Consider the following 60,948-nt stretch of genomic DNA (forward strand, 5'->3'; position numbering starts at 1 on the left):
CTTTTTTTGAAAAACTTACCCAACACTGGTTGCTGTGTACTGATTTATGAAAATAAACACCACAGTCTTTAATCATATTTTAAATTTTTCTACATTTGCACAATTATGGCGATATCCAGATAAATGTCATAGATATTGTTGAGTCATTTCGTCAGTAAAGAGAAAACGTTCTCTGGGTTGTTTTTGTATTAAATGGATATTTCCGCTATTGTCCACTAGATGGCAATCTTACCCAACTTAAACACTGACGCATTTACTCAACACAACAGCGTTGTGATGGATTTAGCGTGACGTGTGAGTTTTGATGAGATCTCTTAAAAAAGTTCTTCACAAAAATGGAATTATCTCCGCTTTTGAAAATTTGAGAGGTGATAACTGATAAGAGAACAAATGAAGGTAGGATGAAACGTTTTGTTGTTGTTGTTGTTGTAAAGCGGATGGTCTGTTCTTTCATTTGATATTTATGTTTATTTATAAATATGTGCCTAACAACGCCCCTTAGCTGTTATAAAATGCACTGGTAACGCACTGCTTCTTGGGGTTTATTGCTTTATTTTATAACAATGTTTTAACGTGTGTGTTTCTGTAAGCACATATAAACTGTTTATAAACATATTGCATATGGTATAGTGTCCATTTGCACGAGAACTTGCGTCTCCTCACGTGTAAACAACCATGTATCCTTCAACTTTCAGTGTGCCGTGCCCTACATGCAGTAGATAGGAGTTTTCCTTACTCAAACATGTTCTGAGGGCAGAAAGAATATGATTGGTTCACAAAAACGACCAATCAAAATGCGTGTTACTGGTTTAAGCCCTCGGCGGAGCCTCCAAGGCAGCTTCTGCAGTGAAGCAGTTTGAGCTCACCGTTGGTCAGATGAATAGCGCAGATATGATAAGATAGGAACGAGACTGTTTTCGTTTTGGCACGAAAAAGAAAGTCGTACCACGGACACGTAAAAACGCGTCACTTAAATGCTCGAAACTTTTTGAGCTGAATTAAAAAAAAGTCTCATTCCTATCTTACCATATCTGCGCAACTAATCTAACCAACGGTCAGATGCTGCTTCTGCAGTTAAGCAGTTCGAGCTCACCGTTGGTCAGGTGAGTAGCGCAGATGGTTAGATAGGAATGTGACTGGTTTTGAATTCAGCTCGAAATGTTTCGAGCGTTTAAGTTACGTGTTTTCACGTGTCCGTGGCACGACTTTCATTTTCGTGCCAGATTCACGTGTTGGTTACTCAATTGTTTTTCCTATTTTCTTACCATTGTCGCTTGGGATTGGAGTTAGAACAACTTTCTGTTACATAAAATGACATCCTAACCCAAACCCAACCCTAACCCCAACATCAAGTGAAAACAGTTTAAATTTCTGACAAATAAACGTATAAACCATTTGCCATTCTAACTCAGACCCAACTTCATCCTCACGCGAAAACAGTTTAAAAATAAAAAACCCACAAATCTAACCCCAATCCCAATCGACAATGGTTTGAAAAAAGGAAAAAAATTGAGTAACCAACACGTGAATCTGGCACGAAAATGAAAGTCGTGCCACAAACACGTGAAAACGTGTAAACATGTTACTTAAACGCTTGAAACATTTTGAGTGGAATTCCAAACCAGTCACATTCCTATCTAACCATCTGCGCTACTCACCTGACCAACGGTGAGCTCGAACTGCTTCACTGCAGAAGCTGCCTTGAAGGCTCCGGTTGAGGACTTTCATTGGTCATTTTTGTGAACCAATCAAATTTCTTTCTGCCCCTGAGATCATGTTTAAGTAAAACTCCTATCTGAACTGGTTTGGGGGAAAAAATCAAGCGAGGAGACACAAGTACTCGTGCAAATGGACACGATGCCATATTTGACGTGTTTTTAAACAGTTTATAAGCGCTTACAGAAACACACGCATTAAAACATTTTTAAAAACAAAAGCTAGACAACAGTCGATAGGCATCTGAAAACAGCTTTTTATATAACTAATCACTGCAGACGTTCACCTGAGATGCTCTGAATTTAGTTTATGTACATGATAGTTTATCTGAATTTAGTGTTATCAGTGATATTTACACATCAGTTATGTATGTAAGCTTATGTGGTAGTTCTGTGAATAATATATGCTAACTGTAAGTATCCCATCTCCACTAACAGCTGTTTATGACTTTCTTACAGGTACAAAACCATGAAGTGGAAAAACATATTCACACTTTTTAGACCTAAAGTTATATGGTAACATGAGCCACATTAAGTTTATGTAACAGCTCATAGCAAAAATCTGTTGTCATCACTCAAAGTTTCAGTTTCTCAGCATTTTTTGTGTGCATTTTACATCATGTGATGTTCACTTGTATCTTCAGGAACTGTTTTCCAAACTGACACAAAGTTGTCTGCTAAAATGTATGTGTACATAATTTACATTTGACACTTCCCTTATGAAAATTAACCATGGGTTTACTACAGTTTAAAAAAACATGGTTACTGTAGTAAAACCGTGGTAACCACAAAATAACCATTGTTTTGACAACCATGGTTTCAAAAACCATCTCTTTATCTTTATATCTTTGCATAAAATTGGAGGAATATAATTACATTTTAAATGTAATAAATATATTTACAATTTTAAATAAATATTATTATTTTAAATATTGAGTAGATTGTGGTCCCTTACTGTGTAGCAATGTGTGTTTATATTTACAACTAAAACAAACGTTTGTCTTTATGAAAGTTCTGTAACATTTCATAAAGTTTATTGAGTTGGATCACGTGATGTTCGGTTGGCGAGCTTCAGAAAAGGTCACGTGATTTCCGGTTAGGGAACATAGGGACCATCGATGCTCACTGTTTTTTGCGTTGCATTGTGGGAATTTTTAGGGAACGAACGTTCCAGTGCACTGAACGGATTTTGCGATTGAGACAGCCCTTAAAATGGCCAACTCCCTGATCAGTGCCCTGACTACTGAACAAGGGAGCTGATTGAGACACACGGAAGGACTTTAAATAGGGATAAATTAATGAGACACACCTGAAAAGAATCACGAGTGAGGGATCGGGTAAAAAGGGACGAGACCCAGGAAATGCCTGGTCAGAATAAACCAATAAAAAAGCCATGCATCTCCCACATGAAACATTGTACTGTCAGAACTAGATCTTAATACAAAACAAGGATCTGTCAGGATCCTGACACTGGGGACCCAATTACATCACTTAAACATGGAAAAAGTCAAATATATTGCACTCTGCCAACAAACTGGTATTTTTGAAGGGCCTCAGGCCTGGATTAAGCATATTTGAAGTGAAAGTATTTGATAAGCGTATACTCTGTGTTGAGAGTATCCAGTCAATATCATCATGTCATAGCATTTAGCGGTTTCTGGAACTGAACTTTAAAGTCTGACCTTTGTTTCTGTCTTTTAAATCTCACAGGCATTTCTTAAATATAGCTTGTTGCAGTTTGTATTACTGTTTGTTTTGCCCTTGAGACACCAGCTGTTGTTTAATTTCGACATATGAACAAACAATGACAAAACATACCCATTGTATTAAAAAAGACATATTTGATGCAAGCACAAATATATTTTTATTTATTTCAGTTGACATAAATCTGTAATAATAAATCAAGAAATGTTTCTTTTTATTTTCCTATTATATTTTTATTACTGCAAGCAGACAACATGTGTCATAAGTCAGCTAAAATAAAAATCAGATACATCAAAACTAAACAGCTGCCAATAAACATCTTAAGGAAAGAAACTCTCTCAAATACAAATAAATCTAAAAGAAACAAACGACACACCAGAGACAGCAGCAAACATGTGACCAATTTGTTTGTGCATTTGCTTTAATTTTCTTTTTCTTTTTGAAAGAACTTCCTGGTGGTCTGATTCACACTGTGAAATTGTATTATGAAAAACTATGAATCTATTTATGTAACTCACAAATCAAAGATAACCTTGTAAATAATGGCACAGAATGGAATAATCAGCAGTGACTGTCCCTCTGGAACATCTGTCCTGAACATTTAGACCACAGAAGATATCTTTGGACAGAGACATGGAAGAGATTACACACCGAATTAATAAGGAAAACAAATATGTGTTTTGCAGGTGTCACACAGAAACCAACATCACACACTGACATCAAAAGAAGATTGTATTCTAAATAAACTGGAGACACTAGAGAGATTTATTTATGTCATAAACACAGATAAGAATGAATAAGGTTGAAAAACAGATAAAAAGATTTTCTTCTATCAGGCACTTGATTACTACATACTGTAATCAAATTCTGAGCCTGTATTTATCAAGCCTCACAAGAACACTGTTAAGAATTGACTTAAGAGGAAAAATATCTTGGCTCAAAGCTGCACTTAAAAGTTCGTTATCAAGCATCTCAGTCATAATTTAAGTGAAGTGTAGGACTAAATCTGTGTGTCAGTCTTAGACAGGGCTCAACATAAAGGACTGCCTGATGGCCCGGGGCCAGTGTGAGAGACGCTCGGGCCAGTAAACAGTATTGTCACTTGCCCGATTGGGCCAGTGCTTCACCCTCCGTCACTAACATATATTTTCTGCCTGTGTCCATGTCACAGGTGACGTTTTAAATGAACGACGGGCGGAACCCGGCTTCCACATCTTATTTGGATGACGGGCGGAATCCGGCTTCCACACTTCATATCCGGGGTTTCCCCAAAGGCAAAATTAAGCCTGATCTAGCTCAGGTGGGGCAAATTAACACAGCGGTTGCTAATAGGCTGACGAGGAGAAGAGTCAGGGTATAAAGACACCTTGCAGACATCAAACGGGGTGCTTGTGGTATACGTTGTGTACGTTGTGTTGCTGCTTTGCAGACGGACCACGCTGGTCGGATCGCTCTCCTGGGGAAGAGAGTAAGAGACAGTCAGCGGACGAAGGAATATTGTGGAGTCTACGTGAGAAAGAGTGGACACAGAGCCATCGAGAGCACAGTGAACAGAGGTTATTGGCAACCAAGCGTGAGTAACCGCTGTGATACTTCTCTGTACATGACTTGTATGAAGAGTTATCCTGGTGTGTGTTCTTGTGTTTCGTGAGGTCCCTGGCCCCACTGGGGAGGAGAGCGTGGGTGAGCCGCGGGTCGACCGGAAGCACGGACGAAGCACCGCCCGCCAGTAAGCCAGTGGCCCTGTGGGAAAGAGGAAGTGCAGGTGAGCCAGGGAAGTGATAACCGACACGCCGGGCCTGTGTATACCATACATCTCTCCCTCATTTGTGATCCAGTTGTTGCCCAACCAATCTCTCGAGGTCGTCGTGGTCAGGTGGCAAGGACGATCTAAAATTCACGTGACGTGGTATAAGAGTGCTGTGGGTGAGTTTCACTGATTGATGGTGTTTACGCTTGACTTGCTGTGCGCATGCTGTGCTTGTAGCGTTCGAACTGCCCAGCCTCCGATGAGACACGAGATGGTGACATCTGTTGCGGCCTGAGTCCTATAGGGAGAGAGAGAAAATCAAGCCTTGTGCCCGGGGTGTGACAACGAGAGCTTCGTCTACTACCTACCTGAACCAGTGGAGCTCTGTGTGGGAACGAGGATCCCCCGGCACTGTGAGTAACGCAGCCTGTGAAATAACCTGTTCTGTGCTTATAGCAACTACCTACCTGAACCAGTGGAGCTCTGTGTGGGAACGCGGATCCCCCGGCACCGTGAGTAACGCAACCTGTGGAATAATCTGTTCTGTGCTTGTAGCAACTACCTACCTGAACCAGTGAAGCTCCGTGTGGGAACGAGGATCCCCCGGCACTGTGAGTAACACAACCTGTGGAATAATCTGTTCTGTGCTTGTAGCAACTACCTACCTGAATCAGTGGAGCTCTGTGTGGGAACGAGGATCCCCCGGCACTGTGAGTAACGCAGCCTGTGAAATAACCTGTTCTGTGCTTATAGCAACTACCTACCTGAACCAGTGGAGCTCCGTGTGGGAACGAGGATCCCCCGGCACTGTGAGTAACGCAACCTGTGGAATAACCTGTTCTGTGCTTGTAGCAACTACCTACCTGAATCAGTGGAGCTCTGTGTGGGAACGAGGATCCCCCGGCACTGTGAGTAACGCAGCCTGTGAAATAACCTGTTCTGTGCTTATAGCAACTACCTGCCTGAACCAGTGGAGCTCTGTGTGGGAACGAGGATCCCCCGGCACTGTGAGTAACGCAACATGTGGAATAATCTGTTCTGTGCTTGTAGCAACTACCTACCTGAACTAGTGAAGCTCCGTGTGGGAATGAGGATCACCCGGCACTGTCAGAAACGCAACCTGTGAAATAAACCTGTGCTGTGCTCATAGCAACTACCTACCTGAACCAGTGAGGCCCTGTGTGGGAACGAGGATCCCCCAGTGCTGAGAGCATCAGTGGAGTGTTTGCCCTGGTCTGACTGTGTTCGATTCTGCCTCCAGGAGAAGCGGAGCGCGCCACGGGTTGCTGGGCCAGAGCCCCGGCCCCCAGTCTTTTCCCCAAGTGGCCCTGGAGGCAAAGAAGAGCCACATTAGTTTTAAAGTTCCCTTTTTCCCTTCCCCCTTTTCCCTTTTTAAATATTTAATAAAGCTTGTTTTAATTATAGTATACTCGTCTGTCTGGTCATTGGGGTGGTCTTGGGAAACTCCTCGAGGTGGAAGAGTTAAGAGGGGTGTGGCCCAGTAGCATATTCGGGTCCGCCCCCGGGGTGTGACAGATTTGGCGTAGTCGGCAGGATTCCACCTCGAGTTGAGCGACCAAGGTCCTCCAATGGCCGACGACGAGTTGCCCGAAGCCCCGCCCCGTGTTGTGCCTGAAAGGCCAGAAACCCCACCCCGTGTTGTGCCGGAAAGGCCGGAAACACCACCCCGTGTCATGCCCGTATTCCTGGGAAACCCCTGGGTGCAGAAGTATACTGGGGTCGAGTCCGAGGTTCATTTGACGGAGTGGAGAGCCCAAATCGAGTATTTGGCCGGCCTTCAAGGGCTGAGTGCCAGTCAACAACAGCAGTTTGTATTAAACTCACTAGGAGGAGAAGCCCGGCGAGAAGTACAGGCCGCCCCCGAAGCCGTTCGAGCCACCGCCCAGACCATCTTCCACTTCCTCACCGAGCAGTATGGTGATACCACCCCTGTGGCCGTCCTGAGGGCGCAGTTCTTTAATTGTAAGCAGGGCCCCCACCAGTCCATTCGAGCCTTCGCCCTGAAGCTGCGCGAGCAGTATACACGCCTACAGCGACGACGAGATCATGGGATTGGAGATGAGGAGACCCTGTTAAGGGACCAGTTCCTGTTAGGGCTACGGGAGGGCCCCCTACGACAAAATCTCCGAGTGCAGTTTAGACGAGACCCTGAGCTCACGTTCGATGACCTGAAAAAGGAGGCCATGGCCTTGGAAGGCGACCAAGCGGAAGCTAAGGAGGCCCCCGTATGTGCAGCAGTGAGTGGCCCGGCGGCAGCCTCGGAGGTATCAGACTGGAAACAAACATTGAAGATAGAGCTCTTAAAAGACGTGCGAGATCAGATGGCCGAGCTAACCAAGGTCCTGGTAGGGAAACTGCGCCTAGGGCCGGGAAGGAAAGAAGAAGGGCCCGCCCCCCGAGAACGGACGTACTCTGAGCGAGGCCGGGATGGGATGAGGCGGCCCTGGCAGGCGAGTCGGCCTAGGTTCGAGTGGGACGAGCAAGGGAGGCCCATTTGTAATCGGTGTGGGACCGCCGGGCATGTGAGTAGGCAGTGCGGACCACGAAGAGCCTCCGAGGGGGGTTTTTAAGACGACCGGCCACAGTGGGTCATGTGGTCGGCGCCCCCCAAAGTGACCCCCATAGAAGAATGGAACCCGAGGACGGGATGATTGGGCTTAGCCCAATAGTAGAGGCCCAGGTATGTGGCACCACGGTGCGCTGTCTCGTCGACACTGGTTCTCAAGTGACTTTATTTTCAGAAAGCTTGTCCCATGAATTATTTGGAGTCCACCCCGCACACAAGGTTGAAGCGCCCTGGCTTACCCTGAAGGGGGCGAACGGCTTAGAGATCCCCTACATCGGCTATCGACTTACCGACTTTGAATTGTATGGAGTACGAGTTCCGCAGAAGGGGGTCATCATTGTACAGGACCATTGCCTCGGCCGTCATCGAGCCCTCCTGGGTATGAATGTCCTCTCGGAGTGTTGGGAGGAGCTATTTCGGGCTAGGCCCGTTCAGACAATACCGAGGGCCGAGCGGCCAGGCTGGGAACGAGTAGTGGCCGACTGCAGGCGAGTGCAGCTGGCTAAGAACCAAGATGGCCGAGAAGAGGTTGGTCGAGTAGCATGTCGATTCGCATTGTCGGTGCCAGCAGAGAGTGAAGCCATAGTGTGGGCCAGGGTGCCACAACAGCGTCGAGGCTCTGAGAGCTGGGTGTTGGTGGAACCTCACGAAGACTGCACACAGGTGAGGGTGGCCCGAGGACTGACGGTAGTACGACGAGGCCGAGTGCCAGTGAAGGTCTGTAATGAAAACCCCTACCCAATACACTTACACAAGCACCAGCGGCTGGTGACGGTGACGTCGGTCGAGGGACATCAGGTGCGGGACAAGGAAGATGTGAGTTTCCGGCGAGTGCACCCTGCAGTAGTTGAGGTAGCACTAACGCAAACCGTAGGAGCGTCTAGGACGAGGGAGAACAAGGTACCGGCCCACTTGACAGGGGACTCCTTACGAGGAGAGGGCCTGGAGCAGGAACAAGTGGAAGAGCTACAGAAGCTACTGAAGAAATGGCAACATGTGTTTTCCACCCATGATGAAGACTATGGTTGCACGACGGTAATACGACATAGTATCCCTACGGGAGAAGCTGCACCAAGTCGGGAGCGGTACCGACCAATACCCCCCACCCTATATACCGAAGTGAGGACCCTTTTGCAAGGTATGCTGGAGCAGGGGATCGTGAGAGAGAGTAGTAGCCCATGGGCGGCACCGATAGTGCTTGTCCAGAAGAAGACCGGGGCCTGGAGGTTCTGTGTGGACTATAGGAAGTTGAACAGCTTGACCAAGAAAGACGCGTTTCCCTTACCTCGTATTGAGGACTCCCTGACAAGTTTGACCAAGTCTGCCTGGTATTCCACCTTGGATTTGGCCAGCGGGTACTGGCAGGTACCGGTTGAGGAACGGGACCGAGAGAAGACCGCCTTTACCACGCCATTTGGTCTTTTTGAGTGGGACCGGATGCCCTTCGGTCTTTGCAACGCTCCCGCCACCTTCCAGAGACTGATGCAACGATGTTTGGGAGGTCAGTTAATAGAATCTGTGCTGGTATACCTTGATGACGTGATTGTGTATTCCCCAGACTTCGAGACTCACTTGCAGCACCTGGAAAAGGTGTTCCGAGAGATGGAGAGGTATGGGTTGAAGCTGCAACCGGAGAAGTGCCACCTGCTGCGCCGTAAGGTGCAGTTCCTGGGACACGTGGTGAGCGCAGCTGGTGTGGCCGTTGATCCCAGGAAGGTATCGGCAGTTCGGGACTGGGAGGCCCCCAGGACTGTAAGGCAAGTGAGATCATTCTTAGGCTTTGTTGGCTACTACCGACGATTTATTAAAGGGTTCTCTAAGATCGCCAGACCCTTGAACCAGCTGCTGGTCGGGACGGGACGACCACGGGGACGAGGATCCCCCACGGTGGGATGGACCCCAGAATGTGAGACGGCCTTTAGGGTCCTGAAGCAAGAACTTTTACAAGCCCCGATTTTGGCGTACGCTGACTTCTCTCAACCCTTCCTACTCTATACAGATGCCAGTAATCTGGGCCTGGGAGCGGTGCTTGCGCAGAAACAAGATGGAGTGGAACGGGTGATCGCCTATGCCAGCCGGAGCCTCCATCCCGCTGAACGAAACGATGCAAATTACAGTTCTTTCAAGCTCGAACTGCTGGCGCTGAAGTGGGCCTTGAGCGAGAAATTCAAGGATTACCTCTGGGGAGCCAAGGTAACCGTGGTCACCGATAACAACCCTCTGGTACATTTGCAGACAGCCCGGTTGGGAGCAGTAGAGCAGCGATGGGTGGCCCAGCTAGCCAATTACAACTACCAGCTGCAGTACCGCCCGGGGCGGGAGCACACCAACGCAGATGCCCTCTCCCGGTTGCCAGCTAGGGCCGATTCGAGGGGCCCGGCCCCATTCGAGGGAGAACAAGGAGAGGAAGGACTGATGGTCGGCGTAGTGGAGGCGCCTGGGAGCCAACGGGAGGCAGCACCTGTAAGTTGGGGATGGGACCCCCAGCGTTGGAAGGCTAGACAGCAGGAGGATCGAGAGCTGCGGAATCTGGGCGAGTGGCTTAGGCAGGCCCGGCGACCGACCCCCGCCGAGAGACAAGCCCAGACAGAGGTGGGTCGAAAAATACTGGGACAATGGGAGAAATTGAAGTTGCGTGAAGGTGTATTGTGTAGGACCATACGGGACCCAGGGACCGATGAGGAGGTTAGCCAGATTGTGGTACCGGCCAGCCAAGTTCGGGCACTGTTAGAGGCCTACCATGACCAGATGGGACACCAGGGGCAGGAACGCACCATGTCGTTGCTACGCCGACACTTCTATTGGCCAGGAATGGAGATTTCCGTGAGTACGTTCATTCAAGCATGTCCCCGATGTACTCTGTTTAAATCCCGGCAGGAACCCCGAGCACCGATGGTCCCGATCCTCGCAAAGGCCCCCCTCCACATTGTGGCGATGGACTATCTGACCCTGAGTCGTCCCAAGGACCGGTACCAGAACATCCTAGTGGTGACAGATTTGTTCACCAAATACGCCTGGGCTATCCCCACCCTCGACCAGACAGCAAGTACCACAGCCACAGCATTATGGAGGGCAGTGTTCCAGCCATTTGGGTGCCCTGAGTTCCTGCACTCGGATCAGGGCCCGAACTTCGAGTCCCGCGTCATCCGAGAGCTATGCCAACTGTACGGGTGTGTAAAGACCCATACGACCTCGTACCATCCCCAAGGAAACGGAGGATGTGAGCGCTTCAATCAGACCCTGTTGAATCTGCTGGGAACTCTGGACCAGAGACGCCAGGATGATTGGGTGAGTGCTTTGCCGAATCTATTACAAGCCTATAATAACAGCGTGCACAGTACAACGGGGTATGCCCCCACATACTTAATGTTTGGAAGACACATCTGCTTGCCCACAGATCTCCTATTGGGAACATCGGGAGGTGAGAGAGAGGGGAACGTGACCGAGTGGGTGGGACGACACCACCACCGTCTCCACTTTGCCTACGAACAGGTCAATAAGAATATCCAGGCAGCCGGGGAGAAGAACAAGAGGTTGTATGATAGGACGGCGCGGGATGCTCCCCTGCTCCCTGGAGAAAGGGTACTAGTCCGGGACAATCGGCGACTAGGTGGAGGCAAGCTGAGTGATCGGTGGGAGGCGAGGCCGTACATTGTGCAACGGCAGCAGAGACCGGGGCAGCCGGTCTACACGATCCGGCCAGAAGGGAAGCCTGGGCCGGATCGGGTGGTCCATCGGAACATGATCCGCCCTTGTCCAAATTATCCCCCACTAGCCACAGAGGTGGCTCCTAAGGAGCCGGAGGCTGCTACCCCCTGGTATGGAGGGTGGGTCATCTTTCCAAGAGGCCCGGCGGAGGGGCCGGCCCGAGTGGCCCCAAGGGAGCCTGAGAACTTACCTGTCGTAGTGGGTCCAGTGAACGACGTAGCCCCAGAGGCTCCAGGAGAGCCGGATAACTTACCTGCTGAAGGAGCCCCAGAGGATCCAGGAGAGCTGGATGACTTACCTGCCGAAGAAGCCCCAGAGCCCCCACTACAGCGCCCCCAGCGTGAGACCCGGGGGCGGCCGCCCATCCGGTATGGAGAGTGGGTTACAGGAAGCGGTTCTAGGGACTAGAACCATTTCGGCGGGGGAGGATGTCACAGGTGACGTTTTAAATGAACGACGGGCGGAACCCGGCTTCCACATCTTATTTGGACGATGGGCGGAATCCGGCTTCCACACTTCATATCCGGGGTTTCCCCAAAGGCAAAATTAAGCCTGATCACGCTCAGATGGGGCAAATTAACACAGCGGTTGCTAATAGGCTGACGAGGAGAAGAGTCAGGGTATAAAGACACCTTCGCAGACATTAAACGGTGTGCTTGTGGTATACGTTGTGTACGTTGTGTTGCTGCTTTGCAGACGGACCACGCTGGTCGGATCGCTCTCCTGGGGAAGAGAGTAAGAGACAGTCAGCGGACGAAGGGATATTGTGGAGTTTACGTGAGAAGGAGTGGACACAGAGCCATCGAGAGCACAGTGAACAGAGGTTATTGGCAACCAAGCGTGAGTAACCGCTGTGATACTTCTCTGCACATGTCTTGTATGAAGAATTATCCTGGTGTGTGTTCTTGTGTTTCGTGAGGTCCCTGGCCCCACTGGAGAAGAGAGCGTGGGTGAGCCGCGGTTGACCGGAAGCACGGACGAAGCACCGCCCGCTAGTAAGCCAGTGGCCCTGTGGGAAAGAGGAAGTGCAGGCGAGCCAGGGACGTGATAACCGACACGCCGGGCCTGTGTATACCATACATCTCTCCCTCATTTGTGATCCAGTTGTTGCCCAACCAATCTCTCGAGGTCGTCGTGGTCAGGTGGCAAGGACGATCTAAAATTCACGTGACGTGGTATAAGAGTGCTGTGGGTGAGTTTCACTGATTGATGGTGTTTACGCTTGACTTGCTGTGCGTATGCTGTGCTTGTAGCGTTCGAACTGCCCAGCCTCCGACGAGACACGAGATGGTGACATCTGTTGCGGCCTGAGTCCTATAGGGAGAGAGAGAAAATCAAGCCTCGTGCCCGGGGTGTGACAACGAGAGCTTCGTCTACTACCTACCTGAACCAGTGGAGCTCTGTGTGGGAACGAGGATCCCCCGGCACTGTGAGTAACGCAGCCTGTGAAATAACCTGTTCTGTGCTTATAGCAACTACCTACCTGAACCAGTGGAGCTCTGTGTGGGAACGAGGATCCCCCGGCACTGTGAGTAACGCAACCTGTGGAATAATCTGTTCTGTGCTTGTAGCAACTACCTACCTGAACCAGTGTAGCTCCGTGTGGGAACGAGGATCCCCCGGCACTGTGAGTAACGCAGCCTGTGAAATAACCTGTTCTGTGCTTCTAGCAACTACCTACCTGAATCAGTGGAGCTCTGTGTGGGAACGAGGATCCCCCGGCACTGTGAGTAACGCAGCCTGTGAAATAACCTGTTCTGTGCTTATAGCGACTACCTACCTGAACCAGTGGAGCTCCGTGTGGGAACAAGGATCCCCCGGCACTGTGAGTAACGCAACCTTTGGAATAACCTGTTCTGTGCTTGTAGCAACTACCTACCTGAATCAGTGGAGCTCTGTGTGGGAACGAGGATCCCCCGGCACTGTGAGTAACGCAGCCTGTGAAATAACCTGTTCTGTGCTTGTAGCAACTACCTACCTGAACCAGTGGAGCTCTGTGTGGGAACGAGGATCCCCCGGCACTGTGAGTAACGCAACCTGTGGAATAATCTGTTCTGTGCTTGTAGCAACTACCTACCTGAACTAGTGAAGCTCCGTGTGGGAACGAGGATCCCCCGGCACTGTGAGTAATGCAACCTGTGAAATAAACCTGTGCTGTGCTCATAGCAACTACCTACCTGAACCAGTGAGGCCCTGTGTGGGAACGAGGATCCCCCAGTGCTGCCAGCATCAGTGGAGTGTTTGCCCTGGTCTGACTGTGTTCGATTCTGCCTCCAGGAGAAGCGGAGCGCGCCACGGGTTGCTGGGCCAGAGCCCCGGCCCCCAGTCTTTTCCCCAAGTGGCCCTGGAGGCAAAGAAGAGCCACATTAGTTTTAAAGTTCCCTTTTTCCCTTCCCCCTTTCCCCTTTTTAAATATTTAATAAAGCTTGTTTTAATTATAGTATACTCGTCTGTCTGGTCATTGGGGTGGTCTTGGGAAACTCCTCGAGGTGGAAGAGTTAAGAGGGGTGTGGCCCAGTAGCATATTCGGGTCCGCCCCCGGGGTGTGACATCCATTTGTCTGTATGTATTCGTATGCAATCTGCATATGCAAAGTGTCGCAAATGTTAACTTCTCAGCATGTCATGAGGTTTCTTTTCCCTTATTGGTTACATGAACATGGTTGAGTTGACTGCAGGTCTTTATAGGCTTCCACAGATTATTTGAACGTTCTCCTCCCGAATGTTGTTAATAAAACATCATATAATAAACAGGCAAAACTCTTCACCATCTTTGTGCTTACTAGACATGTGGTGGTCGGATTTGAAGATGTGGTCTCCTTAAAAAAATTATTGATCCATTTCATGTTCTTTTACAAATAAATAAGGATTTTAGGGTCCAGTATTTGTTTTTTAGAAACCCACATTGCTACCAAAAAATGTAAGCTACCAGCAGCACAGTTTGCACATAATCTACCAGGCTAAAGCTAAAATACTCTGCACACATCTTCATGTCTGTATCTGCAGAAATATATATATTTTTCCTAAGACACAGACACTGGCTTCAGATGATAAAAGTATAAAGGGTTTAGCTATGGTTTACTCACCCACCTGGAAAAGCTTTTCTAACCACACCCTCATGAATGAAGCTAGTGTGCTAGACTACTTAACGGCACTGATATGATTCGCATCATACCGCATCTGTATGTGCTGCTGGGAAATAGGAATTTTTACATGCGTTTTGGAAAGGTGAAACTCAAGTTATTGGTCTATTTCAGGGGTGTTCGCTAGACCCCTTTTACTGGGGCATGTTCCCCGGAATAAATCTCAAGTTTAGATTTTAGCAGTTAACTAGCGTATTAATTTACAAAGATAAATGTCTCAAAAAAGGATCTATATGCAATGTAGTTTCCCAGTTAATGCTTGCAAAAGTGGTGCACCAGTTGCACTGATGCATACACGCACAAATCCATGTCCATGCGCGTCTGTGGGTTTAGCCGTGCACAGCCGCAAATAAAGTCCAGGTGACACCAGGCGATTGGGTTGGCTTATAAAAACATGACGAAACTAAAGTAAGTTTCTAAATAATGACATTGCTGCTGAAAAAATCAACACATGTATGTGTTATACTGTTCTGTTTTGTGCACCCTGCTTGCACACAGAAGGCTTAAAAAAATAGGGTGCCTGTGCCCCAGTAGAGCTTTATTTCTAGCAACGCCCCTGGTCTATTTTGTGTCCAATAATTTCCCAATAAACTATTTTTTCCAATCCCTTACATTCAACAATGATAAAAAGGTTTCAGAGTGTTTACTATTTGAACAGCGTAACATTCATGAAACACTCACAGTGGAACATTTAATGTTTTTTTTTGTCTTTTTTAAATGCTTTGTGTTCAGTATCTTAACCTGTATCATCATCTGTGGCATTTTTTACTTTATTTTACGGATTCCCATGTGGAGCTGGTTAAACTAGAGTTTAAGACAGGTAATCCCCATTCTCTTTCCCTTTGTCCCTCGAATGTAACAATATGTCTCCATGTCAGATCAAGAAGCTTGCTCTGTGAATACAATATTGCTCATTCTGTAACATATGAAGAGCTTGTAAAGATGGTCACTCATACTGTTGTCAAAGTAAATTGGAAATGGCCAGAAGAATTGCAATAAAATATCTTGTAGTAAGCTAGAAAAGCTTCTCATGAGCAGGAGGGTGTGGCCATCCAAAAATCTTTAAGGGGGCCATGGCATGAAAATCTGACTTTTTCCATGTTTAAGTGCTATGATTGGGTCCCCAGTGCTTCTATCAACCTAGAGAATGTGAAAAAGATCAACCCAATAACTTAGTTTTGGTAAAGCATTCAATACAAGCACATGAAAAAATAGGTAGTTGAAATTTGGCTCTCCTTATGATGTCATAAGGAGCCCTTATTATAATAATACAGTATAATAATACAATAATACATCTAACCACAGCACTGCCATTTAGTACAGAGAAAAGCACAATAGAGTTTTAATTGCAACAAACCACCATCATTGTGATCAGTGTTTGAATTTCATCAGCTCATTTGCATTTAAAAGGATACACCCAAAACGGCACATTTTTTGCACACACCTGCAAAGTGGCAATTTTAACATGCTATAATAAATTATATGGTATTTTGAGATAAAACTTCACATATGTGCTCTGGGGATACCAAAGATTTATTTGACATCTTAAAAAAGTCTTGTGCCATGGCCCCTTTAATTTAGGATTTCCGTAACAAGTTGTCAAGATCCTGAAACAATTCATATTTAGATGCATATGCAGTGGCTGGATGTCCACTTTGCAGATTATATGTTTAGTATGTTCAGCCAGTTTTAAAGACTGCTGGGTCTTATGGCAGCAGCGACTTTAATATTCCTAGATTTCTTTCTATAGTCCTGGAAGGTTTATCAAATACTACATTTGTTCATTGAAAGAGCACGTATTTTCCGATTCACGATTTTTAATTTTATTTGGTTTTGTGAGTATGTGTGTTAGTATATGTTAACGATGACACGAGTTATCGTTTCCAATGTAAATCTATTTTCTTGGACTACAACAAACACGCTTTGTAGGCAACAGGTTACTTCCTGGGCTTGTTGACGTGGACAAGACCGACATTACAGTATTATAATTCCTCCCGCTTCAGACTAGGCCTGTAATTATCTCCTGATGCATTGCATTGTGAGCGAATCTTTCAGACATGGTAAGAAGCGTCACATTTCTGGTTGACGTCAGAGGTATTCACACCAATCACAACGTACAGATTAGCTGGCCAATCAGGGACACAAATAATGTGTTTTATTAACCATAAACCATACAAACACATTGCATTATACCAAATACAAATAATAATGTTGTTTTTAGCAATGAGATAGATGCCTTTTAAAGTCTTTACTTTTAGAGTGACTATTATTGGTGTGAGCATTGCTTAAAAGAGGGATATTTGGTGGTCCTTACAATTGCCACATCCTGCTTGGATTTTGGCCCTCAGTCAGACAAACTTTTCTTGCACCCTAGACTGGACTATATTCTGTAGGTGTCTTCATCTACTGCTCTTGTAATTATTTTTCAACCCTTCATTCCTCTGTCATTTCAGTCACTGGGGCAAAAGAGGCTTTATATAGGATTTATATGTATGGCTTAGACCAGTGGAGTAAATCTATTTAGTTGTTAGTTTGCTTTGGTGGTCGCAGCAAGGGTGCTGTGGCAGTGAATGTCTTATGGGATCAAGGATGTGATCACACTGGCTTACAAGGCTTACAGTTTACCTTTACTTCTACCTGTCAAGGCCAACCTCATTAGGAGTTTGGCTTCTTCTAAGCGTATCTTTTCAAGATATCTGTGTTGTGGCAGGCTAAACCTCTCCATAAACAATTATACAATTTTATAGTTACATATTGGTTTGACCCCAGGCTCTAAGGTTGTTTTGTGTAGATTCATTTTTTACACTATGTTTCTCTTTTTAAAGTTGTGTTGCACTGTATTGTAAAAATTCCTTGTTGCACTTAAGTTTTTTTTTTATTCAATAAACTTTCATTTACAATAAATTTCAACTTTCTTGACTAGTGAGGAATTGTAAAGATAAAGTTTAATTGGCTTAAGTTATTAGGGCCCGAGCACACCGGGGTGTGAGGACCCTATTGTTCTTCAAGGAGTTATTATTATTTTTTTTCTTTTTCTCCGACTTCAGCGGGACTTTAGAGGGCCTAAACATACTCGAAAACTCATGAAATTTTGCACAGATGTCAAGAGTGATGAAAATTTACATGTGGTGTATGCTTTAGAATTAGGCGTGAGAAAATGGCTCTATAGCGCCACCTACAAATTTTCAACGAAGCAGCCCTCGGACTGTGTTTGACGTACAATTACGAAATTCGGTACGCGTCTGTAGCATGACAAGACCTACAAAAAAGTCTCTTGGAGCGAAGCCGTAAACCAAACAGGAAGTCAGTTATTCTGAGTTATTTTTGTGATTTGGGCGCAGTTTTTGTCATTTCCAGGCGTCATACTTTAACTAACTCCTCCTACAGTTTTCGTCGGATCATCTTCATATTTGGTGAGTGTCATCTTAAGGCCTTTGTGATGCTAAATTGCGAAGGATTTGACTCTACGTAAAAATTTGTGTCGGTTCTGGCCCGACAAAGTTTGATGTTTTCCAATGAAACAGGAAGTTGCTGGAACTCATGCATACAGTGTCCGATCTGTCCCAAATTTCACATGATTGCTAAGAGTCCTGACCTGAACACATCTACATAACAATTTTCATTTATAGCCATAGCGCCACCAGCTGGCAACCTGAAGGAACATGTTTTAGCGCCACTTTCAAATATTGAATGAAGCAGCCCTTGGACTGTGTTTAACTTACATGTACGAATTTCGGTATGCTCATGTATTATTACAAGCCCTACAAAAAAGTCTCTTGGAGCAACGCCCTAAACCAAACAGGAAGTCAGCTATTTTTAATTATTTCTCAGATTTTGGCTCAGTTTTTCTCATTTCCAGCAGTCATACTTTAACTAACTCCTCCTACAGTTTTCGTCGGATCATCATCATATTTGGCGAGTGTCATCTTAAGGCCTTTGTGATGCTAAATTGCGAAGGATTTGATTCTATATTAAAATTTGTGTCTATTTCGGCCAGCCAAAGTTTGATGTTTCGCTATGAAACAGGTTGCTGGAACTCAGGCATACAGTGTCCGATCTGTCCCAAACTTCACATGATTGCTAAGAGTCCTGACCTGAACACATCTACATGTCAATAGTCACTTATGGTTATAGCGCCACCAGCTGGCAACAGGAAGTGACATGTTTACAATGATTATCCAATGTCTGATCTGTCCCAAACTTCACATGATTAATAAGAGTCCTGGACTGAACACATCTACATGTCAATAGTCACTTATGGTTATAGCGCCACCAGCTGGCAACAGGAAGTGACATGTTTACAATGATTATCCAATGTCTGATCTGTCCCAAACTTCACATGATTAATAAGAGTCCTGGACTGAACACATCTACATGTCAATAGTCACTTATGGTTATAGCGCCACCAGCTGGCAACAGGAAGTGACATGTTTACAATGATTATCCAATGTCTGATCTGTCCCAAACTTCACATGATTAATAACAGTCCTGGAGTGAACACATCTACATGTCATTAGTCACTTGTGGTTATAGCGCCACCAGCTGGCAACAGGAAGTGACATGTTTACAATGATTATCCAATGTCTGATCTGTCCCAAACTTCACATGATTAATAAGAGTCCTGGACTGAACACATCTACATGTCAATAGTCACTTATGGTTATAGCGCCACCAGCTGGCAACAGGAAGTGACATGTTTACAATGATTATCCAATGTCTGATCTGTCCCAAACTTCACATGATTAATAAGAGTCCTGGAGTGAACACATCTACATGTCATTAGTCACTTATGGTTATAGCGCCACCAGCTGGCAACAGGAAGTGACATGTTTACAATGATTATCCAATGTCTGATCTGTCCCAAACTTCACATGATTAATAAGAGTCCTGGAGTGAACACATATACATGTCAATAGTCACTTATGGTTATAGCGCCACCAGCTGGCAACAGGAAGTGACATGTTTACACTGATTATGCAATGTCCGATCTTTCCCTAACTTCACATGATTAATAAGAGTCCTGGACTGAACACATCTACATGTCAATAGTCACTTATGGTTATAGCGCCACCAGCTGACAACAGGAAGTGACATGTTTACACTTATTATGCAATGTCTGATCTGTCCCAAACTTCACATGATTAATAAGAGTCCTGGACTGAACACATCTACATGTCAATAGTCACTTATGGTTATAGCGCCACCAGCTGACAACAGGAAGTGACATGTTTACACTGATTATGCAATGTCCGATCTTTCCCTAACTTCACATGATTAATAAGAGTCCTGGACTGAACACATCTACATGTCAATAGTCACCAGTGTTGGGCAAGTTACTAAAAAATTAGTAATTAGTTACAGTTACTAATTACTTCTTTTAAAAGTAACTGAATTACTCTACCGGTTACTGTATATCAAAAGTAATTAGTTACTTAGAAAAGTAACTTTTAAGTTACTTTTATGTCTGCTTTTTAAATGTAAATATGAACAGTACTGAACAGTCAAACAGTAAAATGATATGGATGGGCTATTTTACACGTAAGACTCTAATATATCACATACTGTAGGAGCCTATTTTGCTTTAGATTCAACCTTTGAATATTTTTGTTAGAAATTATCTTAATATTTAAACTTAGTTTATTTATGTATATCATTTAGACCATTTAGACAAATATTCTGCATGTTTACAAAAATATAAAATGTGTTAAAATTGTGTAGTGTCTCTTTAAAAATTTGGAGACAATTGTGTCAACATGTCAAATTTTCTAAAATAAATTATAATTTTTCTGATTTCATATTTATTTTAATAAGTTAGAAACGTCTCCGCTGTGTCCTGCTGACAGGCACGATGCATGTGCAGCAGATGAGGCAAATTATGGGTCCTCCGAAGGTTAGACCGTCTCATTTCAGTTCTCTTCGCGAACTTCTGAGCGCCTTGAATTGGCAAGTGCTCACCTATTATTGCATGCTTAGTAGGGTGCAGCACTTGAATTGGAACACAGCTTGTGAAGCTTGCCGCAGGGACTGCGCTCTTTGGTCATATATTGTTTGTTTTCTGTTGGTTTAAATGATACACAGGATTAAAGGAAGATATTTACTCAGAAAACGGAGTAGGCTACGTGGATTGTTTTGTCGGACGGACACAGAGCGAGTGGATTGTTTTGTCAGATGGACACAGAGCGAGTGGATTTTTTGTTCGGATACGGAGAGGCTGAAACTAAAACTAAAAGCGAGCTCACACATACTATGGAGTTTTAACACGGGTGTACACCGCAGTGTGAATATTTTAGTGGAAACAACAATCGCGGATCGTTCTCTTCCATGAAGCCGATGTAAACATCTAAGAATATATGATCATTTCTTAGATTTATTACCTTTGTGGACTACAAATGCAAGTTGATGTCATACTGCGATTGCTTGGTGAAGATAATTTACAAACATGAGACCGGATGGATTATGACTTGCGCACAATTTTTAAACAAAGGTATGTTGTCCCGTTTAGATTTTTCATGTTCATTCTATATGCACTGTCAGCTATGATGAAGTGTAATGAATCATTGCGCCGCCAACTACAGTCCTGCGACATCAGATATGTCTTGTCTATTTTTTACAAAATAGAGTAACGCGCGTAACGAACTCATTTAAATTTCAGTAATTGTAATTGCGTTACTTGATTTAAAAAAATACTGGAGTTACAGTAACGCGTTACTCCCATCACTGATAGTCACACTTATGATGCCAATAGTCAGTTACGGTCATAGCGCCACCAGCTGGTAACATGAAGTAACATGTTTACAATGATAATGCAATGTCAGATTTGTCCCAAACTTCACATGATTGATAAGAGTCCTGGACAGAACACATCTACGTGCCAATATTTACATGTAGTCACTCATACACACACACACACACACACTCGCTCACTCACTCTCTCTCTCTCATGCTATCTTACACGATGCTACCTCGCTGTCATTTGTAATTAGCAACAGGAAATGTGGCACATTATACTACACTTTTAAATGGTTCACCTATGTTTACATGCTTAAATGCCTATTTACTACTGTTCCCTTTAATTCTTCTCATGCCACGGCGTGGCGGTGTCAGGTGTGCGAGGGCCCTTCCATCACTGCTTGCAGTTTTAATTTCAAGTTTATTTTTTATCATTTATAGCAACTCTTCGGTCAAGAAAGTGCAAAATAAGAATAATAATAAGTGCCACAAGGAATGTTTACACTGTAAAAAGTCAAAGCTGCTCTACTTAAAAACGTATTTCAATAGACGGGTTGCACGGCGACGTCACTAACTGGTTGCGCGCGCAACCGAGGGGCAGAAAGAAGAGAAGTGCATTGTGTTGTATGCTCGTAGCGGTGTCTGTAAGTCAAAATGCCAAGGAATTGTTGCGTGGAAAATAGTACCAACAGAGTCAGTGCTGGGTGCCTGATGTTAACATACCAGTAGATGCGACTATTACGTTACTAGCATTATAATTATAAAATTATAATTCATACATGTATCACAGTAAAACTGCAAAAATAAAGACAGAAAAACAGATCCAACTAAAATCAAGTCTTATTTATATACAAACAATAAAGAACGCTTCAATAATTAAGGTTGTTGCAGTAGCAGATCAGCTCACCAATCGGGCTTTCTGCCCCCTGGATGCGCGCGCACCCTGCAATGTTTGTAAACTTGCAACCCCTCTATAGGTAACACCTAAAAAATTTCAATAGGTAACACCTAAAAATTAAGTTTTATGATCTTAAATTTTCTCACTTTTAGTAAAAAATGTAAGGTGTAAATAAAAAAAATACTTGAATGGGTAACACCTACATTTTTTTAACATTTTCAACTTAAATGTTTTGCTTAAAGTAACAACATTTAAGTTGAAAACAAAAAATTAAGTTGATACAACTTTTCAGTGCAAACAAACAAAACTTAGCATTCAGTTTAAATATTGAGTTTCAGTTAGTTTGGGTTCGGTTTTTTGTTTTGGTGTTAGCCCATCTAAACTCAGTGCTTCCATTGCACATAGGCTGTTTACACTTGGCATTAACATGCAACGTGTATCCGGATGTTGTCCACATACACATTGAAAAGACAAGTGTAAACGTGTTTGTGATCGAAATGTTATCCGATCTATGTGTCCTGATGCAGAGGCAGTCGAGGACGTTTTGTGATCGACGCCATTGTACTATCGTTATTCCTTTCCTCGCACTGCAACCCATTATCACGAAATGACGTACCTATAGCCACGTAATTTTTTGACTGGTTTCACTGTCATGTATTTGTTCCTCAACTGTTTTGTCCTATTTTTTTTTACCATTGTCGCTTCGGTTTAGGGTTAGATTTACCTAAAATGGCATCCTTACCCAAACAAACTCTAATGCCAGGCGACAATGGTTTAAAAATCAAAAAATATAAAAAATAAATCATGAAAAAAGGTATAAACCAATATTTAAAGTGACATCCTAACGCAAACACCAAATCTAACCCTAAACTGAAGCATCAATGGTTTGAAAATAGGACAAAACAGTTGAGTAACAAATACCTGATAGTGACACGTTCACAGAAATACGTGATGCAAGAAGGTGGAAAAACGTGTCAGAAACACTCACAAAATTACGTGACTATAGGTACATAATTTCGTAATACAGGGTTGCTCACTGACAGCTGTGAAAAATAAACGACGTTAGGTCATGGAGTGCAGGTAAGAGATGCACAAATTCATATTTGTGTGGCAATGCTTGAAAGTATCTTGAAATAAATCGATATACAAAGGCATTTTTACAGTGCTGACTGCATTTAACTTATTCAGGCATATGTTTAATATGTTCCAACTATTCATGGAGTAATTTCATATTTAATGGCAGAATAAATGGATCGTTATAATGTTTGACTTTTCATGGCGACATATCAAGGTCATTACATGAATGTTGCACTTCTTTCTGGTCAGTTGGCAGTTTCTATCTCATTTACCACATTTTAAGTTACTTGAAAACATGTACAAACCATAATTACATATTAACCAAATACATTCAGTGTTGGTTTTATGCAAAGTACTTATAAATGTGTTTGTAAATTCTATTACTTCACTTCTTGCGCACTAGAGAGAGACATGAACAGGAAATTTAGGAAATTGATACCTTTTTTATTTGAATCATAATAAAATTACCAGGAAACATTAAAAATGATAGAAAACATGAACTAACAACAGTTTATGGTTGATACAGAATGTGAGTAAATTTCATAACAAATACATTTAAGTTCAGGCAGATCAAACCAAAAGCCTGTTATTAAGGCAGAGTTAAACACTGGAGTCGGCATGGTCATCCTAATGTTTCACGGATTTTGTTGTTGATGAAAAACTAGCATCTGGGTGAAAATCAAGTTCAGGTAACGTTACAGCGGCTGAAATGTTCATCCGTGGTGCGGATGCTGCAGATAAACAAAGATAAAGCCTTTAAATCTAAAAACATTAAGCTTAAAATGTGAACATCGTGGTTGTTGCAGTTGCTAGTTTTTTCTTTGCTGTTGGCTTCTCTGTAGCACTGTATAATATGGGATTGCAGTTACCGAGACAGCCCTAAATCATGTGGCTAAAGACAGCTGTAGCCATTTGTGATTGACAGCTATTCATTCAGCGCGTCTCCCCGCACATGATCTGATCACACATACAGAGACAGAAGCCACTTGATGTAGAAAAATATTAACGGGACGTGTCCTGATATGCTGATGATCCAATCTGCATGATCGGATCACGGAGACTGCATGTTAATGCAAAGTGTAAACCCAGCCATAGTGGTGTACAGTTTTTTGCATATAACCCTAGACTGGGCTTCTACATTAGGGGCTCGTCTGGAAATAACTGAATTATTGAAAAATCCAACCTAACTCCCTAGCTAATCACATATACCAGTGTTAATTTTGGCATCAAATTCTGATTTAGTCTTAGTCTTAGTCTTTTGAATAACACACCATTTAGTTTAAGTCTTATTTTAGTCATCAGAAATCTTAGTCTTAGTCTAGTCTTAGTCTAGTTTTAGTCGACTAAGGGGCGGTTTCCCAGACCGGGTTTAGGTTAAACCAGGATTAGGGCTTAGTTATATTAGGAAATTTAAGATGTTTTTACAAACAAACCTTACAAAAACAAAACTGGTGTGCATCTTGAGACAAAACAATGGCACTGATATATGTTAAGATATGTTAGGGCAGGGGTGGGCAACTCCTGGTCCTGAGGGCCAGTGTCCCTGCAGAGTTTAGCTCCAACCCTAATCAAACACAGCTAAAAAATCTAATTGAAGTCTTCAGGACTGTTTGGAAATGACATTCAGGTGTGTTTGATTAAGGTTGAAGCTAAACTCTGCAGGACTGTGGCCCTTGATGCCCACCCCTGTGTTAGGGCTATATGTTTTTAAATTAAGGCTGCTCAAACATGCATTTTAGACCGGGACTAGGATAAGCCCTGTCTGGGAAACCACTCCTTAATAAGAGTTTTAGTCTTAGTCTTAGTCTAGTCTAAAGTTTTTTAGTCATTGGAAGTATCCCTCAGTCTGATATGGAATGGTATTAAAGTTTGAATATGCAATACAGACACAGATTTAATGGTTGTTATAGAAAACACATATTTTATTTTATTCTTAATGTCAAAAACACTGACCGTGGCTTTTTCACAAAAGATAATCTCACATAAAATAAGCATAAGACCCGCTCTACCTAAAAAATATACATGGTTCCAGAAAAAGATATGCATTCTCCCTAAATGATATGCACACAGAGACACACGCACGCATGCACGCACGCACGACAGACACGACAGACACACCCGCACACACGCACACACTTTGTCCAGTCATGTAACAGCACAACATCTACTATAATAGTAACGTTACACATTTCATTCAATTTGAGGACACTGAATATTTATACTCAGTATTAATTCAGACAATCCAATACAATCAATACAGTTTAGAGGTGTTTTCTTTTAGTTTCTATGTTATTCCAAGTTTAGCGAAAACACAGTGGTTTATCTGATAAAATAACTTTAGCGTGTTGGCTTACCTTCGCATGTATTTCTGGATGAGTCTTCTTTACAGGCAGCCTTGTTGTAATATTTGAAGTGTGACCCGATTAGAAGTTAGCTCTGACATTTTTGTTGTCAATAGCCTCTTTCACACAGTAATTCTGGTAAATTACCATGAATTTACCAGAATGAATTTACCAGTAAATACAAAAATGTGCTGTTCACACACGCAGTGGCGTTCCGTTATTTTACCAGTAAGACATCATTCACACATCAGTATCAAAATACCGGTAAATTCGTTGAGAAAACGGAAGTACCTTTAGCACGCGGCGAGCTCAGTGTTGTATTTGTAAACAATCCACGTCGTTCATAACCACGGTCCGTATTTTGTTGTTTTCACGTCTGTGGTAAACAGTCCCGAAGTTGCTCATGACCAAACAACATTGAATGAGACGACGTCAAACCGAAAATGCGTTTTTAACAACAGATTGGACTTTAGGCTTCACAGAGGGCGTGCTAAGGATGTCGGCAATTCGGCGGTAAGCTGTTTTAAACAACTTTGGTGAAGAAATGTGGACGTAAACTTCAGGTGTGCTCAACTTTCAAGCAGCATGTGTGTGGAAACGTCAGTAAACACTGCGGGGGTAAACGCGTCAACAGTATTAAAACGCTATGATTGGCCTGAAGCTGTCAGCACGGTCTGACGTTGTCCGTTCTAAATGCCGGTAATCCTATAATTTTCGTTCACACACAGCGCTTACCGGTAAATTACTGGTAATCTTACAACCTGTCTTACTGGTAAATTGGGAGCACTGATTTACCGGAAAGGTTCTGTTCACACATGACATGTTAACGGCAATTTACCAGTAAATTACCAGTAAAGACTGTATGTGTGAAAGGGACTAATGAGACATCTTCGGACCGGGTGCACCGCAAAACGTTAGCGTGTTGCTAACGAGCGAAGTCAACTGACATCAGCCAAAGCTAGATAACTAAGACTGTACAACTCAATATAATGTAAACAACCTGTTGTGAAAACGAACTTTGTCGTGGGTTTTTAAAATGCCTCTGCTGCATGCATAGATCAACCTACCCTCAAAGATTCGCTCTGATTGGATTTCTTCCCAACTTGTCCCACAAAATGAGTAGCTCTGATTGGATCTCTTCTCCATTCGTCCGTGAAAAAGGTTCGTTGACTAATATTTTTCGTCATCATCTTCGTCAACAAAATTAACACTGACATACACAAAAGGAAAATGTAGAGAAAATAAATGAAACCCACCCCTTATGTTTCTGCGTTGAGTTTTGATTCATACACCGTTTACAATATTTTGAAAAGAAACACCAAGCCACACTTGAAGAAAGAAAAGATAAAGAACAACCATCAAATATTTACAACCTGAGAAAAATATTTACAACAAGAAAAGCGCAGTCTATTTGCAATTTGATGTTGTCCACTTTTAAATGATATCGGATGTCCACTGGAGCAATTGGCAGGCACATTCAATCAGGGTGGGTGATTTGGGGAATGCAAAGGACAACAAAGATACAAAGTAGAGGATGTGGCTTTTTTTTTTTTTTTACTGTGTATTGATTAAAGGCATTTCATTCAGAAATAGAGCTGGCAGCAGACAGACAGTTGGAAGAGAGTAGGCCTACTTTAATGGATGTTCTGCCTATAAGCTATCAAACGAAATTCATCAGATGATGACCATCATTCCAAAGGGGTTTCAGATTTTCATGAAAGATTCTGAAGACATTTTTTTTGTTTACCACAAAACTAGTAATGTGTGCTGACCTTTGTATTTTTGGTTTTCATGTGGTCTTAAAGTTCATGTCTTGGTTTTAAATCTAAAATTTAAAAAGCCCATATGGTGTTGCTAAAATAATGTTATTTTGTGTATTTGGTGTTATGCAATGTGTTATGGTGTATATGGTTTATGGTTCAAATTATTTTTAAAACTCATTATTTTCCATTCTGTCCATGTCTGATTTACTGATTTAAGAGACACATTCACAAATGATGTCAGGGCTCGTTGCTCGTGTTCACTTCTATGGATGTTGTGTTTTTGCTAGATGTAGTTTTGCCAAAGGGTGGCAGCAACAGCCACAGGCTGGCAGCAACAGGAGTATGAGACCTGTACTAACTTGAGCAACAGCGCAAACACATTCACTGTATTTTGAAGGCATAACGTAAAGGCTGAATATTCTATCTCTAGTAGAGATGATTGTAGACGAAAATGAAGAGAGATTTTATCTAAAGGAGTTATAATCATCTTTACTACATTTTCAATACCAGTCTGAATCTGATCCAGAAATGCAGATGACCAAGCTGATTGATCAACTTTCCCAGGGTGGCTTGAACTTAACAGACTGATAAGATAAAGATACTGAAACATAAAACCATGTCTGCATTTGTGATCGTAGAAACGATAAACAAGAAGCAGGGCTCTACACTAACTTTTTGCACTGGTTCGCCCAAAAGTTAGGTGCACCCAAATTTTTGACCGCATTACATTTATAGTTCACCCAAAAATGAAAATTCTGTCATAATTTACTTACTCTCATGTTGTTACAAACCTGTATAAATGTCTTTGTTCTGGTGAACATGACTGAAGATATTTTGAGTAATGTTTGTAACCAAACCATTCATGAACCCCATTCGCTTCCATAGTATTATTTTTTCCTACTTTGGAAGTGAATGGGGCTCATGCTTGGTTTGGTTACAAACATTACTCAAGATATCTTGCTTCGTGTTCCGCGCATTAAAATAACACTTGACCCCGTTATCTGACATCAGCATCAATTTATTTTATACCCGCCCGTGTGACATAAAAACTGGGACAGGCCACACAGAAAAATTAAAGTAGAAACCTTTAAAGATCTTCATGCAGAACATTGACATGATTGGACAAATATGTTATCATTTAATGTGAAACTTTGCGAGGGTCGGCAGATTGACAGCTGAGCAGTCAGCAATGTTTGAACATTCATAAGTGTTGGATTTGGAAGTTTAGGATGAAAACAGCGGTCCTGGCTTTTTTTCTATAAATTGGGCGCACGCGACATCAATGCTGTTCGGGTTTACGTTCAAATCATTTTTCTTCATAAGAATTATGCTCTGGCTCCGAAGCGATTGTAGGAGGATCATTACTTCATTGTGATGGGAGGTTGATGTCATTGGTTATGATCTTCGGACGGATCAGGCCGTAACATTCTTAACGAAAAAGTTGTCAAGCGTTTTTTTCCTCTTCTCTTATCCTCTGCAGCTACATCCACTCTGTTTATCTGACAGGCCAAGGCTACTCACCTGTCTCTGTTTGACTGGAGCGCACACGCATTTTTAAACGTACACACACGTACATCTGGACCACAGCCTTTTCCCTCAAAACGCCTGGTCGCACCGGTGTGACCTGAGATTTTTTAAGTCGCACCATTCTGAAATTAGGTCGCATGTGCACTTTTGAGCCCTGAAAGCGCTACTCTATCAAACATCATGTTTGAATCATGATTTGAAAAGTCAGTAGTAAATTCTTTAAAAATGAAAACATAGACTACTTACAGGCTGTGAGTCATATGTGGGCAGAATTATGATAATGTGCATTGAGTCCACGTTAGCTTGCTGCGGAAGTAAACTGTTGCCTACAATCAGTTGGAGACGATAACTCGCGTCATCGTAGACTTTGGGATTTGTAAAGAAAAACGTATTTAAATAATATTAGGAATAATACCTTCAAATAGATTGAGCCATATATTAAATATATAATATTGTTTTTTATAAATGGTATTTTTCTGCTTGCCTTTTGTTAAAGTGTGATGGAAAATAGTCACAGTAAACAGCTGGAGAAACTAAAAGGACACAGTGGGAAAATGGGTTTTAATGCCAGAGGGATTACAAAGAATCAAGACAAGAAATCAAATGTGTCTGCTACACTAATAAGAACAAACAAATAGTTCATGTGCTGAACAGGGCACTGTGGATGTGTGAGTGTCTGGATTCAGATAATTATTATTTCTTCAAAGCCACAACTTTCTTAATGGACCGGTGAAAGTGACATTTGAAAAATGAAAAGATTGTCTTTTACCTAAGGCATTAAACAACATATGTATAAACGAATAGGGTTAATGCTGATACTGTGCAGGCTAAACAATGAAAACATAATGTGGACATTGCATTTGATTTAATGTATTTGTGTTAATAATAGAACAACTCGTGAAAAAATAGCTGTTACTCTTATACATATTGGTCAGCATGTAAGCCATATCAGTAAAGAGTTTGTACACACTTGACAAAAATGGTTGGTTCAATGATTTAGTTATGGTATGTGATGGAGGATGACGAATGATGGATATATAAAAAACAGATATATTTAAACTAAAGACAATGACTACCATAAAAACACACTAACATAGGTGACAATAACAGACATTGGGGACAACAGAGTATATAGACATGATGAGGATGATTGATGGATGATGAGGATAATGACAAACACAGTTTAGGTGAGGGAGTGAAAAGGATGATGGGAGATGTAGTCCGGATGGGGATGTATGAGGAAGACGGGCATGAGAACAGACAATAATGTAACAGGTTTGTGAAATTGGTTGAGAGAGTTTGCATTATAATACAGGCAAAGGATGGCAACTTTGATATACGAGATTTGTAATTGTTTTCACATAAATAAGTACAGGGCTTTGAATTAATTGAAAATAATGTTTGCGTCGTGCTGTTACACCACAGATGTGCATAATTTTTAAATAATACAAAGGACCAAATACAATTATTCCGCTTATACCACGGTTACCACAGACATGGCTAAGAAATTGCTCAGGTGGTTATTTTAAGACATTTGACCTGATAAATGCAGGTTAGGTGTGCATTTATCGAATAATTATGCATAACCCCTGGAACATTTCTCAACCAATCAGAATAAAGCATCCAACAGCCCTGTGGTATAACAAAAAAAAACATTTAGGTTATTTGTTTAGGTTATTTGTCATGACTAGGCCTACATAAATTCCACACTTTTGTTTATGTTATTTTTTAATCTTAACTTTACAATTAACATGGGTGAGATGATGGCTCAGTGGGCAAAATAGGTTTCAGGTACCATTTAGGAACAGATATAGTATGTATACATTTGGTGCCAACATATACCTTTGAGGTAATATGCACTTTTTAGGTGCACAGGTCATTTTTGAAAGGGTACCACCCCAGTGACAGCTAGGGACAATTTTTAACATTTTTTCTGACAGTGTACCTTTTATAACTAGTAATAAAGAATTATGTGTGTAAAGGTGACATTAGACTTGTATTGCAAAACCTACATCTTACAAAACTTATATCTATATTTTCATCCCATCAAATGTCTCCAAAAACATAAATACAACAAAAGTAAATTATCTCTGAATGCAGAACGGATAAAAATGTTTCTTAAATGCATTTCAAAGAATCTGAATGCAACATGTGAATAGAGGGTTAAACAGAATCGGTTATATATCCAATACAGTTTAACATTATTTCTTTGTATGTACAGCTGATCTATTCTTAAACTCCTAAGAAGAATTAGCAGGCCTAATATCTAACAATGAAACCTGGATTGTTGCACATTTACTGGACTAGACTTTTATTTCTCTGAGGGCAGTAGGCTGTGCGTTTTCCACTTTTCTTTGGATTAGATGAGGTCTCCAGAACAGCACACTGCATTAAAAAAAGTGTGATTTGTGACACTAACCCTTTTTCCCGTTCTGACAGAAGATGAAATGAAAAATATGATGGAATTCTCTATTCGCCTGTGTCCTTATGCTCTTATCCATATTTTATATCATGATACTTAGCATCAATGTACAATATAATCAATACTATAGGTCAGTGGTTCTGAATTGCATTTTTGTATGCAATGACCAGCTTTCAGCAGTGGCCCAAAACTAGGTATTTTATAGTCCTGTTTTACACTACATGAATGTACACTCTTAAAAAAATAGGGTTCCTTAAAGGTTATTTTTGCCAGGTTGTATGGTTCCATAAAGAACCCTGAACATGTACCAAATCTTTCTGTTGCACAAAAGGTTCTCTGTAAGTATATACATTTTCTTCAGACTATAAAAAATAAGAAATTATGCTTTTGAGAACGTTGACTGAAAGGTTCTTTGAGGAACCAAAAAGTATTTGCTTCAAAGAACATTTAATAGCACCTTTATTGTTAGAGTCTATGTACTTACTGTGTAAACAAGTAATTGCCATGTACAACCCTAAACTGAACCCAAATTAATTAAATGTAGTTAGCAATATTGTTGCAAATAAGCCCGTATTTAATGTATTCTGGGTTGTACAGTACTTTTTTTAACCTTGTGCAGTTTTTTTAGGGATTTCGAGAATAAATACATGCAAATTAAACAAGTTGACATCCACCTAGTCTTATATCAACTGACAGGTGGATTTGCATCAAAATGCCACATAGTTTGAATCAGCGTTTGACACCCACAGCAAAAGATCTAGAAATGGTTTCCTATCTCTTGTTCTTAGCATTTTAGAACAGATCTGTGAGCCATTTTTAAATTGCAACTCGCCAGTTACCCCTGCTATTACTATACGTACAAAGATCAAATAATGTCTTACGTCCTATATTAAGCGTTACCACAGCATTAGAAGCTGATGATACCGTCAGCCTTGCATGGTGCTTGGGTCAGCTCTTGTAATGAAGTTTGACTGGTGAGCAATGAAAGCACGAGATTTATTACAGTGGCTTGTCAATTGAGAGTCAAAGGATCAATATGAAAGCCCACCTCTCATACGATAAAGGTCTTTCCTCAGTTCAATGCCCTCTGTATGGCTGATTTCATGCTAGAGTAATTACAGAGGTCATTAATTTCACACTTGATTCACAGGTTATTAATAGTTAGTGATTTGTGCACAAAACCGAATTGCCCATCCTGATTGTACTGTATTATATTACTATTTATCGGAATGACAAGTCAGTGATTTGGGGCTGAAAATATTGATTTTTACCAAAATGACAAATACTGAGGTCAACTGTGTATACGAGGTCGGCAATGTCTTTGGTGTTAATAATATTTAATCATTCTTGAAATAAAATGTGTGTCTTTTTTATAAAACACTAGTAGTAGAATATTTGGTAGGTGATGAATACACCAGCTGGATGTTCCTGTAGCTCAGTTGGGTAGGGCTTTTTGCTTTAGTAGCACAAAGGTCATGGTTTCGATTAGCACACATGCTAAAAAATCCTTGTACTAAAACTTGCTTTGGATAAAGGAGTCTCCCAAAATCCATATATGTAAATTAAATGGAATTTCAGGGATTTGTACATAACTTGTACACATATGTTATTAAAGTTCTTGACAGATACTGTAATATACATTATTAACATACTGCCAGCATCCTTGCTTCCACAAGACTCACTGTACTTGTTAAATTGAATAGTGTTGGAATGGTGTTTATTAGTCTGTCTGTCTTATAATTTTCTCAAGGTTATACCATATATGACTTATAAATAGCGCTAAGATTATACCGGTCTAGTTACAATCTCAGAGATATCTTATGGAAGATTTGCATACTATAATACAGTGTATTCCCCAATTTTCCTTTTTTCATTCCTATTTATTGTTCTTATGCCGCTACTGTTTGTTCTACAGTGTGTTTTCTGAAAAAATACCTGCTTTGCCACAATGCAAAATAGTGAAAAGAGCTATAGAAATAAAATCTAAAATTGACACTTTTCAAGAATGTACTTAGGAAAAATTCAAATCTTAATAAACCCTCTGAAGAATAGTCAAAATAGGAATTGCTGGAACCTTTGCAAGTCTGCCGCCCCAGGTGATCCACATGAGAGAATTACACAGCCAGAGTAATTTTGTCAAGGAAAGATATTTTCAATGTCAAATTTATTATTAAAAACCAGGTGGGACTTCAGGGTTAAGAAAAGGATTTTACAAAGCTGCCAATATGGTGATATTGTTCATATCATTTACACAGTATTTAGCACCAATGTTAAATTAATGTGCCAGAAGAGAAATGTGCCTTATGATTTACCCTGGTTTCTCCACCCAAAGTTTTTATGCTTAATTGTCTTTACAGTTTTAATGTAAAATCAATATCCTAGTGTTATATGTTATTATTTTGTGCAATTATTTTTTAGACTTGTACAGCACTCACACTATCTTCACAATGTTTCCACAAAAGAAGACTGGCCTGAAAAACTGAGCCTGACTTAAACCATAATTCTTATAACCCTATGATATATATATTTTTTGCACCAGATATCTTATTGCTTGCTTCCACATGTATTTTTGTTTTTACCACTTTTTCTGTTTTTCCACTGTATTCATGTTGGGGCAAGGCTGTCAGGTAATTTATTCTTGCCTGTCTAAACTGTGACATACATAATTTTGTGAGACTGGGTATAGGAATCTCAGGGGACAACTAGTGCACATGCAAACCAGTCTCAAGAAGAGATCCAATAGATATACGGTCAGCTTCGAGCTTCGACAGGCAAGAGATCTTCTCTTGTTCATCTGACTGTTATAAATCAGGACTGGGTGGTGAGAAATGTGATTGTTACACCTCCTTGCCAGTACACTTTCTGAACCAATTTGTTGAATGAAACCTACACAACCTCATCTTCCTGAAACGGAAGAAATAGAATAGCTTTTATTAGCAAAAGGGTAGATATGTTTTTGCCCTTCAAGACCATCTATTGGCCTTCAGACTTTTTCTGTAGCTGCATAAAGGCATTGCATTAGAGGTCAAAAGTTTGAATCCCACATACTGTTGAAAAAATGCACAGCTTGAACGCAATGTAAAACACTTTGGATAAAAAGGTCTGGCATGCATAATAGCAGTCTATAAGGATGTTGTTTTACAGAAGTACTTTTAGATTAGATTATTAATAAAAAGAATAAAGTTAAGAAACTTAACACAATTTAAACATAGCCAAAGCACATCTTCATGCATTAAATGCCAGGGCTTGTTGTGGTCTGAGGTCTCATTCTGGCATTGAAAGGGTTAAACGCATGAAGCACAGCCTGTGCAATAATCTGCACTATTCTGGCGCCAGTCGAACAGTTTACCGCAACAATTTCACTACGTGACGTTTTTAAACTGGAATATCTGGCAACCGTTTAATCGCTTATTCCTTTTTTAATTCAGTTTGCGCGTGACGGTCTCCATCGCGATCCTGTGATCAAACACAGAAAGGAACACAAATGTAGATACAAAATTATAATGAGTTCAAATGATCGGACCTCCGTTAAATTGATCTCAAGACAGTAGACATTTTGTGCTTTACAGTAACTTCGCGTATGGGTGGCCGCGGACTTTATGGAGAGCGCTTAAAACTTGATTTAAATCTTAATTATTTCACACTGATAATATTTTGTCTGTAAAAGCATTTGAGATGAAAAACAAGTGTTTGGAGGCGCGTTGGACATGTGAACTGGCGGCGATCACTCGGAAGCCTGTTGGAGAGGAGCGCAACTTTGCTGCGTCTAGGGCATTTCCCGGTCATCCATCATCTATCCAGCGCTGTGCAGGAACCTCCGGGCGAACAGGTGGACGCCGTTCCCGACGTTTCCAGAGCTCACCCGAGGCTTGTCTGGAGTAATGACGGGCTCTTTGATGCGGGGTGCGCTGGGCAGGTTGGTGTGGCTCTCCTTATTTGCGCCGAACGCGTTAATGATGATTCTTCTGGCTCGAGCATCACTCGCGCATCCCCAACCATGTCAGATTTTGAAGAGAATCGGACATACGGTGAGAGTCGGAGCCCTGCAACTTCAACCTCGAGTTTTCAAGCAGAATCCCCATAGGGATAGAGATCTGGACAGGGACATAGGCAGAGAAACTGGAGACGAGTGGGACATCGTTATTCAAAGTGGACTTGACCATGACTGGAGGGGCATTAGGACTAAAAGCTCAGCGCATAACCCCAACAGGGCTTCAAAAAGTAAAACAACACTCAAACAAGTGGACGCGGAGGTCGCGTTTCTACCAAGAGACGCTGTTATATTCGCTATGGAGACCCTGAATCGGATGGCGGGGCTTTTACCCTACAATCTGAGCTTGGATATAGTCATGGCTGTTGAAGCAGGACTTGGAGAATTACCTGCTTTCTCGTTTTCCTCCTCATCTACACCAGCCTGTGCAGATCCCGCGTCGTTCCTACAAAGCGTTTGCAACACTGTTATCGTACAAGGAGTTTCTGCCATCATCGCGTTCCCGCAAAACAGGGACGAATTGCTGAAGATGGAGTTTATTTCGTCAACGTTACACATTCCAGTCGTCAGTGTCGTGCAGAATGAGTTCAAACGCCACAGTCAGGTGTGCATTTTTCTTTAATATAATGGTTCATTTATAAGAGTTAGTTAACTGCAGTATGATACTGAAAATGTACATTTTCACAGAAATGCAAATAAATGCAGATGTACTGCGCTAAAGCACTGTGGACACATGTTGATATGTTTGGAATGATTCAGAATTAATTGCATGTATGCTTTAGAAACAAGAATGATTTATCAGCTAGTTGGTTTTTGGTAAACGCTATGGAAATGTATACTGCCATCAATTTTGGAGTCAGAAGTGTACACATAAATTTTCGTTTGCCTTTCAAATTAATTTATCAAGGCTGAAAGCAAACATCTCAAACATTAATTACAAATATGGACAAATCAGCTTAAATGTAAATGTACTGAGAAAACAATGTGGAGTGGATTGAATTGAATGTCAGCTTTATATAATGAATTGCCACCACTATCAAAGAGAAAATCTACTCGGATGACAATAAGTCAATATCAGGTCCGAAACAGTTAAGTTTAACAATGTCATTATGTAATGTAATGATTCATGAAAAAAACTTGGCATAGTGAGATTTGTATATCTATTTATTTGAATCCCTGACAGGTAAAATGGTGGGACATACAGTACAGTAATATATCACATACAGGGCCATTTACTAGAACAAATCAGTTTAAAAGCTTTACAGCCTGCTGTTTTAAAATTGCCATATTATTTATATTATTATATGAACCTAGCTGCTACCCAGTCTCACGAAATTACGTACATATAGTCACATAATTTTTTGATTCTTTTTCGTGATACTGTCACGAATTTCCACGTTTTTTTTCCCATGATATGACCACGAAAAAAAATCAAAAAATTATGTGACTATAGGTACGTAATTTCGTGTGACTGGGGTGCCTAAATAACACACAATGATTTGGATGTCAGGTTGGACTGCTGTCATGTAGCAATGTGACCTGCTGAATTTCCAAGTCTGTCTTAACAGCTATTGTGATCTGTGGAATATAATACTTGTTTAACAACATTTTTGTAAACCTCCTAAGGCAGGGGTGGGCATTCTTGGTCCTGGAGGGCCACTGTTCTGCAAAGTTTAGCTCCAACCCTTATCAAACACGCCTGAAAATCCTAATCAAAGGCTGCAGGATTACTTGGAAATGACTTTCAGGTGTGTTTGATTCGGGTTGGAGCTACACTTTGCGGGACAGTGGACCTCCAGGACCAGGAATGCCCCCCCCCTGCCCTAAGGGCAACATTGTATCTTTTTTGATCTTTAGAAGTTAGCACCATCTTCTGGTCAGGTCTTTGTTCACATGGCAATGTTAACCAGAGTACTTTTGAACTCAGAGTCAGTGTCTGTTTTTTGTCCAAATAGCAATTCATATCACTTGTTAGGCTAGTGTACTGGACCTGGGAAAGTGTTATCTAAAACTCTTTCATGGATCTAAAATTGGCCATTATTTCTAAGAAACATTTACACTTATGCTTTTGGCATAAACCTTTATCAAAATTTTCTTAAAGATTTTCTTAAAGTGCATACATTTTATCAGTACTGTGTTTTCTGCTGGGATCAGATCCATGACCTTTTGCGCTGCTGCTATCACAATCCTGTACCATAGTGAATATCCTTGACTATATTGTTTTGTCTTATAAACTCAAATAAACATATCATAAACAGGGATTTACAGCCCAGTATTAGAAAGCAAAATACACAAAAGTTATTTATTGCATATAACAGGATAGTACTGGGTAGAAGAATTTTAACAAACCAATTTTACGATCTGCAAACCCAATCAGCAGGTCAAAATGTGCAGACTGAGAACAGTATGAATATCTGAATATAAATCAAGAATTTCAAAGATGATAAAATGAATATGACGGTAAGAGTTTGCATACACAATTAAGTAATTAGCCATTTACAAAGACATAAGCAGCTAAAGTGCCCAAAAGGAAAGTGATTTCCAAGGTTTTTTAAAAAAGCACGAGCTTCAGAGATTTGTTCATGTGTATATTTATAACTATATTTCTCTTAAACGGTCATAAAACGGTCATAAAATAACACAATTAGGTAATTTTTTTTCAAAATCAAAAGAAACAAAGAATAAGACAGTAAAGCTTATTTGAAGGACCAATAGGAATTTTGCACCATGTTAAATAAGAATTTGTATGTTGTCAGGAAAAAATGGTCCCTAGCTGTCACTGGGGCAGTACCCATTTAAAAAGTTCTCATTTGCCCCTAAAGAGATCATAATAGTAGTACAAAGGTACATATTAGTGCTGCAAACATGCATATTGTATACTGGATACTGCCCCAGTGACAGCTTGGGGAAATTTTTTGACCATTTTTACTGACAGTGTATATTATGTCAACACAATATTATGTCTAATAGTTTGTATGCATGTTACAAGGAGGCTTATTCGTATAAATTGTATAACCACATTTGTACGTTTTTGTACAATTTGCTTTCGCCCATGTGACGTTGGGAATGTTTGCGGGGATTTTATTATTGTATAATTGTATGACTTTGTATGAATTCATACAAATTAGCCAGCTATGTTGAGTTCAGGCTGATTATGACATAGTTTTTATCACAGTTTTACAGCAGTGACAATCTGATGAGAATCACAGTGAAATCCTAATAAAAATCATAATTTATTTATAAACATGTTATTATTAGAATCGCTAAAAAACAGTTATTTATATAATAAATAAGATGTTTATATTACTTAAAGACCTTCATGTAAAATTACATCTAACAGTATTATATTTTAACCTGATTTCTTTATTAGTCGTAATATGACGAGACAACAAATTTGTTTAAATCAGTTGATATTTTGAAGGCTGAGATGTAGGCAAGACTAATGAGAAGTACATCGAGCTACTTTGCATGGGGGGCATAAGAACTGAGGCATATGACATCATCTATCTTTACATATTCATCTTCAAAGCTGCTGGAAATGAACAATAATTGAATCTCCCTCCAGTGCTTTTATATGACACAGCAGTAATCTCTGGCTGCATATCATTCAATCACAAGGAACCCCCTCAGGAAACAAAGCATTCTGAAAGACAGTAGCCAATTAACAACTAGAAGTGTCTCTTAACTCATTAGTGTTCTTTATTTCCTGCTGTTTAGAACAATTACATTTTAAGACAACTCTTTGAGGAAATAAGCGTTTCTTTGGACATCTTGAAATAAATCCAGGAAAGCTTCTTTAAACAATTAGGATTAGCCTGCTGTATGCTGTCACTTAAAAGAACCCCTCGGGGGAAATTAAACGGCTAAACCTATCAACATTTCATCCTGCAGACTCTGTTACCGCTTGTTTTCCTTAGCAGGACAATGTGAGGTTAATTATAGATATTATATAATTAAACAATCACATTGTCAGACTCCATGTAATAAATGTTAATGAATGTCAAATGGGCGACTGAACTATCAGGTATATCTGTACTGGTGAATTTCTGTGCATTTAGTCACAGTGTTATATGATGAATACTCACAGTTTAGCTATTTATTTTTGGGATGTCATTTTTATCCCAGGGAAAAACTAAAATATGATAAGGATTATTCCCACAAAACCTGTCGCAAACATTAATGAAGGTTATTTAACAATATTTTCAAAACATGGAAATGAAGACATATCCTTTGCTATTTATTTAAGTTACATGGACTTACAAGCAAAGCGTCCTGTTTTTCCGGCTTGAACTTTTGTCACGCTATTTGTCATCCCAACACATGAAGCTCAAGAAACACAAACAAATAAAGCAGTTGTTTTGTCCATTGAACTGTATTAATAGCATTTCCAGACAGGCCAAATCATTATGGATAATTGTGTGCATTTTTATTTTTTATACAGAGTGAGTAACTTCATGCCCTGAAATATAATTATTCTAGTTTCAAGCTAATGAAGAAGCTAATTAAATGGAAATCACAAACCTGTGTCCTGATTTGACTTTTTTATGAAGGACTAAACAACATTAAAACCTTTAGAAAAAACGTTTTTACTTTTTAAATTCTAGATGCATTTCTATTTACATGCCTGACAAACAAGAAAGAAAAGTCACTGGGTCACTCAGTATTAGTAGTGTAAAAGTGTAGCTGTTTCTACTTAAACCTGAATTCCAGGATTAGTTGCTCAAACAAGAAGATTTTACACACTCTATAGCTCTTACACACCAGCCTCTGTTACACTCACCACCAAAACCTCAGTCCCACCATGGTCTTAAATTTGTTAAATATGCTTTCATCCTTGTTCTGCTCTTGATGAATTTCGATTATTCTTAATGAGAGGGCCCTTACCGGCAGCTAGTAATTGCCATAATACACGCTCAGACAATCCTCATAAGGGCTTTCAACAGAGCTTTTCTTGTACAGCCATTCATTAGTCTCTGAAAACATAGCCTTATGTTCTCTAAAAATCCTGAAGTAAAGACGTGTGCCATTGTTACAACCAGCTGGAACACTATAAACATCTTTAAAACAGGCCTACACTGTCAGAAGAAATGGTCAAGCTGTCACTGGGGCAGTACCCTTTAAAAAGATTCTAATACGGCACAGATATGTGTATACATTCATAGATATGTATACCTCTAAGGTACAAAGCTGTACTTTTCAAAAGGGTACTGCCCCAGTGACAGCTAGGGACCATTTTATATATAAAGAGTTTGGTTCCAAAACGCAATAAATCCGTTTTGACTAATTTCGGTAAAAGCATGTTTTCTATACCAAGAAAGATTGAAACCACTATTTTCTGTTACAAACTTTCACATAGCATCTTTAGGTAATAATAACATTAAAAATTAAAATCCATAATTTGATTTTCAAAGATTTATTATAAAAACAAATTCTTTTTTCCACAAAATGCAATAAATTCAAGTTTTTTTGCCAAAATGCTATAAATCTATTAAAATCAATATATAAATGAGCATTCATCTTTACCATGTTATATTCATTTAGTCGACTAGTGGTATACACTGATTAAACATTAATCAAATCACTTACTTTGTCATATTAATAACACATTGCTGCGGTTATACTCAGGACGTCGTCGCTTAACATTTTTCACAGTGATCAGCTGTAAAATGTTTTGGTCCTGTTCGAATTTTGTTGGCTTCGCGTAAAATAATGGAAAGTTTTTCCTAAGATCCCCTGGAGTCAATGTGTTAGCATGAGAAAAGTTTGATGTTGCAACCGGCATTTTCCGTCACCCGAGTTCTTTTTGCGTAAATTATTAGATGTTGATGGCTGACGTTTCTTCCCCGTCACAAAAAACACCACAGGTTTAGCAATGGCATCAAAGTATTATTTTGTTTTTGTTTGTTTGTTGATCACGAAGTACAAGATGAGGAAAACTAGGATTCCGTGTATTCAACGTGCCGCCATCATTGTTTACAATGCGTAGAGCACTGTGATTTATTGATCGGATTTATTGCATTCTGTAGAAAAGGAAGAGTGGCTTTTTGGGAAAAAAAGGGAGAAAAGATGACATAATAACATGACGCATATTGAATGTTGCGTAAAAATAAGAATTTACTTTTGAGTACTGACCTGATACAATACTGATTTTGGCAGTAACTATTTTTTTTAAAAGCGAGTTTATCGTGTTTTGGAACCCAACTCTTCATATTTATGTATGTATACAGTGGCAGCCGGTGACTTATCTTATGAGGGCCGCGATTTCAAAATATGTGTTTGGAGTGTCGTGTATTGGTCTCTATGTCAAAATATATGTTTGTTGCGTCATGTGAACCATGTACCTCATCTGTCTAGTCAAAATATGTGCCTGTTGCACACGCGTCGAAAGGGTTTATGATAAAAGAGATGCTCATAAGATACTCACAAGACACTAACTTAACACTAAACTCTGATTACACATGAGATTAAGCGAGTATCTGGCAAACATGAGCCTCTCTTTTATCATAAACCCCTTCGAAGCATCTGTGGCATGCTCGTATTTTGACTCACGCGTTATGCACATAAGCTTACATGACGCATATGACGAGCTACATACATTGTGATGAACTTCACATCATGTGCCCTCAAAAAAGAAGCTAGTAATTGGCATAATTTCACTTAGACAATCATTATAAGGGCTGATGGCGGGCTACCACATGACTGACTACATATGCATGTTGTGTAACTTTTCATTGTGCGCCTTCGAAAAATAAGCTAGTAATTGGCATAATACATGCTCAGACAATTCTCATAAGGGGTTTCAACAAAGCTTTTCTTGTACAGCCATTCACTAGTCTCTGAAAACATAGCCTTACGTTCTTGAAAGATCATGAAGTAAAGACATGTACCATTGTTACAACGAGCTGGAACACTATAAACAGCTTTTAAACAGGCCTACACTGTCAGAAGAAAGCTCAGGGCCATATATATATATATATATCAGTGGCGGCTCGTGAGGATGTGCTAATTCAAAATAAGTGTTAGGATTGTCACGTGTGTGGTTCCCTTTTCCAAAATGTGTGTCATGCGTGTGGAGAGATCCTGTGTGCATCACGTGTTTTGTCAAAATTAGTGGCTGCTGGAGACTCGTCAAAACCGTTTATGATAAAAGAGATGCTCACGTTCCCTAAATACACGCAAGACACTGCCTTAACAGTAAACTCTGATTACGCATGAGATTGTGCGAGTATCTGCGAGGATGGCAAGTGGTGTTCCACAAGAGTTAGACGCTCCACCAGCCTCTTTAAGATCGCAAGTTTGGCAAAACTTCAGTTTTCCAGTCAGTTACAATAGTACAGGCGAGAGGGTGGTGGATAAGACGAGGACTGTGCGTCGGCGTTGTTCAGCAGTTGTTGGGTATGTGAGTGGAAATACATCTAATCAGGGCTCTCAAGTCTCACGCATTCACCTTGACACACACGCATTTCAGTCAGTTCACAGGCTCACACGCCACACTTTGTATTTCTCACGCTGAGAAGTAGGAGATAAATTGTCCTGCTAATATATAATTAATGGACGAGGCGCAGTTCTGTCGAGTTCAGCTGCTTTTTTTAAAGTGTGCTCAACTTTACCCAGCGCCATCAGCGTCAGAGTACCGCGAGAAATCTTGCGGAGGAGGCTGATTTCAAATCGCTCTCGCGTTACTCTGACGTCATCCACTTGTCGTTTCTTGCAGCGCCTCGTGAAGTCATACACACCTATTAATTCATCCTACAAGCCTATTTTTTGTTCTGTAATACATTAATATGAAATAAGGCCAAAATGTAATTTTAAAATGTATTTAGGTAACACTCGTAATACATTTGAACCCATATTTGTATGAAAGATGAGTACAAGATTACTTAAAGTGGTATACATTTTTGAAATACGAGATAGTATGTTAAATCCATTTAGTTCATATTCATGACATTTTAAAATAACACTGATAAGGACACCTATGTTTTTAAGATTAGCTTAAGTACTAAAAAAAATGCCGCCTTCATTTTTGTTTTGCTTTTCCCTCCATTGTACTGAAAGTGAATCGAACCGTGGCGCCTGAACCGAGGTACGAACCGAACCGGGACTTATGTGTACCGTTCCACCCCTAATATATATATATATATATATATATATATATATATATATATATATATATATATATATATATATATATATATATATATATATATACACAACAGTTCTTTCTGGTTCTCGAATCTGATTGGCTAAGAGCTATGCGATATTCTACTGATAACGGCACAGTAACCTCTTCACCTTTCGTATCATTCCGCCATCTAGTGAATGGAGGTCCTTTAAACAGGCTCATCTCTGAATGAAAAAACTGCATGCACACACAGACAAACACAGACGCGCTGTTTTTAAACACTCTCCGTGTGTCTCATTTCACTAGCTCGTATATCAGTCTGTGAATCCCAATCGGAAGTGACTATTCTGTCCAAGATCAGCGCTCTTGGATGTTACGTTAAACTTAATGGGAGTAATGTCTTGTCACATCGTGTGGACGATTAACACTTGGAAAGAGGAATGTAAACAATATTTTTTCTGGAGCGATATCTCTTCTCAGAACGCGAAAACACAGTGGAACTGCAGGTAAGCACCGCAGCTTTTAAATGTGGACATTGATCATTTATTTTATCGTGACTATTAAAACACGATATGAGATATCGCCACTGATATATTTATAAGCAGCATGCAAAAACATCTCTCTGACACTTATAAAAAACAGTTTTATATAGTACTGACCAGAACAAAGTCTAATAATAATCGAGTGCTCGTATCGCGTTAAGAATAAATGGCAAAGCAATAGTAACATTATATAAGTATAGTTTTATTAACTTTTACCTCGCGCCAAAACAATAACAACAAAAAAAGACACTAAATATGAATAAGAAAACAAGTACAAAACAAGTTGTATAAAAGCAATATCGCTCTCGGAGTCGTGTGATATAGCTCCATATCTAGCCTACGGCCTCGTGCCTCTGGCCTAATCACAGCCGTGATGATATAGAGCTATATCACACTCCTACTCGAGCGATATTGCTTAAATATATATATATTCTGTTCTGAGGGGTGCGAATTCAAAGTATGTGTCCAGAGTGTCATATGTTGCTCGTCATGTGAAAATATGTGTTTGCTGCGCCTTGTCAAAATACCTACATGCCTGCTGCACACAGTCTAATGCAGGGGTGTCAAACTCAGTTCCTTGGAGGGCCGGTATCCTTCACACCTGTTTGGAAGTTTCTAGTAATGCTGAAGACCTTGATTAAATGCATCAGGTGTTTTTGATTAGGGCTGGATCTAAACTCTGCAGGGACACCAGCCCTCAAGGAATTGAGTTTGACATTCCTGGTCTAAAGGGTTTATGATAAAAGAGATGCTCACAAAAAACTCGCAAGACTCTCACTTAAAGGAATAGTCTACTCATTTTCAATATTAAAATATGTTATTACCTTAACTAAGAATTGTTGATACATCCCTCTATCATCTGTGTGCGTGCACGTAAGCACTGGAGCGCACTGCGACGCTTCGGTAGCATTTAGCTTAGCCCAATTCATTCAATGGTACCATTTAGAGATAAAGTTAGAAGTGACCAAACACATCAACGTTTTTCCTATTTAAGACGAGTAGTTATACGAGCAAGTTTGGTGGTACAAAATAAAACGTAGCGCTTTTCTAAGCGGATTTAAAAGAGGAGCTACATTTTATGGCGTAATAGCACTTTTGGGAGTACTTCGACTCGGCGCAGTAACACCCTCCCTCTCCCATTATGAGAGGAAGAAGGGGAGCCGACTTTTCAGGCGAGTCGAAGTACTCCCAAATGTGCTATTACGCCATAAAATATAGTTCCTCTTTTAAATGTTGTAGGGTTAATTAATTATTTAATTAACAATTATCATGATTTATATACAAATATGTGATTTATATATGGTTACTTTTCTGGAGCAAATAATTGCACATTTAAGTTGGAAAATTTCTGTAAATGTTTTCCCTAAATAGAGGCAACTAAATCTGTAAATGCAAGTAGACAGAAGGAGATAGCTTGCCAAATCATGCTTTCTGAAAAATAGCTGTTGGACCTAAAACTCCTTCCTTGCCTCCGTTTGGCAGACAGAATGGAGTGTCCGTAATTCTATAACGATTTCTTTATTTTATTATCTACAGAACTCGCTCCATTTCCAGATGGCCATGCAAAATCCTCAAACTCCTGAAGCTGACCTCATCTTCTCCCTGCTGTCCATGAACAACTGGTATGACGTCAGTTTAGTAATGTGTCAAGAGATGAACATATCCGACTTTGTCTTCTTGCTCCGCAACAACTCGAAATTTAATCTGGGGACTGTTATCAAGATTTCCACCAGCATTTACAATAGCAGCTCCAAAACTGACTTTCAGACTTACCTGCAAGGTCAACTGGAGTCCATCAAGGACTCAACTTCTACAGTAGTGACCTTTGGATGTGACATACGGGATATACGGAGACTTTTTGCTACCGTTGCAAAGTTTGGTCAGATAATTCCTGATTACCACTGGGTTTTAGGTGACTCTCAGAATGTGGAGGAGTTACAGACAGAGGGACTGCCAATGGGTCTTCTGGCGCATGGTCGTATGAGTGAACCCTCGCTGGATTATTACGTCCAGGATGCTTTGGAGTTTGTGGCCAGAGCGGTGGGGTCTGCCGCTACTGTGTCTCCAGAGCTGGCATTGATACCTGGCATCACAAACTGTCTGGCGACAGAGACTAAAAATCTCACATCAGGAACATTTCTGGCCAGGTATTCCTTAAAGATGATTCCTCACAAAAGCTGTTTTATTTTACTGATGAATTTTGTTTTTAATTCTATTTTTTTCTGTTTTATTTTACTGAGGAAATTGTATATTTTTACAGAATAAAGGACTTTTCAGAGTTTATTAAATTCTCATATTTAGATTTAAGAAGAGACATACAGAAAACCAGCAGCATTAAACAAAATCTAAAACCTAATGTGCATTATGTGGGTACAATTTATTCAGATCGCTTACGAACTTACAGTATGAGCTATTATGGTTGCAGTTTATTTTACAGAATATGCGCTTACAAAGGATTTACCCAAATAAATATTGAGTAATTTAAGGTAGCTACATGGACTAAAAATGTGTTAATGTTAGGTTCAGGGCTGGTACCTACTTTTTACACAGTTACTGTAAATACCCAACAGTGCTGTAAAATAAAGAGCTTTAGTACTGTATCGAAAGAATAACACTGCTGTTTGCCTCAACGGCCACCACTAATTAGTATTCTAGGTTTTGACTAGCACTGCATCCAGAGAACGGAGGTCAAAATAATTTTGTGCCTTGTTGAATTAGTGAGTACATGCAAATGATATGCTAAATTGAGTTTTTTTTAAAGCAACACTTAATAAGTTGTATCTAAAAAGGTTTGGCAGAACAGTGTCAGGTCAGTTGGACATGAATAATATTACGATAATCATCACACGGGTGCACTGATGTTTAAAAGACCAACCAGAAGATAATGTAATTGGCTAATACCTGCTTATACACAAAATCTTTATAAATCGTTTTAACCAAAATGTTCAAACTGTTTCCTTTCAGCAAAACTATCTTAAAATACATTGCTCTTTATGTGAAGCACATTGAAAGATCTGACAATGTTAAATCGTTTTTTTGGTGTTTAAAGTGTTCCAAATCAATCACTTATGAGGTGAGACTTTGATTAGATGTAGGCAGTAGACAGCAAGACAGCTCAAAAAGGGTTTGGAACAGAAGTAGCATTGGTGCAGAGCTCTACCAGTTGAGCCACAGGAATGCTTTAATGTATACTGCTGTCTGCATATTTCATAAGTGCAGTCCCGTACATGTATTGCCAGCAGAACCTTATTCTGAATGTGTCAACAGAATTATAAAAACGTTTGAAAAGATTATAGCAAGCAGAGAGGAAGATAGAGAAAGAGAGAGATCTGCGATGAAAGACATGACATGACCTGCACGCTCAGAGACAGCATATCAGAAGTGCTTTCCTTACCTCTGTACTGTCAGGTAACTATACAAGGTCCAATCACACTGCTACGGGGCTTCAATTTCACATGCTCAGCTCATCCGTCATCATTGATTTAACAGGGTTACCATCACCTCCAACCCTGCACTTTAACAGAGAAAAAAGTGAAGAAAACTCTGAATCAGAGAAAGAAAATTTCAAGGCTAAATTGTTATCTTCTCTGGACTGTAAAGTCAGTGTAGCTTTCCACTGGAAAAAAGTGCAGCTTACCCATCAGGTCATGGTTTTTTAATGAAAATACCAGACAGTAGTCGCAATGCTTCTGTCTGCCTTCTTTAACGTGGCACATTTCCAAGTAAAAACAATTAGTGTCGGAAAATCTAATTTAGCATCGAGGCTTCCCAAGTTGTACACTACTAATAAGTAAACAATAAAAAAGTAATAAGATTAAACTATATAACTTTACAGTATTTATATGTCCCACATTGCTACTTATATTTTAACTTTTTTAATATTTTATTGGAGTTGTACAGGCTGATTACACTTCTCAAGTCAAAGCAATGCAGTTGACCTTGAGCGATGGTCTATGTTGATGTTTGTATTCGTATGTCTGGAATGGATTGGTTCTGTTTTGTCATTCTGCAACACACAAAATATAAAAATTAAATGTGTACAAATTTTGTGTACATTCTGATGAAAGAACTGTTTATTCATTTTTGCTTATTTTTAGGTTCATGGCTGATATGGCATTTGATGGCTTGAGTGGCTACATCAGTGTTCAAGAGGATTCTTCTATTATCTCTGACAGCCATCACTTCATATGGAATCTACAACACGATCCAATAGGCAAACCCATGTGGACACGTCTTGGCAGCTGGAAGGAAAATAAAGTGGTCATGGATTACGGAGTTTGGCCAAATAAAAGACGATCCCAGCCAGGGGCAGACTGGCGGCATTCCTCTCGTCTACACTTACGTGTGGTCACCTTGGTCGAGCACCCGTTTGTCTTCACCCGTGATGTCGATGAAGATGGTTTGTGCCCGGCTGGCCAGTTGTGCCTTGACCCCCTTACAAATGATACAGCATTGTTAGAAAATCTTTTTCAGGGTTTGCAGGGTGCCAACGACACAGTGCCCACGGAGTTAAAAAAATGTTGCTACGGTTATTGCATTGATCTTCTAGAAAAGTTGGCGGAGGACATGGAGTTTGATTTCGACCTCTACATTGTGGGAGATGGAAAATATGGTGCTTACAAGGGCGGTCGCTGGACAGGTCTGGTTGGGGACCTCATGAGTGGGGCGGCACACCTGGCTGTCACTTCCTTCAGTATCAACTCAGCACGCAGTCAGGTCATTGACTTTACCAGCCCCTTCTTCTCTACCAGTCTGGGAATCCTAGTCAGGACTAGAGATACAGCCGCACCAATTGGTGCCTTCATGTGGCCTCTGCATTGGAGTATGTGGCTAGGAATATTTGTGTCTTTACACGTGACCGCTGTGTTTCTGACATTGTATGAGTGGAAAAGCCCTTTCGGAATGACCCCGAGGGGAAGGAACAGAGACAGAGTCTTCTCTTTTTCCTCAGCGCTAAACGTTTGCTACGCAATCTTATTTGGCAGGACTGCCTCTATTAAGCCGCCAAAGTGTTGGACTGGCAGGTTCCTCATGAACCTCTGGGCCATATTCTGTTTGTTCTGCTTGTCGACCTACACAGCTAATCTTGCTGCTGTAATGGTTGGCGAGAAAACTTACGAGCAGCTCTCAGGTATTCATGATCCCAAGGTAAGAGTAACGCTCATTTATCATTTTCAAATTATTTCTAAAGGATTATGCAAGCTTGTCATTTCTGAATGGTTAGAGGAGGAAAATGTACTTTGTGCTTGATGAGATTGGTCCTCTTGCACTTCAAGCTCCATCATCCATCACAAGGGTTCCGCTTTGGGACAGTTCGGGAAAGCAGCGCTGAGGATTATGTGAAGAAAAGCTTTCCGGAGATGCATGAGTACATGAGGCGATATAATGTCCCTACAACCCCTGATGGGATAGATCACCTTAAGTAAGTCATAATCTTAAAAGTTGCATTAATCACAGAAGCAGCACAAAATTACTAGATATCCTCTACCATGTCCTTCAAATGATAGAAACTTATGTTATCTCGCTCTACAAGGAGAGGATTATATGTATAAAATGATTTGCCTGGTATACTTGACAGGCAATCAAAATTCACGTCCACAGTTGTGTTTACAGTTTATTATGGCAGACCAATTGAATCATTCCTGTTAAGTAGTAGGTTGTGTTGAATATTAAACAAGTATTTCTCTATAACAGTTTACCAGACTTTTAGAAAAAATGCTCTCATGAAGCTCAGACAGATAATTTTTGGCTGTTTATAACTTAATGTTTATTTAAACTTAACCGCATGAAACCTTGCAGTATATGCACAGCAAAACCTTCAGCTTTAAATTAAAACTACTTAGCTTAATGCACACCCAGAGTGTTAAAAATTAACACTGAATCATTGATTTTTTGTATTCTTCACAGAACACTGCTGTTATGGGGTTAAGTGTTCAAAATTAAGGAAATTATTACATTATGGTACTAATATCAACATTAACAATCAAACAATATAATTTTGGCCCCTTAGGCTGTTATAAAACAAGAAATGAAGGGTCAAGTGCCCATCTAAAGGTAAAACTAATTTTAATCTTTTTAATCTTTTCTTAAGTGATTATGGGGCGGTTTCCCATACAGGGATTAGCTTAAGCCAGGACTAGACCTGAGTTTAATTGGGAAATATAACTAGTTTTAACAAACATACCTTACTAAAAACATTAGTTATGTGCATTTTGAGGCAAAACAAAGGCCACTGATGTATTTTAAGATATGTCAGTGCAAATTGTTTTGAGTTTGGACAGCTCTTACATTTATTTTAGTCTAGGACTAGTCTAATCCCTGTCCGGGAAACCGCCCCTATGTTTGTTAATAGCAGGTGTTCATCATTCATGTTGTGTGAAAATAAAGAGCCAGAGATTGTTCAGTGATATATTTAAGGTTTAGCTGGAAGATAGTTTTGATGTTTTTCAACATCACCTAATTCATCAAATCCATTGCTAATGTTTGTGTTGAAAAGTGACAAATGATTACAATTAGAATAATAATTTTGACATTTTGATTTTCATTTAAATTGCCAATATTAATAAAGCAATAAACCCCAAGAAGCAGTGGGTTACCAGTGCATTTTATAACAGCTAAGGGCGTTGTTAGGCACTACGCGAAAACCCCCTTAGCTGTTATAAAATGCACTGGTAACCCAACACTTCGAGGGGTTTATTGCGTTTATAAAACGGTTACTTTATATGCATAACATTAGCTGGATTTTATTAAAATAAAACACAAATAAGTTGTAATTATATTAGTACAAATATTACTCTTCCGCCAAACAAAGTAGTTCCTCAGAATCAAGTGTGACTGAAACAGAGTGCAGTTCCCAACCAACACAGACGCAGCAAAGAAACAATGAAAATATTATTTAAGACTGTGGTGTTTATTTTATAAATCACCATTCATCTAATTTATACATTAACATTTATAATAACTGTTGAAGTGATGATCAAATATGCTTGGAAGCATGCTTAACTCTTTCCCCGTCAGCGTTTTTTTTTTTAAGTTGCCACCCAGTTTTAGTTTAATGCCTTACAGAAAAATGTTCTTCTCTAAATAAACATAAAATATCAAATGAAAGAACAGACCATCCGCTTTCAAACAAAAACCAAAAAAAGTTTCATCCTACCTTCATCTGTTCTCTTATCACCTCTCAAAATTTTTAGCTAAAAGCAGAGATAATTCCATTTTTGTGAAGAACTTATGTAAGAGATCAGATTCAGAGCCTGATGAAAACACGCTGTTTTCAGTGTTGTTGAGTAAATGCGTCAGTGTTTAAGTTGAGTAAGATCGCCACCCAGTGAATAATATTGGACGTATGAACTTGAGTTATAAACTCCTCAGACAACGTTTTCTCTTTATCGACAAAATGACTCAACAATATTTATTGACATTTATCTGGATATCGCCATTAATTGTGCAATTGTAGACAAATTAAAAATATGATCAAAGACTGTGGTGTTTATTTCATAAATCAGTACGCAGCAACAGTGGCACAGTGATACTTATGTAATGTGGTCTGAACCGTGAGGTTACCGGTGTATTTTATCAAGGCTTAGAACGTGTTTCAACCAATCAGAATGAAGAACCAGAACTGCCCGTTTTATAATTGTGTTTATATTACACATTTTAAGGGTTTTTAGGGACTACAGTCTTAAGGGATTTGAACAAATCATTTACTCATTTATTTGTTAAAGGGACACAAGGCAGCATTTTTATGTTAATCATCTTCGTAAGTCGGTATATGGTTAAATGACTCATTACTGGACGAATGAAGACTCTCTCGCCTGCCCCTACCGTCTGTAGAAAGAATACCCCACTTGCAAGTTCGCTGTATCCGACCCGGTGTCCTTCAGTCTTGCAAAGTGTCAGATATCGCGAGAAGCAGGATCACTTCACGGCAAACAACACAGAGGCAGGCGAGGGAAACACGGCTAGCGATTGTTGCAAATGGCAGAGCCGGGGAAGAAGCAACGAAAACCAGGAAAAGAAAAAGAGCTTCAGACCTAATATATTAGGGTGACCATACGTGCCATTCTTCCCGGACGCGGATTTCGGGTGCGTCTTCCGGAAGTCATATTTGTCGAACACATACGTCATAGAGGATTATTATTATTATTACAGAAAAGCAACAGTTACATTTTAAGGTAAGAATGAAACTACTAGGGCTGCAGCTATCGATTCTTTTTGTAATCGATTAATCTAGCACTGAATCGATCAATTAATCGAGTAATCGGATACAAATTTTGTGTGTGTTTTTAAACAACCAAAACAAATAATGCACAACGAAAATGACGTGGCTGTAAAATGTTCAAGCATTTGGCTTTTATTTCTAAAAAAAACAGAGGTATTTGGCTCCAAAAAAGAAGCCTATTTATTTCGATTTTTACCAATTTGGTGTTTATTGGTGCCAGTGCCAACAATTAAGCACTTTAATTTATTAATATGCACAACAGGTTTCATGCTGTAATCTAGCCCTGACATCAAAGTAAATATCTGGTTTATGTACATTTTTACACCTGCAGCATTTACCATTAGGCTACTAACAAATAATATATAATTTCTGGGGTGAGCCTATTTGCTATGGTAACAACCTGTGTGTGTGCGCGCACGTGCACCTGTGTTGGTGTGTGCACGCGTGCTGTGCTTGAGGAAGAGTGACACCCCAGTCAGACGTTCAGTTGCTTCATTGCATTTTGGTACGGCAGAAATACATACATTCATTTTCAATAGAACGCTGCATTTGGTTTGCATCACTTGCATTGCAGTACATTTTAGGTTAAGAATCCGTTCGAAAAATCAGAACATCACTTCCCACTGTATACAGTAAATGCATGCAGCTGAAATTATTGTTGTGTGGCTACATAAAAGTTTAAGCATATGTGATGCATTGCGAGCGTGAGAGAGAATAACTTCCTTATGCTAAACTCCAATAACACAGAGATTATTATTATTGAACAAAATATGTCAGATTACAAGTTGCCCATGTATGATTGCACTGTGGTGCCGTTTTTTGGTACACACACCTGTAAAGTGCATGTGTGTGTGTGAAGGGTTCTTTTTTAAGCTATACTCTCTTGCAATTGAACGTGAATACGTTTACCACTTAGTCAAACCGCATAACGACATCGCTACAAATACAGTATGGGATTAAAATCAGCAGAAGCTACGTTACCTTGTTTCATTGACGCTTGGTGAAACAGCAGTGGATGTTGTCTTTTCAGATGCTGAATGTAATGATCCCAAACTTTAGACATTCTCTCGCTGCCGTTTATGGACATATTTGCTCTCCGCCATCGCGCCAACTAAATTCAAAATGTACCACGCGCTATGATGTGCTTCCTGAACATTGAACAATGGTCCGTGTGAATCATATCTCGGCACGTGTAGTGCGCGTCATATGAATTTAACGAGGCTTCAAGGCAGAATTTTTGCCTTGAGGAATTTTTTTGAATCGAGTAACTCGATGAATCGTTTCAGCCCTAGAAACTATAATATATATATATATATATATATATATATATATATATATATATATATATATATATATATATATATATATATATATATATATATTATTGTAACGATTAACTGTGCAAATGCGCATTTTCTCAATGAATGAATTTGAATGAATTACGGTGAAATCCAGGCACATCCGAATGCCAGGGGGCGCTCCCGTGCAGAAACCCCCTTTGTGCCACAGAAGTAGAAGCATTACGAATATTTATATCACTGTTCTTCAAATTGTTTCAGGTATTTTCATGATAATAAAGAATATTTTAAATGATTTTGTTTGACGAGTGTTGCTTTTTAAATGCACGTTATAAATGACTCGTTATGTTTTTAGATTGATAAGGACTTCCTACTGACCAAATGCTGTAGTACACGCACAAGCTGTGCATGAAACAAAGAATCGCAGCCTTGTTATTCAGAATCGATTTCAGACACATGGTTGAATCGTTACATCTCTAATATAAATATATATAGATAGATAGATGGATGGATGGATGGATAGATGTAGATGGATAATATTTGTCTAAAGTTATACTAGTAAGGTCTATAAGTTCATCTGGACGAATTATGTTTTCCCTTTGCTTGTTTTTATACATTTTTTTTTTATTTATAATTATATTATTCTCATGCCCACTCTCCCAATAAAAAACAAAACATGAAAGCAGTAGTTTGCCTCGTTCATATCGGTTAAAAAACTATTATGCATGACAACACAATAAAAATAAAAAATCAGTTGGAAGGAAATATTACTTACTTAAAGGGACACCATGAAACTTTTGGCCACTAGGGGGTGCTAGACACGTATTTTTCACTTCTAGCGCCCCTAGAGCCCACAAGCGCCGCAGCACTGTCGCAAAGGAAAGGAACTGGCCAACCTTAAAACTAAACTAAAAACTAAACATTTAAAATGCTAAACGATCAACATTTTGAGACAACAGGGAGAAACGCAGTCATGTTACAACTTTCTGATGAGGAACTCGTCGTGGCAGAAGCCATTTCTCAATCTGAAGGTTGCAGCCTCCGGATGTCGTATTTCTAATACGTCATCAAGACTGTCTTATTTCACAATATTAACAATTACAAAGTTGACTATTATACTTAGTTAATCGTAAATTGTTGCAGTATGCTTATGACTTGCGAATGTAATGCTCAGTTTACCTTAATAACCCAGGCTTGATGACGTGTGCAGCCTGCATATTTGACCTCCGGAGGCTGCAGCCTTCCAATTCAGAAACGACCAGACGTATTTCCTTGCCTTTTTCCAAACAAATATTGTTGCATCCTCTCTCTCTCCCTCGCCACCAGGATTTTCCGCAATGGCGCTCGTTATTCCTCTTTTTTGTGTGAAAATCGCTCCAAATCCAAGTAAACCGATGCGTTTAGGTCTGCCGCTTTGTAATACGTCACGCGAGTGACAGCGGAACGCAGCAAATGAGGAAGAGAGAAGAGAGAAACGCTCGGATCTGATTGGTGAATGAATAGGGTTTGGTTTTACACTGTGAGCAAGTTTGAGTGCTATAGCATCCTGGATTGTAATGTAAATATCATAGACACAGTAAAAAGAAAGGTAAATACGTGAACACAGCATCTGAATACAGGGAACTATATGCAATATAATCGCCGTAATTTATAAAGAACATCGCATTTATGTATGAATCAACAGTTTATATAAAAAATTGCCTTAAAGGGGAATCGAACCCGGGTCGCCCGTGTCATAGGTCCGTTACACTAAAGACTGTGCCACAGAGTCACATAAGAGAAACTTAGCCTCCAGCAAAATTCACGTTAAAAACAAATTGTGTGGAGGAAGTGACGTATGCCGTAAAGCAGTCGAATTTTGTAGTTTTTTTTGTGCTCTGGTTACTACCACAAACCCTAAGTTTTAAAATACGAGTAAAAGTGATACAGACCCCGTCAGGCTATGGTAGACATGTCATTCAACCTATTTAAAGTCGATGTACTATCACAAGGGTCTTGAAAATGTATTATGAAGGTTGAAAAATTACATGGTATCACTTTAACTTAACTTACACAACTTACATAACTGGATTGGAAATAAGCTAATAAACTGTTACTGGTTACGAGGGGGGAGGGACAACAGTTTGTTTTTACGACAATGTGTTTGAAAGCATTTACTTCCAGACACTAGGGGGAGCTCGTAGAGAAATAATACTCAGACTTGTCTGGTTTCCCATATATATATATATATATATACATACAGAAGTAACTTTTTCTTAAATGCTGGCTACTAGAGGGCGCTTATCCTTAAAACATAACTGTACATCAAAATGAGCTGCTTGCACAAACAACCTTTTTTGAAGGACAGTCTTGATAATATATGATAATATAATTTATGATAATATAATACTGAATATGAACATACTATTTAAAATGAATCAAAAATAGCAGAAATTCCCCAAACAACTTTAACTGAACAGCAAGAGTTTTACACAATATCACTTGAGCATGTGGCGGGCCACATATCATTTCCAATAGGTTTTCCATCCATATCTGTCACGGCAAGCTTTGAATTTCCCTTTTAAATCTTCACTACCTCTCCAACATGATTTGATGTAGTCGAAAATCTGACCACAAACTCCAAAAATATTACAAGCATGCATAATTCCTCCAAGCAGGCCAGAATGAAGCTGATATATAAAGATCAGCTAGGTCTCCCCTCTTGAATAAAACAGGCATGTGTTTATGCATGATAACACACTTTTTCAATTCCACAGGATGAACAAGGATGCAAATTCAAGTAGTGCAGTTAGTATTTGGATTTTTTCTCTTTCAGGAATGTACAGTATGTATTTGATGTAAAGAGTGTATTGTGACTTAGAGACATCTGAGTGAAACATTGATTTCAAAAGATCATGATGTGAATACACGATGATGCATTGCAGAGAATGCAGAGAAAAAAGTCTTCTGAAAGCAGCAAACATGCGTTTCATGAGTATAATAGTTAAGTGTTTTCATACTCTTTCAGGGACGATCCTCAAAAACTAGATGCTTTTATAATGGACAAAGCTCTCTTGGACTATGAAGTGTCTATTGATGCAGACTGCAAGATGCTGACTGTAGGAAAGCCTTTTGCAATTGAAGGCAAGTAAAACTCATGTTACAGAGTTAAAGAACTTATACACATATTCTATTGTTTCTAAAATAATTGTATTTGTTTCTTTCGACAGGCTATGGTATCGGATTGAAACAGAATTCACCTTTGACTTCAAACATCTCTGAGTTGGTCAGTCAATATAAATCAGATGGATTTATGGATATGTTGCATGATAAGTGGTACAAGGTGGTCCCATGTGGTAAAAGAAGCTTTGCTGTGACAAAGGTAGGCCGTAATACAAAATGAAAATCACCAGAAATTTTGATGATCTGTTTATCTCCTAAAGTTGTTAAATAAACCAAAGTCAATAATTTGTATTTACTGTAATACAGTAACAGAATATTTGTTATACAGTCTTTGTGTTGCTATCTGTGTTGTACATAGACTTTACAGATGGGGATAAAGCACTTCTCAGGATTATTTGTCATGCTATGCATTGGAGTCGCCCTTTCTCTCCTCACCACATTGGGTGAACACATTGTCCACCGTTGGGTGATACCCAGGTTGCAGAACTCATCCCAGCATACATACTGGCTTCACACTAGTCAGGTGAGTCAATGTGTAGGGTTTTAAAAGCCATAATAAGATTTAATGTTGGTGACATGAGCATTAAGGAAATGTTGTGGTAATTATTTGCTTTGTAATTCTTTCTACGCTTCCCATTATCTAATAACACTTTATTTCATTTGTTCTGTCAGAGATTACATCGAGCACTTAATCCGACTTTCAAAGAGGACAAACTACAGACAGTTGCAGAACAAGAGAAAAGGTAAACTACTCTCTTTATTTTAAAGAACTAGAAAAACAGTTTAAGATTAATGTTAAGAAATTGTGTTGTTTTCATTTGTTTTGAAATTGTTATTTTTTGTATTAAAACTTTTTAAAGTAATTTTTTTCAGTCATGGAAGTAAAATTAGCAGGCTTTTAATTGCTGTAAATGTATGGATAGCCTACATGATCAGTGTAATCTCAAATAATAATTTACAAATAAGCAAGAAAAGGTTTGTAAGTTCTGTATTTGTAACAAACAGTAGATTAAGAATTTACAAACGTGTGGAGAGCCGAAACGTTTTTGCACTCGGAAAGCTCCGTGAGTGTTTTGAAAAGCATTACATAAAAAAGGTTCTCATCTCACAATATCTAAAGGTACAAAGTCATCACATACAATAAATCCATGGGGTAGCATTTAAAAAAACATTTAAAAATAGATGCAATATTTGCATTTATTAAAAGCAAAACATTCAATTACTTACCAGGCTACAGGTAAAGCAGTACTCTACACCTTCTAAAGTCTCATAATCGGTTGTCATTTATGTCCAAGAGACTCAATAATAATCTTTTTAATCCTTTCATTTTTCATATTTACATTTGTGTAGCCTACTGCTGCGCATTCATGTGTGTGAGAAGCAAACTATGTTGTTGTCCCGTTTATAGCCGCATAACACACTCCTTAAATAACAAAAACACAATTAGATCAGGTTTTAGTTGGTCAATGGCGTAGTCTATTTTAGTTGCCTCAAAATAGCAACATGCCAACAATGCGCCTGAACACACATTGTTTTCAGACCTGAACGCACATGGGCGCATAATTGGGCACAAATTGCTATTTAAACAATGTGGCGCTAAACTTACAATTATAATTGTGCTGGAATCAAACTAGCAAAAGACTAAATTAGCAATTAATAAACAAATAAGCAGTATTTGTTTAACATTTGCATAATTAGCAAAATAATTGTTTATACACAGTTTCTGCTAATCTCATGTTAATCTTGGGTACTTATAGAGTAGTATGGCATCCTTCATATCTTTGAAGTCTTTATCTTTCAGTTTTAAAGGAACACGCCCAGATTTTGGGAATTTAGCTTATTCAGCGTATCCCCCAGAGTTAGATTAGTCCATACATACAGCGATCTTCTAACAGTATACATACTGGGAACTATATCCTCAGAAGACGAAGCACTGCTACTTGGGCGGAGTGATTTGCACAACTCTGACCGAACTCTCTGCTCCTCACCAGGGGCTTCTCGGGTGCTGCGAGAAAATCACTCCACCCTAGTAGCAGTGCTTCGTCCTCAGAGAATATAGTTCCCAGTATGTACACTGCTAAAAGACCGCTGTCTCTCATACCACCTTGTTATTTGTACACGGCGCGACCACACAAATCACAACACATAAACAGGAAAATGTTAGCGTTATTTTGTCACTTATTGGGAGCAGTTTGTTAGCTGGAGCCATTCACTTCCAGACTTTGTGCTAAGCTAAGCTAGCGGGGGCCGCGCCAGACAGAGCCACAGCACGCACGGAGATGAGAAAGGTATGTATGGACTTATCTAACTCTGGGGAATACGGTGAATAAGCTAAATTCCCAAAATCTGGGCGTGTTCCTTTAAGCGATCTGCAAATTCTGAGTTGAACTGGGAATTGTTTACAAAATGAGAATACTATCTGAGCATGTTCCGCTTTTCTATTTTGAAGCATGACATGCATGGTTAACAAAAAGATTATTATTGTACGAAAGATTCTATAAAAAAAAATTATCTTTGAGTTTCATACTTCTCACCCTACTAAACTTAGCGTAGGGTTTTGTGAATCTTTTTTGTTATCTTTGCTTATCTTAAAGACTTCAGTTTCATTTTTTTCAGTTTTGTAGATTTGTGGTGGTGGGGTGCACTAAATGATGTTTATACTATCTCTCTATGCTTTGAAGCTGTTGCTCCTGCTCTTACATAATTTCTTCTTTTAAGGGCCATTGACGAATAATGTGGAAAGCCATGTCTAGTTTAATAAGAAAACTGTTATTTATATTAATTTATCATATTAATGTTCAATAGTCGAAAAGAAAGTATATACCGCTTTATGAGATTATAATCTATTTATGAGGACAATAAAAATAAGCACAATAAATAAAAATATATTCTATTATATATACTATTGGCCAGATTTATTAATAGCTTGCGCCAGCGCAAACTATCTTTTGACATTATATACTACAATCAGGATTTACTAAAGACATAATGAAAATTAACGCTGAGAAGGCGTAGACAGTTATTTTTATGACGAACCTTGCTGACCTTTTTTGTAGGAATTTCCCTTTCAAATGTATGGATAGAGACATGCGATTTGCTAAGATTTTCTATCATCAAATTTGCACAAATATTTACATACTTTACATGCTGTCTTCTGTCCTAATCAAGCTATAATGTTGGAAACAACCAGCAAATGCCATGGAACTCTTTGGAAACATCCAACTGCTGTCAGAGGAAACTCTCCAATCAAGAAGGGCAACAAAATGACCTGGAATGTTCACAGTGCAAAGAGCTCTTGCTCCATCACGAAAAGAGACCCCTTCCCATACAGACCACCTCTAATGGAAGAACAGACCAGCACAGCCTCTCCCAAAACCCAATAGTACAGGAACTGACAGACCTGGAAACACAAATCGAGGTCATTAAAAAACAACTGCAGCTTGCCATAAAGAAGAAAAAAGAGCTGGAGCAGTATCAAAAAAACAAGACTTCAACTGAGGCCTAAAGTTTTGAGAAATCTTTATATGGCTGGAGTTTTATGGGTTGCAGTGTTCAAAGGGTTGGACCTGATTGATTATTTCAATTGTGTTTCAAAAGGGAGAAAAGTCCTGACGTCGTGCTTTATTTATTTATTTATTTATTTGATTCCTTATTGAACTGAACTACTTAAAAGGACAGAGAATTAAAAGAAACTCAAAATTGGATATAAGCAGTGTGTATTTTCATGTTCTAAGATGTGTTATTCTAAGGATACCCTGTTTTTGTGATACAGCGTGAAAGATGGTTTGTATCTGCCTAAAGGAAAGACATTTTATGTGTCAAAGTGACATTTATTTAAGGTGTCAAACAGTGATGTATGATAGCATCTTCTGCATAACGATACAGAGAGGTGACATCACATTTAAGAAGAAAGATAGACTGCCATCTCTGCGGCTGTAACGAGAAAGTCTTAACCTTGAACACACACTGTTAACCTTGAATGGTGTTGTTTTTATCAAATAAAAATCTTTGAGATTTCTGTAAGATGAGTTTGTTTTTCACATCTCTAAATTAACTGTATTTTGATTTTGTTTATAATAATTTTTTTTAAAACCTTGAATGTTTCACAGTAAAAACACAGGGCGAGTAAGGGAAAATGTGATCAGGACATGACTCTGGAAGGATCTGAACCCAGGTCCCAATGATGAGTATGAGTATGTATGACCACAGCATTCTGCTTCACAGCACCAAATACAGACAGTTTAAGAA

General features: G+C 39.9%; 1 protein-coding gene across 1 annotated transcript; it reads left to right on the forward strand.

Moving 5' to 3' along the window:
- The first annotated feature begins 33,328 nt into the window (after nucleotides 1–33,328).
- Nucleotides 33,329–60,723, forward strand: grin3a (glutamate receptor, ionotropic, N-methyl-D-aspartate 3A). The gene is made up of 9 exons (XM_055209221.2): nucleotides 33,329–35,959; nucleotides 45,556–46,166; nucleotides 48,117–49,167; nucleotides 49,296–49,441; nucleotides 56,546–56,661; nucleotides 56,748–56,899; nucleotides 57,059–57,223; nucleotides 57,373–57,443; nucleotides 59,869–60,723. Exons 1-9 carry the CDS (start codon nucleotides 35,246–35,248, stop codon nucleotides 60,203–60,205), a joined length of 3,363 nt encoding a protein of 1,120 aa, XP_055065196.2. The 5' UTR covers nucleotides 33,329–35,245; the 3' UTR covers nucleotides 60,206–60,723.
- Nucleotides 60,724–60,948: the final 225 nt, after the last annotated feature.

Source organism: Misgurnus anguillicaudatus, chromosome 12 (genome assembly GCF_027580225.2).
Source record: "Misgurnus anguillicaudatus chromosome 12, ASM2758022v2, whole genome shotgun sequence".
NCBI lineage: Eukaryota > Metazoa > Chordata > Actinopteri > Cypriniformes > Cobitidae > Misgurnus > Misgurnus anguillicaudatus.

Coding starts and splice junctions, on each gene's coding strand:
- grin3a (XM_055209221.2), top strand. CDS start 35,246: ATGACGGGCTCTTTGATGCGGGGTGCGCTGGGCAGGTTGGTGTGGCTC. Junction 35,960..45,555: donor AGTTCAAACGCCACAGTCAG/GTGTGCATTTTT, acceptor TATTATCTACAG/AACTCGCTCCATTTCCAGAT. Junction 56,900..57,058: donor GAAGCTTTGCTGTGACAAAG/GTAGGCCGTAAT, acceptor TGTTGTACATAG/ACTTTACAGATGGGGATAAA.